The 57,002-nt window shown below is 38.0% G+C and overlaps 1 protein-coding gene across 4 annotated transcripts; it reads right to left on the bottom strand.

The window, feature by feature from the left end:
- Positions 1-22,303: 22,303 nt before the first annotated feature.
- On the bottom strand, positions 22,304-53,287 carry cxxc5b (CXXC finger protein 5b). Of its 4 annotated transcripts, none has more exons than XM_022672006.2 (3): positions 53,160-53,287; positions 43,286-44,320; positions 22,304-25,558 (listed from the first exon to the last, which is right to left on the bottom strand). In XM_022672006.2, exons 2-3 carry the CDS (start codon positions 44,111-44,113, stop codon positions 25,514-25,516), a joined length of 873 nt encoding a protein of 290 aa, XP_022527727.1. In that variant the 5' UTR covers positions 44,114-44,320; positions 53,160-53,287; the 3' UTR covers positions 22,304-25,513. The 4 variants fall into 4 exon arrangements, with proteins under 4 accessions (XP_022527727.1, XP_007253680.1, XP_007253681.1 ...); XM_007253618.4 differs by lacking the exon at positions 53,160-53,287 and adding an exon at positions 50,748-51,262; XM_007253619.4 differs by lacking the exon at positions 53,160-53,287 and adding an exon at positions 48,428-50,466.
- Positions 53,288-57,002: the final 3,715 nt, after the last annotated feature.

Genomic DNA, 57,002 nt, shown 5'->3' with positions numbered 1-57,002 from the left:
ACAGAGTTCTCTGGAACAGCTCTGCCTCAGTGCACCTCTCTCCGAGCCAGCACACGCTGTAGTCTGCCTTGCTACCGGATAACAGTTCAGCAGCTTTAAGAGAAAAGGCCCATCCATCACCTACAATCATCAATAAAATAAATACAACCCAGAAAAAGTTAGAACAGTATGGAAAATGTGAATAATTAAAAACATCCCTTACTAATGAATGCAGCATGTGGTTTTTCATTGTCTTTTTCTAACCTTCTCTTTTCCATATACAACACTTCTCCCCATTTCTAACGCAACAGGCCACCCAACTCTAGATACAAGCACTGGTCCATTCAAGCCTCGACTGCTGTTTTGCCATACTAATGAGCCTACCTTAAGGAATGTCACAATACAAAATCATTTTAATTCCAGATCTTTAATTACACATCTTGGCTAGTAAAACATTTTCTGAATGTTAATGTTAACCTTCTTAGAGCATTCAATCTGTCAAGTTTTCTAGATGTTCTCAGATCATGTTTAAATGTTCTGGTAATGTTGCTGCAATGTCACTTGTGCCCAAGTTTTAATTTTTGGTTTTGGGAATGTTAACATGTTTAACATTTCCTTAATGTTAGTATTCGTCTAGCTGGGAACATTATGTGAGAAACGTTCTAAAAACTGTGATCCAAACCCTTATTATGTCACATGGGTTCAAAGGGTTGCTTGGAGCATTATGCTGGAGCTAACGTTTACAAAACATCGCTAAACAGAGCTTCGAGTGGTCTAGCAGACTAAGGCACTGCCACTATGATCGGGAAATCGCTGGTTCGAATCCCGGTCATGCAGTTTGCCATCAGCTGCCGGAGCACCGTGAGAGCACAGTTGGCCTCTTTGGGTGGGTAGATGGCGCTCTCTCCCCACACCACTCCTAGGGTGATATCGATCAGCACAAGGCTGCGTCTGTGAGCTGATGTATCAGAACCGAGACGCTGCGCTTTCCTCCGAGTGTGCTGTGATGCTACACCCGCCTCGAAAAGGGGGCGGTGGCTGACTTCACATGTGTCGGAGGAGGCATGTGCTTGTCTTCACCCTCCTGGTGTTATGGCATCACTAGTGATAGGGGGAGTCCTAATGAGTGGGTTGGGAAAATGGCCATGTAAATTTGGGAGAAAATGTTCTTAGTTGGCACAGGCCTGCAAATAGGGCCCTGGGGGATGCCACTAAACAGTTACCAAATAATTCACAACAGTTCTTGCATTAGGATTAAAAACTAAAAAGTAAAAGAAATAAAAAAGAAAAGAAAAGGACACAATGTGGACCAAAACGGCAGCCTGTGTGTGTGTGTGTGTGTGTGTGTGTGTGTTTGAGAGAGAGATAAAGCTGTGATGAAAATGCAATTAGAGATAAAGCTGTAAACTTTGTTAGTCTACAGACACACACACAAACACATACACACAAACACAAACACACACACACACACACACACACACACACACACACACACACACTTTATCCCACTTCTCTCTCTCCCTCTCTCTCTCTTTCTGTCTTTCTTTCCTGTCTCCTATTTCTCTTTCACGCTCCTTCTCGCTCTCTCTCTCTCTGTACTTCTCTATCTCACACATTTTCTTCCTCTTCCTTTCTTTCTTTTTTCCTCCCTTTTTTCTCTCCCTCCCCCCACCGCCTCTGTCTCTCTCTCTCTCTCGGAGGAGGAGGAGAATCAGTGACGCCAGGCCAGTATTTGCTGACAGACACCGCAGCAGAACGCTGGACTGTGACGAGAGGAACAAGGGCCTCTCACAGCTCTTCCTCTCCGCCAGGCTAACCGCGGCTAGCTCTGACGCTACCGCAGCCGCAGGCCTCGGCACTGACACTGATAACTCCCTCAATCGCCCAAATTCATCTGTCCATGCTGCTCCCGCTAATACGTTCCTTCATAGTTCATATTTGAAGTTTGTATCAGATGATACTTTCAATCAGATGATAATAATGATCATAATTTGAAGATGTGTGAAAGCTCACATTGCTTGGACTGGGGATAGATAATGATATCAGAATCACATCAAAATCAGATCAGATATTTACTTGCAAAAAAAGTAAAATACAATGACACTCTTTCACAGTTCCAGCCCCTGTTATTGGAAACTCGCTCATGTTACTTTTTATGTTTTGGGTAACAGGACTAAAAGTAACTTTTTTTTAGCATTAAATTAGCAAAAACATCAAGATTAGCTTAATGCTGGCTATGCTAAAAGCATGAAGACACTAAGCACATTTGAGTGATTTTCCCAAAATTTGTATTTAAAAAAAGAACAAAAAAATATCAAAGAATTATTTCATTTAACAGGACAGAGATTCACCTCCTCAGTCATAGTTCAGAAGAACCAGCTGATGTCACTTCCTGTTGTAGATGTGACTAGTTGTAGAATGTTCCAGATGTTTCAGATGGGGGGTAATGTGTTACAGTAACAGGACTGAGTGAAACCCAGGGACACAACTAAAATGTGTATTTTAACTCAAATATTATTAGGATTTATTATGAAAAAATATACATTTTTGAAGCTAAGAAGGGATTTGGAGTCACACAACAATGCAAAAAAATACATCTCTGAAGGATTTTATTAATTATATATTTTTTTATGGTAAAGTTTATAGTTAGAGAGTGGAGACAGGTAACAAATGTTATTTTTCAGTGTTCTAAGTAGTTTTTATTAATGATGTTATTTTACATATCTTACTTTTGCAATTAGGTAATTGTAAAAGACACTATGCTTAATAATAAAATGCACATTTATAGATGTAATTTCCAGAGGACAGAAATGGCACCCATTCGGTACTCATGCGGTTAAGGTTAGTATATAGTGTAAATCAGTATTAGTGTGTAGTACACAACTGGGACGCAGCCCGTGATTGTTGCTGTAATCCGTTTATGTCTTAATATTTAATTAAGCAACAAACAAGCCAGCAAATAACTCACTAATTGCTCATTTTTAAATGAGCATATGGTGAACTGTCTAAACTGTGCAGTGGTTTCTGTTACTGGGAGTCTGGTCTACACTTCCATATGCTGCCTGAATTCTGTGCTGGTTATGAAGAAGCTGGATTTGCCGTAAATCTATCAATTATTTACGTTTCAAGGAAGGCTAAGGAGGCTAAGGCCAAATGGTGGAGTGTCTGGAGCCTCAGTGGTGAAGAACTTGTTAAATATGTGTAGTGAATACACACATATACACACGCACACACACACACATACACACACACATATATATACACACACACATACACACACATATACACACACACATGCTCTATCATATAGTAGCCTGATATCATGTGTTTAACTGTATATGTGTAATAAACAGACAGACAGACAGATAGACAGGTAGACAGGTAAGACTGGTGGAGGAGAAAATGCCAAGATGAATGAAAACTGTGATTAAAAATCAGGGTTATTCCACCAAATATTGATTTCTGAACTATTATAACTTTATGAATATGAACTTGTATTCTTTGCATTATTTGAGGTCTGAAAGCTCTGCATCATTTTTGTTATTTCATCCATTTCTCATTTTATGCAAATAAATGCTCTAAATGACAATATTTTTATTTGGAATTACTCAAACATATAACTATAAATAGCAAAATCAGAGAAACTGATTCAGAAACTGAAGTGGTCCCTTAATTTTTTTCCTGTATCTATTTAATAAAGCTTAAAACAAAAAATGTATATATGAACAATGAATAGGATGGTAATTCCTGATTTTCAAAGTAGCACACTAACACACACACACACACACACACACATACACACACACAGACACACAGAAACACATACTCACAGACACAGTTGATTATCTGTCATTATGTACACCATTAATATCAACACAACCAGAAATGACCAGACATGTATGCACAGGCACGTTCACACAGGTACACACACACAGACCCACACACACACACACACACACTCACTTACACACACACATACTCAAACACACACTCACACACAGGGGTCAGGGTCATAGCACAGCTCGGTGGAATAGTCACATGGTGTGTTAACGAAGTCAACCTTTCTCTACCATGTATTAATCATTAACCAGCACAGCAGCACTGCAGCAGCACTGAGCATTCTCCCACCAGACCAGCACACACACACACACGCACACACCACGCACACTCCCACCTCTTTCATAAACTCACCGGGAACATAAACACACACACGCACACGCATTACTAACTCATAATGGCACAAACCCAAGTAATATCATACACACCTCACCTGTCTGTCTCTCTCACACACACACACACACACACACTTTTTTTGATGCTCTCTCGTGCCATCTCTAGGCAGCAGCAGCTCTCCTGAGATAAACTCATTTTACCTGATATCCCATAAACACAAACACAGGCGTGTTTTTTTACAATTCGATATATATTAAAAATATTTGTATTAACAGTATATATAGTTTTATATGCATTCAACAGATAAATACTTTTTTATACACCATACTGTCAAACTTGATGAATTTACACTTAGTAATATCCCATTCTTAATCCATAGGGTTTATTACGATGTTAATCCCAGCCTATAACAGCTTCAGCTCTTCTAGGAAGGCTTTCCACAAGGTTTAGGAGTGTGTTTATGGGAATTGACAATGTGACCATTCCTCCAGAAGCACATTTTGTGGCATCAGAAACTGGTGTTAGATGAAAAGGCCAGGCTCACAGTCCCCTCTGTAATTTGTCTCAAAGATTTTGTATAGGGTTGAGGTCAGGACTGGTATTAACAACTGGAACCACTGGAAGTAAGGGATCGAGCTACTGAAAAACAACCCCACACCATTATCCCCCCTCCACCAAACTTTACACTTTACACAGTTCCTCTGATAACCACTAAACCAACACTTGTCCACTGGATTGCTTTCCATGTGTGCATTGGATGCTTTGCATTGCACTTGGTGATGAAACCCTGTGTTCACACTAGAATGCAAAGAGTCGCCCGTGTCGCCCCTGGTTTGTCGCTTGTGGGCGTGTCAAAGCTCAATGCGAGCGTGTATCATGGTCCAGCTTCCAAAAAGAAAAAAAGGCACAAAAAATTCTATTGCCTCAATGGCCTTAAAAAAATTAATGTGTGTTTGTATTAAATATGTATTTGTTAACTAAATTAAGATCACTAAAATGGTTAAAATAAATAGATTTTAATAAGACATGGTGAATGTTTTTTTATATATATATATATATATATATATATATATATATATATATATATATATATATATATATATATATATAAAAAGCTCTGCCGCTTTGTCGTTTGTCACATCTTGCGTGTCGTGGCGAAAAAAACGAAGCTGCCTGGCCATGAAGCTCTCTACACTCTACTGAAAGCTGTATTCTCTTGAATGCTGTGCAGTTCAAGAATCTGTGTATCATTCATTTATTTGATATATTTAATTGAGTATTAAAATTGGAAATATATATATATATATATATATATTGTTTTTTAATATAATTCCAAAAAACAAATAAGGGCTTATATTTTTGTTTTTTTAATTGATGATTCGAACAAAAATGGGAAATTAAAAAACAGATCAAAAGCCGAGCTTGATTTAGATTTTTTAACCTTTTACTGATAAAGGATGACTGTCTGTGTGTTATTGTATGAGGCATTTAAGGTGGAACGGTAATCTGAATAAGACACTGGTGAAAGATCTAAATCAAGTTCTGCTTCTGACTGTTTTTTTATTTTACCATTTTTCCTGTTTTTTTGGGCTTTATATTCAAAAATGAAAAACAAAATAATGTATTTTTTTTCCGATTTAGATTTTCAATTGAATATCAAATGAACGAATGATACGTGGATTTCCAAGACTAGGTTTAATCCCTGTTGGGGAAATTGCCAAACTGTGTACAGCTTTAATATCTATTGTTTTATATGATTATTTTAATATGTAATGAATATAATCAACCAACATTGAAAATTCAGCAGTATTGACTTACTGTACATTTTAGATTTAGTTGTATAGCATTTCTCACAATGGCTATTGTCACGTAGGAGCTTTACAGTGTTCCAGGACTGAGCCTCCTTTAAGCAAGCCAATGGCAAGAAAAATCTCCCTCAGAGCAAGATAAAGAAATCTTCAGAGCAACCAAGACTGAGAACCCATCCTTCTCCGGTCGATACAGCATAGGAGAGCATAAAAAAGAGGAAAACATGTCTAGTTATGATGAGAAATACAGGGATAAAATCACAATATAGCTCAAATAAGGTAAAAGGGGAACTACGGCGAACACACGCTCAGTATCCCTGTAGAATGAGAGGGGATGAAACTGGTGTAGAGTCCATACAGGCTAACAGCCACATGCACAACTATGCAGCATCAGCCTGCTGTGAACTCCATCGACGCGAGCATCCAGAGCAGAACTGCTTTGAAGCGAGAAGCAGAGAAACTGGAGAGCCAGGTCTGGGCAGCACTGAGGTAGACAGCAGGAACAGATCATCTTAAACCTTAAAAAAGGCAGAGAGAGAACAGATCAGAACAGAAAAAAGGAAAAACAGAGGAGATAGATTGATATTCTTTTGTCACAGTATTTTTAAAAAGACAAAAACAGGAACACATTAGTATATCAGCATCATTATTGCAATTAAAAATAACACATTTATTAAAATAATTTTATTTCTCCTTTTTCTCCCCAATTTACTCAGCCAATTACCCAACCCATACATGTGATTTGATACATGTGAAGTCAGCCACTACCTCTTTGTGAACTGCTGCTTCTGATACACCAGCTCACAGACGCCTTGTGCTGATCGACATCACCTTTTGGAGTAATGTGTGAAGAGAGCACTATCTACCCACCCAGAGAGAGCAAGGCAAATTGTGCTCTTTTACTGTACGTTCACACCAAACGCGATAAAATCGCTCTGTGTCGCCTGTCCAACAGGCGATGAGTCGCTTGGGGGCGTGTCTCACTCAGAACGAGCTGTCTCTGGTGGTTACAATATTTAACAATTATTTCATATTACAATAAATGCTTTTACTTAAATATAATACATTTTTCCTTAATGTAGTAAATCATTATTTCATTTATATATTTAAAATAATTTAAAATATTGTTAACTTAATGTAATAAATAATTCCTTGGATGTAATTAATATGTTTACTTAAATATAGTAAATCATTCTCATGATTTAATAAACAGTATTTCTCTTAATTTAATAAATAATATCCTCAGTTTTAATAAATCATTCTGTTAATTTAATGAATAATTCTCTCAATTTTAATCAATTGTTCTGTTAATTTAATAAATAATTTCCTCAGTTTTAATATATAGTTTTCTATTATATAAGGTTAGTAGTATAGTGGGGTACCTCAGATCAGCTCAGTTCAGTTCTGTTCTCTCCGTTTTGCTGGCGGAATAAATCTTCAGTAGGAACCGAAAATCAGAGCAGCGATTTCAGACCGAACATATGAGAATCTGTTTCTGATTGGTAGTCGCTGCTCATTTGCATAAAGTTAAGTTCTGGTCAACTCTCTCGCGTCCCTCAAACCGCCCGCTTCGCATCGTGTCGCTGCCTGTCGCCCAGTGTCGCTCGCTCTCATTGAAAATGAATGACTTCCGGCTGCTTTGTCGCTCGCGTCGCATTCGGTGTGGACGCACGGTTAGAGCTCTGGTAGCTGACGGCAAGCTGCATGAACAGGATTTGAACCGGCGATCTCCTGATCATAGTGTCAGTGCTTAGCCCGCTGGACCAATCAGAGCCCATAAAATAACACATTTATAACTTAAAACAGCAGCTACAAATTATGTTATTACACAACTGAATATAATACTGAATAAATAGCATCTCAATCTTTGCCACTGTGGGCTAAGTGGACCGCTAACTGCACTATACAACTGCAGTGAAGTGCAAAATGTACTATAGTAGAGAACACCAATCATAATTGTGCAACTGTTCTGTGTATTTTTTTTTTAAATGACTCTACCGCTTCAGCATACATGTTTGTATTTCTCAGTTTGCCCAGAAATGTATGTGTAAAGCATGTCCTTTAGTGGTGGCTCAAAGCATGAATTACACTTGCCGACTGTAGGGGGATCCCACAAGAAAAATAAATATACATTTTACATGCTGCTGCTTTAAAAAACATAATAATGAGCAATTAACCATCCAAACAGCACACACACACACCCTATAAACTCTATAAAGTGTTATGAAGTCATAGAAAATCCAGAACTGCTTAAAACATTCCCTCACTGAAAGGCTTTATCGTTATGCATATGATACGATAATGCATATATATTGTTGCTGTCCAATGAAAAACAAGTAACTCTTTTTTAGTTGATTCTTAGATTACTACATAATTTGAACACATGTATTGTCTCTTATACTGTGCCAAGATTTCTTGATAAACAGACCAAGAGAAATACTTAAAAATTATTTAAAATAAACTAATTTTACATTTATTATTTTTTTTAAGTTTAGAAGTTTACATTTTCTCTCTCTCCTGTAAAGTTGCTATTATGTTTTTCATTGGACAGCAACGATATGCATGCAGCACAATATTGTGGCAGATTAAAGCAATATTATAAAGCTATTATATTAGTCAATAGCTTGCAGAATTAAAATCATGTTGATGCTCCACTGTCTCTTTCTGCATTAGACTGTCACTTTCAGTGACAGTTCTGTACCTCTCAGCTTGTCCAGAAATGCATGTGTAAAGCATGTCCTTTTAAAGTGGCTCAAAGCATGAATTACCCTTCCCTACTCTAGGGGGAGCCCAGAAGCATAAATACAAAATAAATACCAATTCTCACATAAAGATGCTTTAAAAGAAAAGTGATAAGTAACTGATAAACACACACAAACACAGATGTATTGTTCATTTTAAACAATTTGTCTTAAACTCATCTTTTCACTTTTCTATATCTCTCATTTACTTTCCAGTCACACACACACATAAACAACTCTCAAGACCTTCAAATCATCTGCACCCACCAATGAAAAAAGGCCACCTTACACTCACCCATACTTACTTGTGTGCACACACACACACTCATATTTGTGCTTATTTCAGTTAGTTTGACCTCCTGTACGAGGTGTCCTTGGTTTAGTTCTGCAGGTCTTTTTGGAGCAGACTCGTACAGATTCAGCCGGCAATCTCCTAACGATACACACAGCTACTGTTACACCAGCAGCCAATAACTAACACACACACACACACATCCCTCCTTCAGTGTTCTGGACCCTCCTGGATGAATACATGTCCTTGATTCAGGCCTGCAGGTGTGTGCTCGGCTGCTGAGGGGAGGCGGTTTGGACGCGGGTAGCCTGTACCTGTGTCAGTGCTGTTTACAGGTGTTATTTGTTTGAATGATAGATGTGATTTTGCCCTCTGCACAACAAAAAATCCTTGCAGGCCGTCTGTTTACGCACCTGTAAAGCATGCAGGGTAGTTTTTCAGTGAATTTACCTCCGCGTCTGCAGAACACAGTGCATAACTAACCTTACAAGATCACTCAGTCCAGAATCAAAACCAAATCAAAACTGTCTCAGTGGATTTAGGCCAAGACTAAACTACGTACCCTCTTTAGTTTCAATATAAATGTAAATAATTACCTTTTTAAACTATGTAGATACTGGTGGATACTGCTAGATTCAAGTCAATCAATTCATAATTCATTTACTCATAAATATACATGATTTATATTAAGAAATACAATATGTTTTCACAAATTTAAGAGCCTCAAAACCTTTCAAATGACTTAAAAAAAGATTGTTCAACACCATGGTTTAGTGGGAGGATACATAAAGCTACCTCAGAGATTTTAGCTGTTAGTTTCCACTGTGAGGAAATGGAAGAACCACGGACACAGTTCTAGTTAAGACCTGAAGTGGCAGAACAAGAAAAATCTCAGATAAGCAGAGGAGAATGATGGTGAAAACAGTCATAATCAACCCACAGACTTCCAGAGCTCCAAACACCTACATCATCATCATCTTACTGCGGATGGAGTCACTGTGCATCATTCACTATTCAGCACACTTTACACAAGGAGAGGATGTATGGGAGAGTAATTAAAAAAGAACACAGCATTCCAAGATAAACACTTTACTGCTCCCCACAGTAAAATTTGGTGGTGGTTCCATCATGCTGTGGGGCTGTGGGATCAGTGCAGGTACTGGGAATCTTGTTAGTGAGAAATTTGAAGTTGTTAGCCAAGTGTATATGCGTTCTATGATTTGGCCACATTCTTTTGGACTCCCAGCAGTTAGACAAAGTTATTAGCGTAAAACATAGCAACACCTTATCAACCACCATTGCAAAACTAAGCAGCAAACTAGCAACCAAGAGCTACAAAAGAGTAATATCTTAGAAAACACCTAGCAAGCTCTTAGCAACAGCTACGCTACACCTTAGCAACACCTTCTCACCTTATGAATGGACCTGTTACCCAAGACAACTTAGATTCTTTGTACTAGGAAAAATAAACATAACAACACCTTAGCAACCACCATAGCAAAAGCTATTAACTATTATCTAAGCAGCACTTCAGCAATATCTTATGCAAAGAGTAATATCTTTGTACCATTTAGTACTTTATTTTTTCCGTTTAATTCAATAGCATGTGAAACTGTTCTTATACTTGCATTGCCTGCATTAACCAATAAAAGAAAATGCTAATTTTTAGGTAGCTAATTTGCTAGCTACATAGAGGTAACATTGTTTTGTATTTTTTGCTTTTTTCTTTGTGTCTCTTCCTTTAAAACATCTAAGACTACCAAGACTTTTTCACTCTATTTTTCCAGCCCGAGAGCCCCTCCTGTTCTTCTCTACTCGTCTATCTCCGGTTCTATCTATATCTCTGTCCATCCTCTGTCACAGTCCTCCCCATCCTCACTCTCACTCCCGTTTCCTTTCTCTCCCTCCACCCCTCCCCCCCTTCCTCTCTCGACTCTCTCTGCCAGGCTCTGGTGCCCGAGAGCAAGCTGGCAGCCCGGCCGGACGGCAGCACGGACAGCAGGTGACACGGATTTCCGGAAAGGCGGAATTAGAGGTGCGGGAATGGCTGGGCAGCGAGTGCTCATGTGGAAAATGGGGCACCGGGGGTACAGGAAAAAACAGCCGGACCACCAGACACAAAGACCCACTCAGCCGTGGCGTGGAGAGAAAGAGTGCACAAACACTCTGCCTGCTACTCTACTGTAACTTTCATTCTCTCCGTGGCTCTGCATCGCACTAATGACTGGCTTTGTGCAATTATTGGAACAGTGTGGTGTCCTTGCCTCTGCATCGAACCACTTTCTTCTACAGCAAAAAGCCTGCAATGTTAGTCAGTCCATAGGCCTGTCACGATAATTATGTTATTGATTTATTGCACGATTTTTGGACATGACCATTTAATGAGAATCAACACAGTATGTCAGTGTTGTTAAAAATTATTTTATCTGATTATGTTTCACATATAATGCTATCTAGAAATTTATATACAACTCTGGAAAAATTTGGAGACCATTTCAGTTTCTGAATCAGTTTCTCTGATTTTGCTATTTATAGGTTTATATTTAAGTAAAATGAACATTGTTGTTTTATTATATAAACTACAGACAGCATTTCTAACAAATTCCAAATAAAAATATTGTGATTTAGAGCATTTATTTGCAAGGGTTTTTTTATTTTACTTTAAATTCCCTCCCAACTGTATTCTTAAGTCATTCCAAATAAAAGTGAAACAGGTGCCAACATGACCAGATCAAGCTGTCCTAGCAAAATCAGCCCAAGAGCAGAGCACAAGACGTGTCCAACAATCCTAAAATAATATCTCCAGATCTACAGGTAGCTTCTGCCACACCTGGTGTCAAAGTACGGCATCTACCATCAGATAGAGACAAAACTAGTTTGAATTTCATGGGAGATGTGCAAGGAAGAAACCTTTTGCTGTCAGAAAAACCCATCAGGTTAGCTGGAGAACGCCTAGACAGAGAGCAGGACTTGTGGAACAGCGTGCTTTGGACAGATGAACCTTTAGTTATACCCTTTTTTGACAGCATTGGTTTCTTGGCTATGTTGGCATTCTGTTCTTTTATTTTTGTTTCGGTTGTCATTGTTTTTGGTTCAAACCGTCCATAAAAACACACAATCTGTTTTTCACGTCAATAACGATAGCTATACCGGTCTCTACTATATTGATGCCATTCCAGCAGGCCCTGCAGTCCCTGGAGAACATTCACAGACACCAGTGTTGATTACACACCTGCGTACGGATGATAAACACTCATTATGTCACTATTATGTCTTATACTGTATCTCATCCTCATAACTACTGACATACGGTGACACGAGGAACAGAGACATCAAACTCCTGTCCAGGAGAGAACAGCTCCTCCTGCTTCCTCTTCCTCTGTCAAATAACCTAAAAATCCTATACACACACACACACACACTCATGCAGAGCCCCGGGGTGTGTACCCGCCTTCTCATCACTATGCTGTAGCATCTCTCGCTTTCTCCAGGCAGTTGGTGAATTCCCTGCGCTGTCAGGTGTCCAACACGGACCTCAGCCTACAGAATACCATATACATATATAATCTGTCATATAGATTGATTGACAGATGGGGAAGTAGACAGATAAGCAGGTAATTTACTCAATTACTTCATCATCCCTATTTGAATTTTATTTTCACATGACTAAAAAGGTTGGATTTATAATTAGATTGATGGATGGATGTATGGATAGATGGATAGATGGATGGATGGATGGATAGATGGGTGGATGGATGGATGGATGGATGGATGTTTTGTTTAGTATGAAGAAGAAAAAGCGTTATGATGAAACTGGCTCTAATCAGAACAGAACAGAGTATTTTAATTTATTTAACACTTTTAAGTTTACTATATGATTCCTTATGTATTCCTACATAGTCTGGATGATTTCAGTATTAATTTACAATGTATGGAAACTCACTCATGTTACTGGCACTCATTCCTGTTACTGAAACTCACTCCTGTTACTGGAACTCATTCCTGTTACTTTTTATGTTTTGAGTAACAGGAATGAAAGTAACAAGAATGAGTTTTTAGCATAGAATGAGTGAAATCCTGGGACACAACTGAAAATTGGACTTATTATGAAAAAATATATATTAATAAATTAATAATATAATACATTTTAAAAGCATATATGGGATTTGTAGTCACTCAGCAATGCAAACACTACATCTCTGAATGGTTTTAATAATTATATTTCATGATAAAGTTTTAGTTAGAGAGTGGGGACATGTAACAAATGAATTTTTTTAGTGATCTCAATAGTTTGTTTTATTTTTATTAAAATATTTTTATTTATTAAATATCTTACTTTTGCGATTAGGTTCATGTACAAGACAATATGCTAAATAATAAAATGTAGATAGATAGATAGATAGATAGATAGATAGATAGATAGATAGATAGATAGATAGATAGATAGATAGATAGATAGATAGATAGATAGATAGATAGATAGATAGATAGACGCACATAAAGACAGATGGATAAACAGAAAGACAAACAGGTGATATATAAATAGAGGGTTAGACAGATTTTTAAATGCTTATAGATATAGATTTATCTCCAGTAAAAGTGGTTATGGTGAGGAAACAACAATATATAGCTACATATATGCAGTACAGAGGATAGAGAGAGAGAATAAAACAGAGGGAGAGAGCGAGCTCCAGGGTCTTTAGAGATTTGTCACATCCTTCCTGTGTTTGTGTGCTATAAGCACATAGCGCCATTGGCCGCGCTGCGAGCTACAGCACAGAGCTAACCTGCAGTCTGACTAACAACACCGGGCCGAGTTCTGCAGAACCTCCAGAGTTCCCTCAACACACCCAATGCACCAGCCCGGAGACTCAGCTGCAGATACACCACAGCAACACCATCTCACACCGTTCAGCGCTCAACCCCTTTCTTTTGCAGTGCAATTCAATCGCTCGGGGTCTATTGACAAGAGCTGCAATGAATGCTGGGAAATTGACTCACAATCTTCTATGTTGATTAGTCTGCAATTAATAAATAATAAAGCCTCAGAAGGTCTGTTCGATTATTGATCGATGAAGAAAATTCTCTCGATCGGCTAAATGGAGAGAAGAAGACTGAGGGGGAAAGAAGGGAAGATGGAGAGAGAGATGTAGAGAGAAAGAAAGAGGGAGCGAGAGAGGAGGGGGAGGGAGGGAGTGAGCTGGAAAGAGAGAGAGAAAAAGAGAGAGAGAGAGAGAGATGCTGGAAAGGCTTCTGTAATTGGCAGTCAGTCTTTGTTGGAGAAGGCCGCTGGATTTAATAGGCTCTGTTGGTGACTCAAGCAGCGGGGTGAAAACCGTACACACACACACACACACACACACACACACACACACACGCCCACCCTTCCCCCAGTCTTCAGAAAGGTGCATAGAACCTCTGCGACTGACCCTCTGCGACCCTCACTAAGCCGCCTACTGCCCTTATAAATCACAGATCGCTCAATACATAAACAATAATAATTATTAATCGTAATGATTTTCAGTCACATCAAAGTCCTAAAAACGATCTCTTCATTGTGTACTAGGAATAAAAGTGCTGCTCCTTACCGTTTACGCACCAGAATAGATAAAATACATACAACGGTGTCCCACAAGGGTATATTCTGGGCCCAATTTACATGACATAATCCTATACTAATGCTCCTGTTCCAAATATGCAGAACTATCCTATCTATACTATATTAATTAGTATACAGTATGAAGCTACAGCATACTACTGACTTTTGTGGAAAAGATTTTTTATTCTGATCTGCAAACTTAACTGAACACCATACAATGGAAATGCTTATTTTAATTAGCCTTTTTAAGGCAGCATGCTAAAGCTATGCTAACTGCTAAAGGAAATTTACTTTTTGTATGTTTTAGAGTAAGCTATTGTAGATCTGAATATTATAGAACATGGTTAAAGAGACAGATTTTCCAAGGTTTGGACTATACTACATTTAGAAGTGTATAAATTATGCAAAAAAAATCACTCCTGTTACTCCATTAATTCCTGTTACTGGAACTCACTCCTGTTACTGAAACTCATTCTTGTTACTTTTTATGTCTTGAGTAATAGGAATGAAAAAAACAGGAATACGTTTTTACCATAGAATGAGTGAAATTCTGTGACACAACCAAAACGTTAAATTTATTAAGAAAAATATAAATTAATAATATAATACATTTTAAAGCATATATGGGATTTGGGGTCAAACAAAAATGCATATCTCTAAGGGATTTTAATAGTTATATTTCATGGTAAAGTTTATAGTTATAGAGAGTGGGGATTTTCCTGGGAACAAAAATGGCACCCATTTGGTGGAATGGCCAAAATATCAATCTGATCTGATCTTTGAAAAATATATAACTATAATATAACTTATATAGCAACACTGCTTTGTTGTTGATGTGCTGCTAATTAACTTTGCAGTAAAACACTTTATTTTGAGTAACAGTTTATATGATGAGCCATTCTGGACTAATTTATTTAGGTTAGTAGTGACTTTTTAAGCAACTGTTTTATAGAGTGTTTAATATCTTATAGCCCAGTCTGACTGTGTGTGTAGAATTAAACACTCTATACTCAATATATACTCTATACACTATATAATGAGCTTGTGTATATAAGCATTAATGTTAGTCTCCACTCAGTTCTGAATGCACTGTCCAGTGCTTGAATGAATGAAGTTACACTTATACAGCGCCTTTCTAAAAACCCAAGGACGCTTTACATTTTTTACACTGCAGCCAATAGAACACAACGTACTCTCAACCGGAAACCACCGTCCACCTGGAGGACTGCATCGGGTACTACAGCATATCTGGGCACAGTCATACATACATTTTATACACATCCTATACAATCCTGTACAATACACAAATACAAATTACATTTTTTCTGGGCAACTTTTTCTGAGTATCCAATTTACCTGATCTCAATGTTTTTGACTGTGGGAGGAAGCCCACCCAGACACAGGGAGGACATGGAAACTCCACCCAGATAGGGACTTGAACCCAAATTCTAATCTCTAAACCACCAGTGCTGATTTTAAAATGATACTAGATTAACTTTGGTCTTCAGTGAGGTCCTGCAACCAGTGGCCGTGCCTTTTTCTGAATGATTTCTGATATGAAATAACTGTTTTCGCATTAGCAAAATAACTGTTTGTTAGCATTAGCATTACCCTCGACTCGGTTCTAAATGAGCTCTTCAGTTCTGGTTCAAAGCAAAGAAAAGAGTATGATTCTCCTGCTAGTGAACAAAGCATTTGGGTAATAGTTTTTTTACAGTTTCAGACATTATAGTAAGTTTCCATGCCCCATTGTAAAATAGCTTTACGATGCATACTCTACATGAACTCTTTTATATATTTACCTTCTGAGAACTCTCCTCCAAGCTGCTGGCTGGACTATAATGTCTGGTATTGGAACCCTAAGGACACCAGATAGTGCTTCGTACACTGTGGTGAGATCACAAGCTTGAAACTGGATTGGGACTGAAATGTATAGTTGATATCCCGATACATTAAAATATGCCTTGACAGGTCATGTCAGATAAGGACATTCTTAAAAATTTTGCTTTGTTTTTAAAAATGTAAATAAATAAATAAATAAGATAAGTACAGTAATGCTGACAGTGCAGGATGGATGAGTGTGTGGTAGTCTATATTGTACATATTGTACATAAAATCAAAGCTAACCCCAAAAGCTCATCCAAAGATGTGCGTGACCATATGGGCGTTCATCCATTAGACGTAACAGGGTGGTAGTGGTCTGGTATCTGATCCATTAGCTGAGTAGGGTTGTGTGTGTGTTCGTGTGTCTGTGTGTCTGTGTGTGTGTGTGTGTGTGTGTGTGTGTGTGTGTGTGTGTGTGTGTGTGTGTGTGTGTGTGTGTGTGTGTGTGTGTGTGTGTTTGTATGTGTGTCCATGTGTGTGTGAGCGTGTGTATGTTCATGTGTGTGTGCTTCTAGTGTGTGGTGTGTATTAGAGCCTGGAGTGAAGATTGAAAAAGGGTGCAAAAGAGTGTCCTCCATTAGTTGTGTAGAGCACATGATGTGTGTGTGTGTGTGTGTGTGTGTGCATGTGTGCGTTTGAGGCGCGTAGGGGAGGCTGAATTAAATGGCTTCCTCGCAGAGAGAGACCTGAGCCTGTCCTGCTGCTGCCTCCCGCCACCACACGCAATTAAAGCCAGACACTGCCTAGAGAGAGGGAGAGAGAGAGAGAGCGAGAGAGAGAGAGATAGAGAGAGAGAGAGAGAGAGAGAGAGAGAGACAGCGAGTGATAAAGAGAGAGAGAGCGAGAGAGTGTCCAGAAGCAATCCCTGGTGGGAGAGTAGAGAGAAATCTCTCCCTCGTTCTGCTTCCACAGTGCAGGCCCAGTCAGATTGAGTTACAGCAGTGCAGGACGCTGGTGTGTGTGGTTGCGTTTCAGGTCATCAATAGTTTAGCGTTGGCCTATTTACGTCCTTCTCTGTTGAAAGGCGCGAAGTTTAGAACAGCTTGGGGACTCTGGCATTTCCATTTTTGGTTGGAGTGATCCGAGGATGTACAGGCCCCAGGATACCTAAGTCCTTGGTTCTTGAAGGGTTAAGCTCGGTAGACATCAGTAGATGCTGTTGCCTGGTAGGATTCAACCACGCATGTTGTTGGGAGACCAAAATTCAATGTCAGGACTACGTCAATTCCACAATAAACATATATTATTGCTAATTTGCTGGTAGTAGATTCCAAACAAATACTAAATTCAACACTTGTCCAATACTGGAGAAATATTAAAATACATACAGAAATTAGAGAGAGGTAAAGAGAGGTAGAGAGAGGTGGAAAGAGGAGGGTGGCGAGAGATAAGAAAGAGAGGAAGGGACATTTGTGGGTTTTGATCGTTAACCCAATGTGTTGTTGACGGACATATGATTTTGATCTCAAATAAAATATAACATTTACACAGTGTTTGAGCTTTCAAAGAGAGGTAGAGAAAGAGGGCTAGAGGTAGAGAGAGAGGTAAAGGGAGGTAAAGAGACGTAGATAGAGTGGAATAGAGGTAAAGAGGAAGGTAGAGAGAAAGAGAGAGGTAGGGAGAGAGGTAGAGAGAGATGTATAAAGGTACAGAGAGAGTGGAAGGTAGACAGGTAAGCTAGAGGTAGAGAGAAAGGTAGAGAGAGAGGTGGGATAGAGGTAGAGGGGGGTAGGGAGAGGTAGAGAGACAAAAAGGTAAAGAGAGAGAGTTACAGAGAGAGGAAGGTGGAGAAAGAAATGTAGAGAAAGGTAGGGAGAGAGGTAGAGGTATAGAGACAGAAAAGTAGAAAGGTAGAGAGAGAGGTAGAGGAAGGTATAAGATATATAGGTGAAAGATATATAGAAAGCGTGGGATAGAGGCAGAGAGAGATAAGAGAGGGAGGTAGAGAAATGTAGAGGTAGAGAGACAAAAAGGTAGACAGAGAGGAAGTTAGAGAGAGAAAGGTAGACAGATGAAGGTAAAGAGAGAGGGAGAAATAGAAAGGAGTAGAGAAAAAGAGAGAGAAAGTGAGAAATAGAGAGGTAGAGAGAGAGAGGAAGGTATAGAGAGAGAGATAGGAACAGGGAGGTAGAGAGAGGGAGGCCGGGTGTGGTGTGTTTTTCTGCCTTTCTCAGCAGGGCCTGCAATATCGCTCCTCTCGCGCGCGCTGACACGCGCACCTGGAAGTGCCGCTATGCCGCTCGCAGCGCTGCACCAATTATAGCGCAACATCTCGTGCTGCCGTTACCATAGTAGCGCCGCACTCCTGTCCCGTCCACCCGCTCACCCCACATCACACACACACACACACACACACACACACACACACATACACACACACACACACACACACACACACACGCACACACGCACGCACGCTCCCTCCTGAACGAGCGCAGAAACCGTGGGGGAGCGAATATCTTCTCATCCATCGCCCTGGATACGCCCCCCCTCCCTCCATCCCCCTCCACACACACACACACACACACACACACACACAACCACAACCACACACCCACTCACACACGCACGCTGGGCGTCTAGTGTGGCCTGACGCTCATGTGACTGGGCGTGTGCGCGTGTGTGCGTGTCCGTATGTGGGGTGTGTGTGTGTGTGTGTGTGTGTGCATACCTTAGAGTCCTGGGTCTGGGTAGTGTTGATAAGGCTGAAAGAGTCTCCAGCCTGTCCCTCAGTGTCAGCCATTCAGCGCTCACGGGTCACACACAAACACAAACACACACACACACACACACATACAACACACACACAACACACACTTTAAGGGGCAGAGAGAGAGTGGGTTAAATTATTGCTAATAGTCGTGCACCTGTAGCACAAGAGAGAACAAAACACAGCTGATGCTCAGGGGGCAGCAAACACACACACACACACACACACACACACACACACACACACAGTCTTTCACTTTCTTCATGGCTTTCACCACACTCCACTTGCATCCATCTATTTTCCCCATATCCTCCTTCTCTCACTGTCTGTCTGTTTCTCTCTGGCTATCTCTCTCTCCCCTTCTTTTTCTTTCTGTCTCTCTCTCTCTGTCTGCCTGTTTTCTCTGTCTCTCTTTCTTTCTATATCTGTCTGTCTCTCTGTGGCTATCTCTCTGTAATGGTCAGGAGGTGTGAGGTTACAGACAGACAGACAGAGAAGAAGAGAAAGTGCGGAAAGGAAGGAAACAGAACGAGACAGAGCCATTCACTCCTACACTACCAACAGAAATACACTCACATGACTGCTTTATCCCACTCACACAGTCTAGAAATCCTCCCTGCTTCACACACACACACACACAATGTTAAGAGAAAGTGAGGATATTTGACTTGGTCATTGACTTCACCGCACATTGCCCAGTCATGAAATATATGTATACTGTATATGCACAGAATTGTTCATATATAAAGGCTCTTGATTTAAGTTTAAATAATATTTAAACTCAATATACTTAATAACTGGTTCTTCACAAAATAGTGTAATAGAGTAATGATTGATAAATGGTTATTTGTGGGTAGGCCTCAGTTATCAGAGTTTAATAGGCCTGAGTTTGATAGAGTTTAATAATGGGAGAGAGGTGGACAGGACATTAAAATGCAGTTAAATGATTTGTTTGCTGTTAAATTATTTGACCTCAGATAAGTATTATAAGTATTATATAATATTAATTATAATATTAATAAACAGTTATTATAATGAACAACAAAAAAACTAAACAATAATTACTGTAAATAGTCAACAAATTAATGTAGGTTAGGAATTTTTACTGTCGGTTTCAATTAATTATTTGCCCAAATCCTAGAACATTTATTTTCTTTGTGCTAGCATTTAATATTTCTAAATTCAGAGTGTCATGTATGTATTAGAAAACCAGCAGCATCTGGCTAGAATTGTTCAGATGAACAGACAAGCAATCATACCCACATTCAATGTAGGAGAGACCATGTATGTGTCCCATGTGTCTCACTGTAGTGTTCTTTAGCTTCTATGGGACATGACTCAAGTCATGGGACCCAATACTAGTCCTATTTCCCATGACATTTGGCATGGTTGTGTATTTGTGATGAACGGATCTATAGAATTTTTCTAAAATGTCTTGGAATAAAATATTTTACATTGACTTGCATTGATAGTAAAGTAGGAACTTTTTGCATTACATGGACAATATCTATGTACTGTATGTAAGAGTTGTATTTAAAATGATTAACATTAATACAGTTTAAGGCATGTAAGTAATGATTTAAGAATTAAGTTTGCATGATGCTCATTGGGGAAGTATTAGCAAGTATATGCATATGCAGGTATATAGTTACTTGTAACCTACAAGCAAGTCTGACACTCGACTCTGTTCCTAGAGTGCTACATTCTAGGAAAATGAACCACAATGTAATCTTCCATTTAAGCAGTTTTTCTCAGGTCAGCCCTGTTTAATGTGATAAATGAGAGACTCAGGTTCCATATTCCAGGTTTGGTTTGTACCTCTATTTATTCCAAAGTTGAGGAGAGCTGCAACCTCAGAGCTGTTGATTTCTGACACAGATACATGCATTCATTTATCCAGTTTACAAATGCAGCCCTCAGGATGGTGGCTGTGGAGACACTGGCATCGTAATGAAGACCATTACACACTTCAGGGAGTTAGGCTTCGTCTCTTTTAGCAAATGAACCCCCTTGTGTCCAGACTTCAGCATGGAGATCAGAACAGAACACCAGCAGAACCGACAACATGGCCCGAGGTTCATCAACCCAGATGGTCACCACTATACGGATGTCCCTCGTCTTTCTGGCTTTTTATATTTTTATTTAAGACTGGGGAGAAAATAAACACTGCAGAATTAGACGATATATCAGTAAATACCCTTTTGTGCTGAAGTCCACACTCACAGTTTTGTGTACTTGTACTAATACACTGACATGCGAAAATTAATGGGATAGAATTTAAAGAATTTAAACTTGATCGTAAAATTAGGGACCTTAGGGAATGGCTTGGAATCACCCACACCTATACATACTATATATTTTACTATTTTACTATATATTGTATTATATAAGTTGTGGGGTGCCTCTGATGACAGAGGGATGCAGAACATCAGCCAATGTGCTCATGGCAAGATTATGTGAACTATTAGAGCTGAAACGAGGCCTCATTGTGGCAATTTAACATTGTTTGATCATTGTAGAGTACAATATTTATTCTTTTGGCATGTCATTGTATTACACTTTATTTTAAAGTCACATTCTATTAAAAAAACTGCATAATTAAATTATTATAATGTAAATACAGCCATTCAGAAGAGCTTGCAGGGAAATGTTTAATTCTAGAAAAACGTACCAACTCAGACTTATTCACAGTGATGGTGAATAGATCCAGACTTCTTAAAAGATAAAAGATTATTGCTTCTAAGTGATACATCACAGAACGTTATTAATTGTAAGAAAATGTTAGAAATACGTTCTGCAAAGTCTCAGACATTTTTTTTATGATAAAAAACAATTTTTTAACCAATTTATTTTTACAATCCCTAGGCTTGCCATGATAGTAAATTTATCAACTTATCATACAATAAATGGACCTCAACAACCTCAATCATTTCTGCTGATCTTTATATCTAATATTATGTTTCTTTCCATGTTTTTCACTCACAAAATAACCTCATTAATAATAATATTTTAGCATCTCCCAAACTATTACTAAACAAAGTTGTACTGCTCTTTAAAGGGATGCAACTGTAGTATTATATTAGTATATTGTCATGATATCAATGACATTAAAGGGTCTTAAAATGACAATAATATTGTTTATTGCAATATATTTAAATATATAATTCAAAACATTGTGAATGAGACCTGTACACACAAGAATTTGTACTGTGCTTTGGTTCACTGGTTGTTTTAAAGAGTCAGTATACTGTAATTTGTGTTTGTGTTTTCTTCACCACCACTGTAAAATAATCATGGTTTACTTTAAAAACACTGTTCACACCAAGCCCCAATCTGAATGACTTTAATCTTAATCTTAATGAGAAAATGATGCAGTGTTGTTGAAGTTCACTTGTAATATGGATTGTTGTAAAGTAGGAGAGAGTGGGGCACAACCTGTAATACATAATTATATTTTAATGATATTTAAAACGTATTTAAACAAGACTATTATTGCTTTACACAGGTTTACACCTCCCTTAGCCTCTACAGTTTATGAATAATTCAGCAGAAAGCAACTCACCCTACAAGCAGGGTTAATTGTAATAACCTTAGCTGCAACATTTACTCTGGGAAATCAATGCAAACACAATTAATAATGAATCATTAATTAAGACGTAGAAATCTGATAAATAAATATGATTGTCTGACACTTACAATTTAAAGACTGTCAGACAATTATATTTATTTGTAAGCAGATATTTATATCTACAAAACAGCAAAAAGCATTTGGTGGCTCAGTATTATTTTTATTACGGTCATACTGTCAACACCTGTTTTAAAAATTAGTACATGCTTATTGCTGATTTATTATTATTATTTATTAGATTTTTCACTTTTTGGCATAATGTGAATCTGGCCATTGCTTTGTATATTGCTTCACGAATGGACCAATAGAAATATTCCAAAACTGCTTGGAATAAATTCTTTTTAAAAACAAGTCTTTTTATTTTTCTTTATTGCATATCTGTAAATGTATGATTATATACGTGTTTCTCTTTATTTTTACCTGTTCCTTGTTTAGGCAACTCAGTTTTAACACTGGGCTAAAACTAACCCCCCGGTGTGGAGGCCGTACATACGCATGGCCAGCTCTCACTGAATTATTCACATACTTCAGAATGAGTAGATGACCAAAAGCATGAATCACGTAAAAATGTACCCAGTTTGATCCAAAATTAGTTTTGAGCCTCACTTTCTCCAGCATAACCTATAATTTTACACAATGGTGACATTTATAATCCAACACCTCGTTCGAAAAAACTTTTCACCCTTATTGCTGTTTTTTTTTAACAGAATGTGAATCTGGTGGTTGTTTTTTATATTGTATCAAACATTAATGATAAATTGAACAATATACACCTAATTACACTGACTTTCACAGAAAAATTAAAAGTTATTTTGTTCCATATCAAGGGATTTGGACTTTACTTTTTTGTTTACCTGTGCTAAAAAAAAAACTGTGCTAAAACTAACCCCCTGGTGTGGAGGCTAAGTGGCCGGCTCTGACTGAATTATTCATATATTTTAAAATAAGTAGATGACCAAAAGCATGAATCCTGTTTTAAAAAATTTACCTAGTTTTATCTTAGGTTGGTTTGTGCCTCACTCTCTCCAGCATAAGCTACTGTTTACCACAGTGGTGATGTTCTAACACAGTGTATCAGAACAGTGTTAGAAAAGTGAGAACAGTTGGTAGAACCTATATATATATATATATATCTTTTATATTGTATATATACAGCTCTGGAAAAAAATAAGATGTTTTTCCTTGATTTTTACCGTATTGAAAACCTCTGGAATATAATCAAGAGGAAGATGGATGATCACCAGCCATCAAACCAAGCTGAACTGCTGAAGTTTTTGCACTAGAAGAGGCATAAAGTTATCCAAAAGCAGTGTATAAGACTGGTGGAGGAGAACATGCCAAGATGCATAAAAACCGTGACGTAAAAACCAACTCTCAAAACTTTATGAATATGAACTTGTTTTCTTTGCATTATGTTTCTGAACATAAATGCTCTAAATGACAATATTTTTATTTGGAATTACTTTATTTGGAGAAATACTGTCCATAGTTTATTATTTATTTTACTCAAACATATACCTATAAATACCAAAATCAGAGAAACTGATTCACAAACTGAAGTGGTCTCTTGTTTTTTTTCCAGAGCTGCATATAGATTATGAACTTGATTGCATTTATAAATACGTCATGAAAGTTTGATGTACCACAAACTGCGAGTGTGAACTTTTTTCAGCACATTTCGGACGATAAGAACTGGTTCTATGGGATATAAAGGCCACGTCTGGCCCCTCAGCCGTCTCCACCCTGATTTCCGCTCGACCAATCGGTATCCAATAGGGCAGGATGATGTGGACAGTAATGATCTGATCTGTAAATGCCACAGCCTGGTGCCACTGGTGTTCACACTCCTTTCCTCATTTGTCTCCGCCGTTCTCTAATGAGCTGGGTGCGGAACGCCACCACCGGTTCTGTTTCACAACACAGAAAGGAACACTAAAGGCTTTTGTTTTCTGCATGTTTGGCAAGAAGGGATGCTACATTATAAAGTTTCCCTCTCTCTGTCTCGGTCTCTGTCTCAATGTCAGACGGCGTTTTGAAAAACCACGGTTTTATGAGAAACTAGCCCCGCCCACCCCTAAAAAAAACAGAACATAATAAAAGCCAAATCAAATATATATACTGAGGCAGTCAGTAAGAACATTGGTGCTAATTGTACAATAGTGCTCTGGATTAATTAACTAGCTTTTAAAACAGAGTCTCGAGTTTACATTCTCTAACGCAAATACAGCATTCCTCCACACGTGGACAAACAGAAACACAAAACACGCAAAAACGAAAATGATTGTACATTTTTTTCTTCTTCTGTTTGGCGGTTGAGAGTTCCCAAAGCGTCCGATAAAGGACAAGACTCGAAATAAGAAGTCAGGTGTTCCCCAACGGAACATAGAGAACAAACAGACAAACAAACAAACAAACAAACGAAAAATAATAATAATAATAATTATAATAATAATAATAAAACTAAGCGATGACATGCTGCCATGGCAGTTTATTTTTGGTTCAGAAGAAACAGCTTCGTTCTCACATAGTGCCTTCTCCTCTCTCGCCGTTCGGAGAGAGATTGTTTGTTTGTTTGTTTCGTTATTTGTGGCCAGTGTTTGTGAGCCCGCAGGGCAGTCCGAGTGGGCGGTGGCATTGCGGTTGATTGGCAGTCCGTTATTTCCGAGCGAAGAGCAGAGTCCACTCGCCCGTCCGGCGTCCTACTGGAACCAGCGGAAAGGCGCTCCAGTGGGCAGCATCACCTTCTTGGAAGCACAGCAGAGTAAACAAGTGGGGGAGGGGCGGAGACGAGAGAGGAATGGATGGAGGGGGTAGAGAGGGGGGGAAGAAAAGAGAGAGAGAAGGACGGCAGTGGTCAGTGAATCATTCATTTCAGGCCGTGCTTTACTCTTACATGTCACAGTTATCTCTGACGATAAGAAAAGCATGCTGTTAGCCTGATTATACCAAGCTGAGGCAAAAGTGCAGCTGAACTTTCAATAATCGTGATTTCAATTTGATTGAAAAGTTAATCATTGTGTTTATCTCAATATTGTGTCTTTTCTTGAGGAAGAAGAACGATCCATTGGATGTCTGCCATGGTTTGGTCAGTGTCTGACATAAAAACACAAAAAAAAACCAGACAGATAATACTCTAAAGCATGCTATACTACACTAAAGATGTGGTCTTATGAAGAGCCACGTGTGTAAAAGAGATTTGTGACTATGAACAATCCTTTAAAAGACACATAAGACACCATATCTAATATCAGGTGTGGGTTAGAAGGATAAAAAATTCCCCAGTATTGAGCTGTGGAGCAGTGGAACTGTGTTCTCTAGAATCGCCATCCAACATCCTGACCTCACTAATACACAAAGTCACTGAATGCAATCAAATACTCCCTTAAATACTCCAAAATGTAGTTTTTAGAATGTATAAGTCTTTCCCTGGACAGTAGAGACAGTTATGAATGAGCAGGGTTACCAGATCCAAAACTTAACTTAAATTTAAATTTGAGAAGCTTTTATCATTTTGCTATAAAACTACAGTTTTGGAGATATTCATTTTTTTATGAGACAAACTTGTGCCTGTCCTTCATTTGCATGTACACATGTTTGCTTCCTGCATCATCAGAGCACACAACCTTGATTGTGATTAAGAGCAGCACTATAATTAAACAATAATACACTTGAGGTGCCTATGACCGCAGCACAGCAGTGCCAATATTACACGTTATAGCAGGAACCTCGAGAGTATTATTGGAATTATACCACAGCTCCATTATTGCAGTTTATTGAAAGATTTAAAGAGTTAAAAAGGACAAGAAAATATGATATGTTTGGTTATAAACACTCCAAAAGTTAAAATAGTTCCATTGCTGCTCTGTTTGTAGCTGAAGTTTGGCTTGTAAGCGCTGTATCGTTGCTAGGTTACCTATATGTGGTGGAGTAATACATGGCTCCACCACACAGCTGATAACAGCACTCACAGAACACCTATAGTCAAACCTATAGTAAAAACGGCATAGTCAATTCCCATCAGGAAAAGCTCTCTAAGCTGTACACTCAAAACACCTGTAAGCTGTTTACAAAACACCCATTTGTTCACTATTGTTTATAAAGGCATAATACCCATGTGGCAATGCAACTAAATGAAACACATGTATTAGATTATTAAGAGATGTGTCCCAATACCTTATACAGTGCATATAGTGTCCATATAGTGTATAGTGCTCCAGAATGACTTTGAATGGAATGCTTTGTCATAGACATCTATGGAAAGTTAGGAAGTTTACTTTTCTTTTTTCTTTTATTTATTTATTTATTTTATTTTTTTAATTCACACACATATGTAAAAGTAGGAAGCAAGCTATGATGCACATTACAGTAGTAAGAACAAAACATGTGCAGGGAAGTAAAAAAAAAATAAGGGCTTATATATAGTACCTACCCTCAAAAATACATACAGAGTCATAAGAGAAAATTATTTTTAAGTTTACTTTCTTTCAATTATAAAGTTGAATTTTTAGTTCTACTAAATTTTTGCATGACAACGACAATATATAAGAAGCAGAGTACACAGAAAGAAGTAAGTCAAAAACAAGTTGAAAACAGGGTTCATCTATTTGTTACACTTTATATAATATGTCCAAATTGTTACATCTTGTCATCAACACTTCTATACACTGCATCTCTCTATACTCGACACTGATTGGTTTGTTGAAAGTTATCAGTTTGATGAGTTGTCTTTATGAATCTGACTCACTTCGCATCTACATGCACCATGCAGCAGAAAAAGTGTATCATACTCCTTTTGCATTTCTTTTATTTTTGTTTAGAGATACTAAAGGTTAATCTACAGTTACAGTAGATACAGGAATCACCAGTATAATCTGTTGCGTGTATATTGCTGTACAACGATTGTGCACACAAAAGGGAGTCGGACTTCGGGACAGCGGCAGTTCTTTTTCTTCTTCTATTGTTTAATGGGTGACGATAGCCTCTATCAAATTGCAGTAATTAAATCTAAAAGTCTCTGGAACCATAGAAAAGTGTTTTACCAGACCATGCTTCAGTTCATGCAGACACTTTTGATTTGACCTAATTTTGATCCTTCGTTCTTGAAAGCTATTTTCAGACCAGACTGTCCCAAAGTTCCAAAGTCTGGACCAAATAAGGTGTGAAAATAAGTGTGAAAGTACCCTAAGTACTTCAACACAGGTAATTATGTAATTAACTACTTTTAAACACTATTTTACACCAAAACGACATTAAAAACTACACTTACAAGGACCAAAGTCAATGTAAATGTACAAAAAGGTCCAAAAAAACAGAGCAACCCATAACTGGCCTCTAACACCTGCAAAGGCTTCTCTCCTTCTTTCTGTTTTTCTCTCAGCCTTCCTCTTCCTGAATTTCCCCCCTATGTCACAGTACTCTGCGTCCCCTCCCCCCCACCACCACCCCTCTCTCTCAGGGTCTGCGGAGTTGGACTCTGAGCCTGTGGAGCTGGCTGAAATGCCGCAGTAGTGGCGGATTTTTCCCAGGCTGCCCTGAGGGTGTGGGACGTGTGAGGATTGGCGGTGGGGATGTGTGTGTGTGCGCGAGTGTGTGTGTGTGAGGGATAGAGGCAGCGTTTCCTGGAAAAACTAACCGTCGACACGAGAGAGAAAATGAGGGGAAAGAGAAAGAGAAGGAGAACTGGCTTCATAATGAAGTAATGTGGGCAGATCATGATTTCACCTTATGTGACTTAATAACCCACCACACACACACACACACACACTCACACGGACACACAACACACAGAAACACAACACACACCCATTCCCGAACACCCTCTCCCACTCCCTCATTACTCTACCAGATAGCTGACAGGACCTTGGCATGTCCACACACACTCACACTAACACACACACACACAGTCACACACACACACACACACACACACAGCGCTTCCCTTATCCCTCCCTGACCCCACTGACAAGCCAACACAGATGGACTCTCGGCGCAAGCACATGGCACATCAGACAGTCCATGACCACACACACACACACACACATACACACACACATGCCAAAAACACTCCCCCTACCCACATACACAAAATAAATATGCTACCGGAGACAGTTTTGTCATTGTTTTGTGTGCACCCACCACTTTCTCTTTCTCTTACACACACACACACTTATACGAAACCTTGGATGCACACACACACACACACACACTAACACACTCACTCACAAACACATAAACACACATAGTCACTGTTCCGAAAATACCTCATCCGTCTGACTGTTGCCCGAGTTTAAGCTACTTGAGGAAAGGGGCGGGGCTTTCCTAACTCTTTACAGTCCCACCCACTTTGTCTCCATCCCCACACCCACTCTGCAGCTGTCAGAGGCCTGAAGTGGAAAGCAGTGTGAAGGACACATCATGCATGTAGACACACACAGCGTACAGTACACTGATTATAATTATTACAGTACATTGTACCTACTGTAGTTACTACTGTAAATGTCTAACATATAGTGTACTGTACATAATATTATTTATAATAAAAATAATAATAATAATAATAATAATAATATTTAGTGGAGAACCAAGACTGTTAAAATCATAATTATCTAAATCAGGAACAGATCATGGTACAATACTACTATTAGAACTACTCCTACTCCTTCTACAATACTATTACATCAACAGACACTACTACAACTTTTTCTACTACTAATACTACCACTACAACTACTACAGTTATGCTATTACTATATACTATACTATAACTTATTTTAGTATTACTATACTATTATTACTACTATGCCTATTACTATTGCTGCTACGTCTATTTACCCTACAGTATCTGCTGCTACTACTACTACTATTACTACTACTATCACTGCTAACACTACTAAAACTAAAAGTATCAATAAATATGTAACTTCTATTACTACTACTACCGCTAATACAACTACTATCACTATTACTACTTCTACTGCTATACTATTATTACTACTATGCCTACTACGACCACTACTACTGCTACTAATATTAATACTACAATAACTGCTACTACTAGTACTATAATAACACTTCTAAATCTAAAACTATAAATGAAATGTAACTTCTATTATTATTACTCCCACTACAACAACTACTACTACTACTACTACTACAGTTATGCTATTACTATATACTATACTATAACTGTTACTAGTACTGCTATACTGTTTATTACTACTATCCCTATTACTCCTGCTTCTACATCTAATTACCTTACATGACCTGCTTCTATTACTACTACTAACACTGCTAACACTACTAAAACTAAAACTATCAATAAAATGTTTATTAATTATTATAACTACTTCTACCGATAATACAACTACTGTCACTATTGCCATACTATTATTACTAGTATGCCTACTACGACCACTACTGCTACTAATATTAATACTACAATAACTGCTACTACTAGTACTATAATAAAACTTCTAAATCTAAAACTATAAATGAAATGTAACGTCTATTATGATTACTCCCACTACAACAACAACTACTACTACAGTTATGCTATTACTATATACTATACTATAACTGTTACTAGTACTGCTATACTGTTTATTACTACTATCCCTATTACTCCTGCTTCTACATCTAATTACCTTACATGACCTGCTTCTATTACTACTACTAACACTGCTAACACTACTAAAACTAAAACTATCAATAAAATGTTTATTAATTATTATAAATACTTCTACCAACAATACTACAACTGCTGCTGCTAGTAGTAGTAGTAGTATTATACTATAACAACCAAATTACTACTACGAGCATTAGAACTACTGCTACCACTATAATTACTACTGTTACTATAGTACTATAAGTACTACAACTACTTTGTCCACTAATAATACTGTTTCTACTACTCATACTACTAAAACTGCCATTGTTTCTACTACTAGTACTACTGTAGCAACTTAAACTACTTTTTTCTACTACAACTATAAATACTACTGCCACTAAGATTAAATACTACTAAATTTCTACTACCATTATAAACACTACAATTAATGCTGCTATTATAGTTTTTACTACTGTAAATACTAATACTGTTACCACTATTACTAATACTGCTAATTGTACTATGATTACTACAAATAATACTGCTACTGTTAATACTTCCACTACCAATATTAATAGTGATATTAAACCCCCACAAGTGATAGTATCATGTCTATTTTAACCTGAAATCACAGCTTAAAAACTGAGATATGATTTTGTAATTTATCTAGCGTATATTTCACTCATTTGTATTTATCGAGGTTTGCATGTTCATCTAATGATTTATTTGATCCACTGACCAGTCATCCGCTATGAATTGAGCCAAGTATTTGAGCCAGCTCAAGCCTTGTGATCTGAGGCTCCTGGCCACTGGCCACCAATGAACTGGTCAGTAATCCATCCCTGAACCCCAGTAAGCTAATGCTGGTGAACGAATCTGACCTTTTAAAATCAGACAGAGACTATTTCCTATTAAACTAAACTATTATATCTCAGTTTTTAAGTATATTTGAGTTAATATATTAGTACAGAACCTTCCTGACACAGAGTTTCTGAGACTGTTTTCCATTCTGAACGGATCCTGCTCAGACTCTCGCTCCTACGCACACTCAGGGCGGAGGAGTATGGAGGAGTTAAAGAAGGCCTGGAGTGACTTTTTTCCTCACAAAATGAATGAGTCCCTCCCACTGGGAATCAGAACGTGATAGGCTGATTCCTGCTTCTAATTATGCAGGTAGTTAATGTAATGTGTAAAGCCCTAGAGCTCAATTGGCTGAATCTACCAGGATCCCACAGGGAAAAGCAATCTTGATTGGACAATTTTCTACAAAGTGCTAGTGTGTGTGTGTGTTTGTGTGTGTGACTATGTTGGAAATGGGAACCATTCTTAAAGTATATCCACGTGAAATAGTAGTTGTAATATACCTCATGTATCTGCTATTTACATATAGCGGTAGTTTCCCAGACAGGCATTAAGCCTAATCTTGGACTAAATTTCCCACTGTAAAGTGAATTTAGTAAAGGACTAGGCCTAATCCCTCTCCGGGAAACTTTCCTATAGTTTATTAAATAAAAATAAATATAAATAGGACACAATAATATTAAATACACTGTATGTACTAGACCCAATTATTTTGCAGCTGTTCTTTTTCTATTTCCTGATGAATAGACCAACAGATTTTTTAAAGGAAAATCCACTGACCAGATAAGGGTGTATTTAATGGATAACATATCTGTTTTTGCAAATTAATTCTTAAAAATATTCTTACATTGACTTTAATCATAAGTTGAAATTGTATTTTTTTTGCATGAGAGGTCTATACAGCTCTGGACCACTTCAGTTTCTGAATCAGTTTCTCTAATGTTTCTATTTAAAGGTATATGTTTAAGTAAAATGAACATTGTTGTTTTTTTTGTATAAACTAGGGAACATTTCTCCCAAATTCCAAATAAAAAAAATTCAAAGCATTTATTTGCAGAAAATGAGAAATGGCTGAAATAACAAAAAAGATGCAGAGCTTTCAGACCTCAAATAATGCAAAGAAGAAAACAAGTTCATATTCATAAAGTTTTAAGAGTTCAGAAATCAATATTTGGTGGAATAACCCTGGTGGTTTTTAATCACAGTTTTCATGGTCTTGGCATGTTCCCCTCCACCAGTCTTACACACTGATTATGGATAACTTTATGCCCCTCCTGGAGCAAAAATTCAAGCAGTTTAGCTTGGTTTGATGAAAAAAACATATACAATGATAGAATAAAACAATAATGTTCATTTAACTCAAACAAACCTATGAACAGCAAAATCAGAGAAACTCAGATTCAGAAACTAATGTGGTCTCTTAATGTTTTCCAGAGCGGTATATTGTACTTATCTGCTTAGTATATATTTCTCCTAAACATGAAAATAAACACATTAAACACATCAATTTATAACGATACTGTCCACTCAAAACACTATAACACATTCACACACACTTAAATGAGCATGTCAATATATCTGTCATAAACCCAGTCAAATGTGAAATGGACACACACACACACACAATTAACACACACTCAGCCTGACTCCGCACACACACTTTACACATTTTTCCTTAGCCCATCAATAAAACCTTGCCGGTCCTCCAATCCCCCCATAACCTTGTGGATTCCCATCACCACATCAATATGAGCCCCTATCATCTGATGAAATACATCTACACTCACGCAGTATACACACACATACACACTGCAGTCAATACATGCAAGCAACCCCCCACCGTGACATCAATAAAGGCTCTTTAAGCCGTGTAAGCCCCCCTGCCTCCATCAAGCAGTCTGACCGACTGTCAATACCACCACCTAACACACACACAGTCAAAATATACACACTCGCATGCAGACATATTAATATATGGATATATATATATATATATATAGGCTCACACACACACACACACTACAACATGCAAACACAACACATACACAAACAGGACAGCTATGACCTGCAATGACTTCACACTCACACACACACACACACCCAAACCTCTCTAAGCCCCTTCACACGCCAGCCGTGCTATCTCATGACCCCCCGTTGCTCCCGGCACTCATTGCTGAAAGCCTCAGCTTAGAAACTGAGGTGGTCAGCATTCAAATGTAAACACACACACACACACACAAACACACACACACACACACACACAGGTAAATGCATGGCAACATGCCGTGACCTGTGCAAATAGTGAGCATAAAATCACTACTTCATTAAATACTTACATATCCTCTATTATTGATAAACCAGACAAGGTACAGTATTAGCACACACACACACACACACACACATATAAATGCAAACACTAGCTGGTTCAGTTTTATACAGTGTCTGGTCATGAGGTCACACAGGCCACAAATGGACATGTAATTACATAATAATTCACTAATTCATACAAATACATCATAATAACACATAATAACATAAATACACAGTAGCAGCCAAAAGTTGGACACATCTTCTCATTTAATATTTGATTAATATTAATATCACATTGTAAATGAATACTGAAGTCCTCCAGACTATGAAGGTACACGTAATGAATCATGTAGTAACTTAAAAGTGTTAAACAAACCAAAATATTGGTAGCTCTAACAAATTTATCCTTTGCAACAGGGGTAACTCTTGCTCGTCCTTTCTTTAGCAGGTCCTGATGAGGGCCAATTTCATCATAATATTTGTGATGGTCTTTGTGACTTTGCACTTGAGAATACTATCAGAGTTCTTTAAATGTTTTAGATTGACTGACCTTCATTTCTTTAAGTATTTGTTTCTTTTTTTAGTTGAGTAGTTCTTGCTTCTCATAATATGGATTAGAACATTACTCAAATATTGTATATCAACTCTACCTATTCACAACTTTACAACTGGTGCTTTCAAACACATTAAGAGAGAAATTCACGTAATTAACTCTTAACACTTTCAGCACAGCTGTTAACTGAAAGCCTGAATTCCAGGTGACTCTACCTCATAAAGCTGACTAAGAATATAAAATATAAAACATACTCTGGTTTGTTAAACACAAGTTTTTGTTTAATAGGTAATTCTATATGTTTTTTCCCTAATAATTTGGATGAATTTAGTATTAATCTACAATGCAGAAAATTGCAATCGAGAAAAAACACTGAATTTATGGTGTGTCCAAAATTTTTATTGGTACTGTATATTGTATCACATAAATATATATACTCTCTTTGACAAAGAAACAGTGGCAATAAAGGTTACACTGGGAAGGATTGCACTTCAGAAGATAAAAATAAATGATTTACTAATGTATACTAATATGGGCAACTCTTCATCATACACTGTCTGGCCAAAAAAAAGTCTCCACCTGGATGTAAGTAAGTAAATGATGTGGGGTTGATTGATGCTGCAGTTGTTCTGCAGGTTTAGATTCAGCAACAGTATGTGCTGAAAGAATGAGGTCAGCTGACTACCTGAATATACTGAATATAGACCAGGTTATTCCATCAATGGATTTTTTTCCCTAACTAACACAGTCCAATTTTATAAACTTTCTGTGATTTCCTTTTCAGCCAAAATGCATTATTTTTCATATATTTTTTATAGTCACAATTATAAAACCTATTAAATTATGTTAGAATTCAAACCAAACGCAACAAGACTTAATATTCTAATATGAAGTAACAATTTTAGCTTTCTAATCAAGCTTTCGTGCCTTAATTGACCACAGAAAAGCAGTATAACTGTGCAGCAACACAAAGAGGAACACTGCAACACTCAACAATAAACAAAACAGCAACTTGCTCTTACAGCCTACAACACTGTATACAAGCATTTAACCATTACATAACTTCCCTCAGTAACTAAGGCCCTTTACGTGACAGGAACCAAAGGGAAGACTGTGAGAATGACTGACAGGAAAACTCCAGGAGGAGTGATATGATGTGATGTAATGAAGTGATATGATGTGAAGAGGAAATGAAGTAAATCTTTATTTTAAGTAGTTTTAATAGAGAATGGATTGTTTTCGATTTGTTTTCGGGCAAACTAAGAAAAACAGGTTTAAACCAAAAATCTTAATTTTTCATTAGACCAACATAAAAATGCACTTTAAATCAATAACATTGTTGTTACAGTGTCCTGTACATGAATACCCTAGTGAAAAAGTAGATTAAAATATACTAAGCATTATTATACTATAGTGCACTGAAGTGTTCTTGTAGCCTCTTTATTAATCAGTATATTTACAGTATATTACCTTTTTTTGTACTTATTATACTTTATTGTACAAAAATAGTAGTCTTACTTAACCTGTGCTAAGTGTTCTTAACTGTACTTACATGGAACTATTTTAAATATACTTAAGTAACATTTAAACATACTACTTCATGTATATAAGCCCATATTTTAAACATGCTAACAGCAAAATTATAATACATTTAATGAGTATTAGAATATTACAACTGTATCACTATTATACACCGGGTATATTAGAAATGTCCTAAGACTTTATATTAAATATATTTACATTAGAGTACAAATATGCTTCTTGTTGCAGTTTTTTGTAAGTAGCACACTTCTAGTATACTTCGTTGGATATAAAAAATATATTTTAATATACTGTACTACAATTTTTACTTTCTAAAATGTTATGATACATTGCACTTTAAGTGAACTACTGGAACAGTTGTTTTTAACACCCTTTGCTAAAAATGTACAAAAATATATATGGAAATAAGTATTCTAGAAGTATATTAAATTACATTAAACTAAAAGTGTACTTCATAGTAGTCCATTTTTTAATACACTATATTGTACTTTTTAAAAAGTATGCTCAAAGTTTACTTTCAAACATTTGATGAAAGCATAATATTAATGTACTTTTAATATATTTAAGTAAGTACATAAATCTGTGTGTATATTTACAGCAACTCTTAGACATTTCTCAATATGTTTTAAGTACAAATAAGTATATACATTTTTTAAACCAGGGTAGGCATGTATATGTGTACTATTTAATATATGTTATTATTGTTAATCTCAATCAATGTTAGAATATTTTATCATGTATGAGTGTATAAAAACAAACACACACACACACACACACACACATCATACAGACACTCATGGGTCCCAGAGTGCTGTGAGGACAGGGTTCCGAGCCACACTGACACCTGGTGCTCCAGATGACGGGCCCGACGGCCAGATGGACCGTACAAGGCTAGCCCACACACACACACACACACACACACACTCTAAGACACCTTTTTATACATAATGGCCACTTCCACACTGTACACTGCTCACACAGGTCAGGTAATTATTCAGACTAGCTCTTACTCACAACTCTCACAGAACATCACCTTCAATTGTAATGATGATAGAAGAGACACATAGACAGAGACTCTAACCCTTAGTACTCCAGACCTCTTACACATCACATCACTGCGCCAGGATTTTACTGACTCACACATTACAGTTGAGCTGAGGTAACGTGGGATACTGCAAGTGATAAGCTGAGGTATTCATACTGGATACTGGACTAAAATAACTCTTCTCCACTGTTTATCCTTTCTTAAAGTATATTACAATACATACAGGGGTTGGACAATGAAACTGAAACACCTGTCATTTTAGTGTGGGAGGTTTCATGGCTAAATTGGAGCAGCCTGGTGATCAATCTTCATTAATTGCACATTGCACCAGTAAGAGCAGAGTGTGAAGGTTCAATTAGCAGGGTAAGAGCACAGTTCTGCTCAAAATAGTGTAATGCACACAACATTATGGGTGACATACCAGAGTTCAAAAGAGGACAAATTGTTGGTGTAAGTCTTGTTGCCGCATCTGTGACCAAGACAGCAAGTCTTTGTGATGTATCAAGAGCCACGGTATCCAGGGTAATGTCAGCATACCACCAAGAAGGACCAACCACATCCAACAGGATTAACTGTGGACGCTGTAAGAGGAAGCTGTCTGAAAGGGATGTTCGGGTGCTAACCCGGATTGTATCCAAAAAACATAAAACCACGTCTGATCAAATCACGGCAGAATTCAATGTGCACCTCAACTCTCCTGTTTCCACCAGAACTGTCCGTCGGAAAAAAACATTATTGTGGTCTAAAACCAGGTGTTTCAGTTTCATTGTCCAACCCCTGCATTTATGTTCATGAGCTGTTCCGTTCACATATATAACAGTAAAAAATGCTAGTCATGTAATAAAGACCAATGCTTCAGTAACTGTGAGTCCATACACACAGGGTGGACTGCAGTAGGTGAATAATTCTTTTTGGCCAAAGTATGATTATTTACAAATTAGCTGTCTGTAAAAGGGTATGAATACTTTGTTATGCTATTCTATTATCGTTATGTCAGAGGCATTTACTGGTAAATGGAATTAAAATGACAATAATATTGTTTATTGCAATAATATCTGTTATCAGAGTAATAATTACACTAAGTAGCTACAACACATACATTGAAAAGGAAAACAGTGATTCCAAATGTATTTATACAGTTAAACATCAGATCATACTAGATGCTTATCTAACTTTGTCTTTTTCATCGGTCAGCATTAATATTTTTGTTAATAACTTTATTCATTAAACTATAATAACATATTAAACAACAAACCTGACTTCCTATATTATTTTAATAAATATGTTAAAAAAGCTAATTTCACTGTTGTTATTTCAATTTATGTGTTGGAAATGCTTATTAATGTTTTAAAAGTAGTACAGATTAATTTATAACCATTCATAAACTCCTTTATGTACTATTTATAAACCCTTTATAAATGGACTTATTTTAAAGTGGTACCAAAAACACATTTAAATTAATGCTGTCAACTGGGATGAATCATAAAAGTCTGGTTAATGAAACAGACCATTAATGAGAGGAGATTAGTATATTAAGTATAAGTATATTGCCCTTAACATACAATAAAAAAATTTAAACAGTAAATATATAATAAAATATTGCTTATTAAAGTATTGTCAAAATATTAGACATTGTGATAGACCCAATATTGTTTATTTATTGTTTACTTTTTTTTGGACTAATGATTGACTGGTAAAATCTAAAATCTGGTGAAAATCCCTGTTTGTAGTAAATCACAACATATAGCATACTGCAGAAAATATATACAGCAATGTGAGCTCTGGTTTAGAGCTAAATCTGTTCTTGCAATGCTGCTGTAGGTCCGTGACTGAGGAATCTACAGTGTCTTCAGAGTCCTACTCCTGATACTGTTTAGCTATTTTACCAGCCCAGCACGAGGAGCTTGATAATTAGATGATGAGGTGAATCTGGTGGGTTAAATTAGTGCAACACGTTAGTTAGCGTGCAGGGGCTTTCTTTAAGAGTAGAAGTGAGAAATCCTGAACTGGAGTGGTACACTGACTGACCTTTATTATGAAATGATATGTGCTCATTCCTAAACCATATGTCGGTTTGTTTACACTGCTGTATTGGCAGTTCTGATCTCTGATATTATAAAATCTGAGATTTTTCTTCTGCTTCCTGCTCTGAACCTCTGATGTGAGTGGGTATGAGTGCCTACAATGATTCACAGGTTGGTGAATGTAGCAATTCCTACACTATTTCTCCAAATGTTTGTGGACATATTTTTACGATATATGTATTTAGCTATATTAAGTTCACTAATTTCTGAAACTAAACATTAACCTACTGACACTTTGCCTAAAGCCAGGCATCGGCTGCAGGGGTATACATACTAAAAAAAAACCTGAGATACGATATAAGTATTTAATTGTACTCAAAGGTACACTTTCTATAATTGTACCCTCTAAGGTCTAATATTGGTCTTTAGAGTATTAGATGTGTTGTCTCTGAAGTATAAAGTTCTTTCCAAAAGCAGGAATTACAGATTTGTACCATTTAACCAGCCAAAAGGTGCATTTTTTTAAAATACACATTTCATTTGAAAGATAGACAATTGTGGATCATTCAGTTCTTGGCACATATTAAGGTGATAACATTCTTTATAATCTTTATAACTTTACTAATACAAAAAACATGGATATAAAAAAGGGCTTTTACTAAAAGGTACTCTATTGTACCTCAGTAAAAAGAACAGCCCCAGCGACAAGCTTTGTACTCTTTTCAGTACAAATCTGTATTTATTTTTCTTAGAGTTTAAAAGACTCCCAGTATTTAACTGCTCTAGTGTGCCTGTCTTCTCTGGAATGATGTTGCTTCATTCAACAAGGATTTTGCAATGAGGTGGGGTGGTGATCATACATCATCAATCGTGGGACAAAATACTGTTATATATTGTATCGTTTTCATTTGCGATGCATTATCGATATGTGGTGTAAAAAAATATACTTTTAGCGAAAATAAGTTGCTCTATCTCCCTAAAACTAAGACTCGCCCCCAATTTGACTTGAAGTTACTGCTTCATTACTCTACGTGGTGGTTCTAATCAAATCAAAAGGATAAATCTACAATGAAGGTATCTTCTTTAGTAACACAGATGCTGTGATGTACTGTAGAAAATGTTATTTTATAATAATATATTGAATATCGCAGAATCACAGTACTGTGATATTATGCAATCAAATCCTCAATAAAAACCTTTCCCTATGGAGTAGAGACAATAATTCCAACAAAAGTCTTATAGTGTGCTACAGCGGAGTATTGAGTGCAAATACAGTATACTGACAGCTTTGTTCTACATCACTACTGATTTTATATAAAACTGCCCTCAGATCATGATGCTCATTAGGGCAGTATGTTCACCAGATGCTTTAATTGCAATACTGGAACAGCTGGTACAAATGTACAAATTGTCCCTGTCGCTGTTCATGATGTCCAACTTTACAGAAGAAGAGTACTAGGGGAACGTCAAGGTCATTTTGGATCTGTTGGTCCATTTATTATGACTTTTCACAAAAATGGAGAGGCATAGAGGGGAGTGCAGATCTCGGCACAACACCAGTGCCTTTTCTTCTTCTGTTGCTTCTTCTATTGAGTGGTTGACAATAGCCTGCTTTAACTTAAAATCTGGATCATCTAAAACAGTGTTTTCACATTCACTATTCTGATTCGGACCAGTGAGAAAAGTCCAAAGATCCAAGCTGACCACTGACTACTACATTTTTGATCCTACACTGAAAAAACACAATTTAAACATCTCTGCCAATCTTATTTATAGTCTACTAACACCTATATTTCTCTACACACCTCTCTCTTCAGCACTGCTGTGTAAAAATAGACATAAAGCAGAGTAACTGGAACAGAAACTCTATCAGAATGTTCATTTCTAATGGGGTTTGTGTATATGACAGCTAATCGATGGGGTTGTTCTATCAGGCTGCAGGTTTATTATTCAGTAACTGCTAATGAATTATTTGGTAAGCAGTGTGAAGCCGGTCTGTGAGGTATTATTAGTTATGAGCGAGAAGAACAGACTTGCTGACTGATCTTTAAGGCCACGGCACACTGACCCAACACTGCCCAACAAACACCAACATTCTAATCCTGTCAGCTGGCACCAGGATCAGAACTGACAGGCCAAGTGAACCAGCATGAATGAGAGAGAACATTCTAGAACAGTGAGAATGGAGGAAAAAATCCTAGTGAATATCCTAGAACAGTGAGAATACAGGGGCAAATATTCTAGAACAGTACAAATGGAAAAAGAACATTCTAGTGAATTTTCTAAAATAAGCCCTATCTGGACGGGATTTGTTTCTCAGGTTGTCCTGTGGTAATTTTCATTTTTATGGGGGGTCCTTTGTGACTTTATTCCCGTCTAAAACGACCATGTATGTGTTTTTCTCAGACGTCCTCTGAAAAAATTACAGACTGATTTATCTACTGTGTTTCGCCTAACTCCGTGGTCCTCCGGTAATTTTAATCCCGTCCAGACACACATCTCAGAGTTTTGTGTTTAATAAAATAGCCATTTGTCCACTGCCACGCACCGTAATTACAATTTGGGTGGGCATTTCCACGGAGATCCACGTAAACACAACAGTGAGTGGAAATGGAGGAGCTACTGAACCATGCCAGTCATGTGACCAGAAAATAAACTTCACAGACGTCCCCCTGAGAAACAAATCCCGTCCAGATAGGGCTATATTGTAAAAAAAAGAGTAATTTCTTTTAGAACAATGTGAATAAAAGTGAATATTCTAGAATACTGAGAACGAAGAACATCCCATTGAATATTCTAGAACAGTGAAAATAGAGGAAGAACATCTCACTGAATAATTTAGAACAGTTGTAAACAGGAGTAAATATTCTAGAACACTGAGAGGGGGCATTCTAGAACAGCGAGAATGAACAGCAAATGGAAGGCGAGTGAATATTCTAGAACAGTGAGAATATATGGTGAATAGATAGTGACTGAATATTCTAGAATAGTAAGAATGGATGGCAAACATCCTCCTGGACGTTCTAGAACAATGTGAATGTGAGTGAATACTGAAGAACAGTGAGAATGGGAGTGAAAATTCTAGAATAGTGTGAATGGGAGTGAAAATTCTAGAAGAGTAAGAATAGAGATAGAACATCCTGATAAATACTGTATTCTAGAACAGTGGGAATGGAGGAGGAAATTTCTAGAACCATGTAAACAGTAGCAGAGAAACAGTGAGAACAGAAGTAGAAGATTCTAGAACACTATAAATAGAGGGAGGACATTTATGAAACAGTGTGAAAGGAAGGAGAACACTAGAACAGTGTGAACAAAGAGAGTACATTCATAGAATAGTGTGAATGTTTGAGATAATTCTAAAATTATCTGGAAGGAGAATAATTATAAATCAGTCTGAATGAAGGAAGAACGCCCTAGAAACGTGTTAAAAAAATAAAAAATGTAGAATGGTGTGGATAGAGGGAGGTCATTTTTAGAAAAGCCAGAATTAACTGAAAGAAAAACACTCTAGAACAGTGTGAATCTAGAGGCAGAATATGTAAAGTACAGTGTGAACAGAATCTAGAGGCAGAATATGTAAAGTACAGTGAGAACAGAACTTTATGAATGTGGGGAAAACACTCTGTAACAGATATCCTCTAAAACCAGTTTCTGTTCCTGTACTTTGTAATTCTTGGTAGGTATGACACGACATGGCCAATGAATTGCATCAGCTACTCCCTTAACTTCTTGTGATTATAAAATCCAGAACTAGTAGGTGTAGAAATAAGAGTTGTCTAGAGTTGATGACCTGGGTTGCAGTACAATGTGAATGGGAATAATCATCCCATAGACCTTCAAAGAAACACACACTGGAATTATTCAATGTTGGGTTTAATATTTGATTGGAGTGTTTACTGGAGAACGGTTGTGATCTGGGCTTAGAGCGTACTCCATTTATTCATGTAGTATCTGTACTAGTTAGGGCTTGATAGGGTTCTTAAGCATGGTTCTTTATTGAAATAGTCACTAGTAAACTGATTTTATCAAGGTAATACCTTGATGCTTCAAGGTTCAAAATGACAAGTAATTCTGGAGCATTTCTATTGGTCAGTTTTGTTGGACAGGACTGTTCAAATTCTTGCCAAATTCTTGCCATGTGTCTGTGGAGGTGTCCACTTGAGGCTTCCACTTGTCATAGCAGCAAAAACATACTTTGTACAGGAGCAGTGGTTTGCTTATTTGATCACATAACATTTCTTCCAAACTGTATAATGTTCCTAACGCTGTTGCATGTACTGCACCTTGCGTATGTAGTGCATTAATTCTTAATTAACCATATGCTGAACTTTCACACCAAATAGATGTAGGATTCACAACACTGCCATCATGCATTAACAAATCTACAATGTCAGCCTGACCTCCCACAATGCACCCATGGTCTGGCTGTGTTCGTGTTTGTTGGAGAATGTTAGGTTTGTATGCTTTTGACCTATACAAAGAGACCATAATAGTTGATAATGAGCATTTTGGGTTGGGTGATCTTACCTCCAGACCACCAGCTGGCTTCTTCTTCAACTCTTCACACTTCCTGAACTTGCAGATCTGGTGGCCGGTCTTGCGGTTGCGACAGCTGCTGCACTGCTCGCAGTTGATCCTGCGCCGACAGGGCGGGCACAGGCCGCAGCGCTTGCGCTTCTTCTTACCGTTGGCGCTGATGGCCGACGAAATCTCATTGTGGCTCTGCTGGTGCTCTGTCGCGCCTGTCACCTGGGACAGCGCTCCGTCAGCCAGGAAGACTCCGGCCGGCGTCATGATGAAGAGGCCTGGGTGGAAGGGGAAGGCGCCTCCTACTCCGCCACCGTTGCTCAGCAACGGGAAGTCCGTCACACTCCCCAACGAATCGGAGGCCGAGACGCCTTCCATGTCCCCACCCACGTTAAGACCAGAAGAGTCAGAGACAGGCAGCAGCATGCTGGCCTGTCGTAAGAGCTCGGCGGCCTGGGCCAGATGCAGCCCGCTTGGAGAGTCCAGCAGGCCGGACACCAGAGCCCCCCGGTCTAGTTTGGTAAGTCCCACTTGGGCTCTGTGTTGGGCGGCTGCGGAGTGGGCCTTGACTCCCGTGGAAACTAGGGAGCTCTGGGCGAGTCTGTTAGCGTTAGCAGTGGCGACGGCGGCAGCGGCCGAGCAGGTCGCGATGTACTGCGAGAGTGCCCGGGAGTGTTTGAGGCTCTTGCTGAGAGGGGCGCTGATGATGCCACTCCGGTTTCGCCTCTCGACCACAGGCGACGAGTCTTCATCACCACAGCAGCTGTCCCGGGCGTCCTCATCCTCTCTGGCTTGGTTTCCCTCCATCGACCCCCCACTGCCAGACATGGCCCACAGCACGAGGGGGAGGGAGAGAGAGGGGGGAGGGAGGGGTGAAGGGCAAAGGCAGAGGGCAGCAATGTTCTCGCTCTGATTGGTGCGTGGGGGAAGAGCGATGCTTGCCGAGGTGAAGGCTGCAGCAGTCAGGAGTGCTCACCTATAGCCGATAGCTCGCCGTGCTCACCGGCATTTTACAGGGCTGTCCACCATTAAGACCTGAAAGAGGGACAGAGAAGGAAGATGATCAGTGGACAGATAGATCATGTATGTAGTCCTGAAAAGCAGTATTGAACTACTTGCCTGGTAGCTTGGTTAAAGGGAAATACCACCAAACTGTTAAAATTGCATAGAGAAGCTTACAGAATTTACAAAAAATGGAATGCTTTTTTAATTTTAGATAACAAAACATGCTAAAATAAACTGCAGCAGACATCAGATCCCATGTTCCCTGTCCCTATCCCAGATACCTATCACCTTTACTGGAAAGACACTATATTTACCTAACCATATACCAAATTATTTGTAAATTCTAAAAGTATTTGTAGATTCTCACATTTATATTTGAATTTAACAACACAAACTGTGTTTCTACCACAACAATGTCACCCAAAATGTTTTTCATCAAACCAAATCTAAAGACTTATCTCTAATCTAAAGACTAAACTCCATACAATGTAAAAAAATAGTGGAGGTCCAATTAATATTGGCATTAAACATCATTACGGTGTAATCTCATCACCACCACTGTAAAGAATTCAGATTCAGTCGTCTTCCCTGTAATATCACACCAAACTAAATCTGAAAATGAATTTGTTTACATCCTGAAGACTGAATGTTTCAACATTTTAATTCTGGTGGAGTTCCCCTTACTATTTGCATTAAACATCATAACTCATAACTGTGTTCTCATCACCACCACTATAAGTAAGGACATTCCAGTTAGATAAACCATTGTAGACCAAAGCAAATTTCAATGTATTTGCTCACATTCTAAACACAAAATTCTACAGTAATGTAAAAAAAAAAAAAAACACTAGATTGGTCGTTATATTTACACTAAACATCATGACCCTGGTTCACATTATCCTCGCATCACTGGAAATAAATTTAAGTCAGTAGGCTTCCTATGAACCATTTCACACCAAATCCAATCTGATGGTGGAGTTCCTTTAATTATAGCAGATCTCAAGGTACCTCACTGTAATCAGTCAGTATAATTTAGAATGAATTTAAAACCTATTCTAAAAGCTTTTATATTTGTTCAACATCATGACTTTTAAACTGTAGTAAGTTATCATATCATGAGTCATATCCTATGAGTAATTTTATTCCAAACCAAATCTAAATGACTTTGTTTAGAGTCTCAACACCAAATTCTACACAGTTCTAAAAATCGATGAGGTTGCCTTTGACCTTGCTTAAACATCCTCATTCCTGTTTCCTTATCAGCACCACTGAAGAACAGAAATTGAGTTAGATTAATCATTTTAAACCAAACCAAATCACAATAACCTTGTTTAAATTATAAAAATAAAATAATTCTACAAACAAATAAAAATTGGTGTATTTTCCCTTTATCTTGCCATAAAAAACAGCATGACCCCATCTTGACCACTACTGTAAATCTGAGTCAGTAGATAAACCACAATGAACCATTACCAACTAAATGAATCCAGATCTGAAGACTTAATTCTAATCTGAAACCTTAATTCTACACATATTCTAAAATGCTAAGCTCAATTTGACCATAAGTCAGTAGGCTAGCCTACAATAAAGCATTTCACAACAAAGTAAATATAAATCATTTGTTATCATTGGGAAGAGTTAACATTTATATTTGTGATTGTAATCATTCACCATAGTGTAAAGCAATCAGAGTCACTAGGTTAGCTTACATTGAACCCTTTTACAACAACTCACATTTGAAATATTTTTTTTTGTTTTATTTTGAAGAATAAATTCTACACAAGTGCTAAAGATCAGCGCCGATTCCCTTTATTCCCTTTACTCTACCATTACTAACTAAATTAATCCAAATCTGAAGTCTTAATTCTACACAAATTCTAAAATTCTGGGTTCTATTTGACCATTTTGACCATGTACTATAATGTAATTGAAGTCAGTAGGTTGGCCTACAATAAAGCATTTAATATGAATAATTTGTTAACATTCGGAAGACTAAAGTTCCCATTTACATTTGTGATTGATATTACTGACCCCCATACTGTAAAGTAATCAGAGTCACTAGGTTAGCTTACAATGAACCCTTTCACAGCAACTTAAACTTTAAATAATTTGTAAATATTTTAAAGACTAGATTCTACACAAATGCTAAAGATGAGTGCAGTTCCCCTTTATATTTGTTTTAGTCATGATGTACCCTTTTTTCTATCACCACCACTGTAAAGAAATCTGAGTTAGTTGTTCATCCTACAATGAACCATTACTAACCAAATTCATCCAAATCTGAAGACTTAATTCTAATGTAAAGCCTTAATTCTACACACATTCTAAAATTCTGGGTTCTATTTGACCATTTTGACCATATACTATAACGTAATCTAAGCCAGTAGGTTAGCCAACAATAAAGTATTTAATATGAATAATTTGTCAACATTTGGAAGACTGAAGTTCCCATTTACATGTGTGATTGATATTACTGACCCCCAGACTTTAATGTAATCAGTCACTAGGTTATCTTACAATGAACCCTTTCACAACAACTCAAATTTAAAATAATTTGTTTTGTTATATTCTGAAGAAGAAATTCTACACAAATACTAAATATCAGTGCAGTTCCCCTTTATATTTGTATTAGAAATAATGACCCTTTTTTTCTTTAACCAGCACTGTAAAGAAATATGAGTTAGTAGTTTAACCTACAATGAACTATTACTAACAAAGCTAATCCAAATCTGAAGACTAAATTCTAATCTGAAGCCTTAATTCTACACACATTCTAAAATTCTGGTTTCTATTTGACCATTTTGACTATACACTATAACGTAATCTAAGTCAGTAGGTTAGCCAACAATAAAGCATTTAATATGAATCATTTATTAACATTCGGAAGACTAAAGTTCCCATTTACATTTGTGATTGATATTACTGACTGTAAAGTAACAAGGTAGAGTCTCTGGGTTATCTTACAATAAACCATTTCACAACAACTCAAATTTGAAATTATTTGTTTTGTTTTATTTTAAAGAATAAATTCTACACAAAGGCTAAAAATCAGTGCAGATCTTCTTTGTATTTGTATTAGATATAATGACCCCTTTTTCTTTCACCAGTACTGTAAAATAATCAGAGTCAGTAGGTTTACCTACAAAACAAAATTTAAATAACTAGTTTATTCTGAAGAATAAATTCTGCACAAAAACTAAAGATCAGTGCAGTTCTACTTTATATATGTATTAGAAAATATGACCCCTTTTTTTCTTTAACCAGCACTGTAAGAGAATCTGAGTCAGTGGGTTTCCCTACAAAGCAAATCTGAATAACTCTGTTTACACTCCAAAGACTACATTCAAAAAGCCGGTGGATTTCCCCTGTAGCCTCATATTAGGGTCATGTTTCCATTAGCAGTTATTAAATCTAACAGGCAGTTAAACTGAATGGCAGATTGAGAAATATTACTTCTCCCACACAACATTACCCCCTGCCACTAGATCATTCATAAATAAACACGTGCTCTATGCAATACGCATGCACACACATACATATCTAATACATATAAACAAACCCACATGGGCGCATGCATAAGCTGATATGTCTGACTGTTGCTGCTCTCTCTCTCTCTCTCTCTCTCTCTCTCTCTCTTTTATCTGCTGACTTTGCAAATCCCTCACTTTATTCAGGCCTCAATTGCTTCTTGCATAGTGACCTGAGTTAACCCTGCACAGCACAGCTTCATTCTGTAAGCACTGAGAGGAGTTACCATATATTACATAATCTATCTCATACATTAGCTGGCACACTTCCACTCTACACCTGTCCACGCCTTTTTAACAGGCAATAATAAAGCAGCTGCACTTAATAAATGACTGTAGTGAGGTCATTTAAACGTGCTAATTGTGTTACACAACAACCACATAGCATTTTAGCCGACTGCCTTCATTTTTTTATTTTTCTAGTTGTCAGGGTGGTCTAGACCCCCTCAAGCTCACGAGACTGAGTGGCTGAACTGAACACTTAGCCTACATATCGTGACCTAACTAACCTACATAATGCAAAGAAAGCACCACGCTGAAGTTCTCATTGGTTAAGCAGGGAATAGGAAGGGATGAAGTTGGAAAAATAAGAAAAGTGAACACTCTGTACCCAGCAGTCACGAATAATCCCACCGACACTCCAGCGAGGCACCGTGGAGCATAGCCCCCCGTTAGGAGTGGAGATCCAGACAGCCGACCGAGCCGGAGCAGGACAAAAGGAGCTCGGACTCCGGCGCGCCGTCCAAACGCAGGTAAAACCACGCACGAGAGACACAAGTTTCTGTCTGTGGTCGCGTGTAGGTGGTGAACATCACGACAACGTAGAAAAATAACGTCTAAAGGCTCCAAAATACGCGTTTTTTTTAACGCAAAGCAACGCAACGCAGCACAACCCCAACGCAAGACGCACAGAGCGCACAGAGCGCAAGAGCTGCGTCCGCGAGACTATTGCTGCAACCGGGGTGGGGGGTGAGGAGGAAGGAGGAGAGGAGGAGGAGGGTGGTAAGGTGGAGGGGGGTTGGAGGGAGGGGGGTCACGCGGCGAAGGGGGACAATAGGAGCGACGGACAGAGGGAACAATAGCTGCAACGCACAAACCGAGTGACCGGGGGAGTGATCAATACCTGCTGATCGAGACTCAATAAATCATTGCATCAAAACGGCTCGATTAATCGCTTTCACCGTCACGCGAGCTCATCATCAGCATGTGCGCGGAGATCAACAGGGCTTAGAGGGAGCCAGTGAGAGAGAGAGAGAAAGAGAGAGAGAGAGAGAGAGAGAGATACAAACCACCACGAATGCAAAAACAGACACGTCATTCATTACAAAAGTTTTCCCTATACTCAACTATAATCGATTATTATTAATATACAAATGGACTAATGAGAGTCACGTTGTTATTTTAAACGTTGCATAATGATGTTAGCCACTGTAAACAGAAGCGAGTGTGGGGTGATTTAGGGGCAACATAATATAATAATATAATCGTTATGCACTGTCACTGTAATGACTCATTAGTCAGTTGACTAATAATCGACTAATATTAATATAAAATAAGAGAAAGCCAGTAGAAGAAAGAAAAAAGATTGAAAAAAAGTGAAATACATTTAGCACAGCCACAACCCTCTCTATAACAAAACACACATCATTCAATAAATTAAAAAGTTTTCAATGCCAACTCAACTATAATTGTTTATGATAATTATCATAGACAAATCGACTAATTATTTAGTGTCACGTTTTTTTCTACACATTTGTGTAATGATGTCATTCTCAACAAAAGGAAGTGAGTGTCCGGTGATTTAGGGACATTATAATGTAATCAGTATAATTGTACTCTGTCACTGAAATGACATATTAGTCATATCAGTCTACTAATAATCGACTTATATTGATTAATAAGACTTATTATCTTAGAGGAAGAGTGTAGGGGAGAGAGAGGCAGAGAGAATGAGAAAGAGATAGAGAAAGTGAAATACAACCACAACCACCTCTAAAACAAAAACAGATGCATCATTCATCAAAAAGTTTTCAGTGCCAACTCAACTATAATCAATTGGTATTCATACGCAAATTGACTAATTGGTGCCACGTTTCTTTTACACATTTGTATTGGTGTTACCATCATGTTAAAGGAAGTGAGACATTTTATTACAATCTGTATAATTACGTTGTCACTGAAATGACAGATTAGACATATCAGTCGACTAATAATCGATTAATATTTATTAATAACGCTCCTTATCTGCTCTCAGTTTTAATCGGCTCGATTAGAACGATGCAAAACAGGTAGAGAAACAGGAACAACAGCCTCAGCAGACCCGAGCTGGTAATGTCCGTCTGCCCACGGGCACAACGTCACGCTCGGTGGTCATTTTAAAGTCAAAAACAAAAATCTCTTTTGTCTCCGTCCGTCGCGGCGGCTCTCCGTCCAAGGTGTGTGTGTGTGCGCGTGAATGTCCGTCCGTGTGTGTGTGTGTGTGTGTGTACGTATTGTGTGAGCAGGGGGGTTCACGCTATTCGGCAACGCGCGCCAGCACGTCTGACGAGTTAAATCGAATTAAAATCACGTTCTCTCTCTTTATTCCTCATTGTAAGTTTAAAACAGTCCCTTAAAAAGTGTGAGTCTCTCTCTCTCTCTCTTTCTTCCTCCTCCTCCTCCCTCCCTCTCTCCCTCCCTTCAACCAACACGATCTGCATATTTGCAAACGCTCGAGCTCGTGGTCGTTTTCGCTCCTACCACCGAGCCCGCGAGCCGAGGGGGTGGGCAAAATCGTGCCCCCCCTCGCCTTATTTCGTCTCTTCTCCGCCCAACACACACTCTTACACACAGCACAACACCTCAGCAGGGGATTTAATAATAGAAAAAACAGAACACAAAAAAAGAATACAAACAAACAAACAAATATAACAAACCCGGCGGAGACTCACCTGCTCATCTGAATAGTAAACAAAGCGCAGGAGGGAGCGCGCGGATGGAACGTTCGCTGAAGCTTCGAAGCTTCTAATCGCGCCGGACCGACTGTTTGGAACGTTCGCCGAAGCTTCGACTCGCGCTGGACTGACTGACTGATACGTTCCTCTCTTCACGACGCTCGTTCTAGAACTCGAACGCCGCCAAAGCGCGCGTGCCACACAGTGTGGGAGAGAGAGCGAGGGAGCGAGAGAGCCAGAGAGCGAGACACGGTGGGTGAGAGACACTGACAGACACTGGGTGTGTAAAAGAGAGAGAGAGCGAGAGAGAGAGAGATAGAGAAAGACAGAGGCGGAATCGTTAGGCTATAAACGCTCTCTCCGGTAAACGCGGCGACCAACAACGGCGGCTGTCGGTGTTGTCCGAGCGCGCGTGGGTCTTCGGACCGCCGGTGCCGCCGCCTCCTCCTCCGCGTCCGCGCGCTCGCGGGAGGAGAGCGACATGCAAACACATTTCATAGATTTTTGGAGCTTCACACAAAAACCGAAGTGGACTTTCGCCCCCCCTCACCAGCACCAGCCACACAGCCAGCCAACACCGCTCAGAGGGTGGGGTGGGGGGCAGAGTGGGTAGGTGGTTAGGGATGGGGTGAGAGAGGGGTGGGAGGTAAACAAACCAAAATAATAAACAATGACAACAAGTTGTTTGTAGTGCATCACATGTGCATGTGCAGCTGCAGCCTTAATGAATGGAGCAGAGCTGAGAGAGAGAGAGAGAGAGGCATGGATAGGTTGCAGGCAGTCCATTGTTGACATTCTTCTTGATGGCTGTTGGCTGATTTTTTCCTCTTTCTCCTGCAGATTGATTTGTTATAGGCTGCCTCTTTAACTGCCTACTCTTCTGTTTTTTTGCAGCACATTCACATTCATGCTTTCCAGGAACTCTGACTCTGCTCTTTTTAACTCTCATAGCAGTATTTATATAGAGCTTTTGTGATTGAAGTTTTTTTTTATGAATTAGACACAACAGGGCAGATTTAAAGGGCCAATATACATAGTGTATATTACATAATATATATTATTTAAAAATTATTATTTTCTTGTGATGTCACAAAAATCATTGTATACATTTAATTATTACTATTGTTACAGGTTAGCATTGGTATTGCTTTAGCAATAACAGTTAATATCAATGCATTATACAGTATTTTGCGCAAACACCATGAAAACAAGTCCAAAGTTGCATAGTACTGTATGAAGAACTGATTTAATGATACACAAATATAGACAGCAGTGCTAATATTAACAATACCGCTTAAACACACCTGCCTATCAGTATTTCTGTGATGTCACTAAACTCATTGCCCTGCCCACGCACATTATATATCATAAGAAGTGTTTCATCCTGGCAGATTTTTTTAATACAGTCTTTTGTGATGATAGGTGATGATAGGTGTCCCCTTTTTTTGTGGTGTCACGACATTTATTTCCACCGGCTCTATATGTACAGTATGTACATACCTTACATACCGTTTACAGCAGCGTACTCCACCCACTCAATTATATATATTTATATATTTCCGTAATAAGAGCTTATGTAGATAGGTATATTCTATAGATATGTATACTCTGAGCCTGCATTATTGTAGCTCCACCCATCCAACTTAGCTCCTCCCACCTCATTTTACATTATAAGGAGTGTTTCAGCTAGGCAAATAATTCAAATGAGGGTGGGAAATCATTACATAGCCAATTTGCATATACAGGACTTACATGTACAGCAATGCAGATGATTGTTTTAGAAAGTAAGGTTGAACTGTTTGAAAGAAGAAAAATGGACCCTTTAATGCTATTACATTTTAACCCCTTCAGAATCTGTTAATTGCACTTAACACAGGTTAAGACCTATTGTCCATCAGAATAGACATTTATCAGCCAATTAAACAGCAGTTTAGCCCTGTGCACTGCACTGGAAAAATAAAAGCCTGCAAACTGAAGTTAAGCATGGCAGCATCCTAGATAATGAGTAAACGTATTTTTTACTCTATACTGTTATGAGGTTTCTTTTACTCATGAAATAGAAGAACTTATAAAAAAAGTTATACAGAATAAAAAGATGTTAAATAAACACATTTAATTGCTATGGACATACAAGGCAAATAATACATAAAAATATATTTGAATCTTTATTTTTGAGTCCATTAGATTACATTATATTCCGTAAAGTACATTATATTTTTTTTCAGGTCTGAAATGGTTAATATACTATGTAATAAATATGTTATATAGCTGGTATTCTTGTAAATACAATATTATAAAGCTATATAACTACTGTTATTACATCAGACTGTGCATTAAATCATTATTAATCTCTGGTTATATTTACACCAGCAGGTAGACTGAGAGTGAGAGTGGTGGGCTCATTATTACCTGACAGTGGGGCTCTGTCTCCTCCTGCTCAGGTGTGCTCAGGTCCTCGCTGTTCTCGCGCGCGCGCACTCGGTCGGTCACTCGCGGTCGTCAGTCAGTCAGAGGCGAGTCCACTCCACCTCTTGTGAGCGTCCTGTCTGTTTGGCAGGCGGCCAGCAGAAGTGTGCGTGTGTGTGTGTGTGTGTGTGAGAGAGGGGGGGGGTGTAGAGTGGAGGGGAGGGGGGGTGTTGGTGGTGGTGGTGGTGGTGGTGATGGAGGGAGGGAGGGGGGGGGAGTGACACCGGCAGGGCGGCAGGATTTTTCCTCGTTCCGGGCTCCTTCCCAGGCGCAGGCGCGCGCGGACATTGGCTGGAAAGTGGAGCAGCTCGTCAGGGACAATCAATGCGAATCGATCGCGCGAGCCGAGCGGCTTTAGGGGGAAAGAGGACTAAAGCAGGGGGCTGCGGGCTGCGGGAGGGGGGCGGGGAGGTTTAGGGGATTTTTCTTTAGATTGCAGTGAAGTTTAGAGCTAAATTACTGTGTGTTTACTGTAATCACCATTCACTCAATCAGTCTAACACACCAAGCAACTTAAACACAATTATTTACCTCAAACACACACTCTACAGAGATTTAAAAAATACATAACATAAAGTAAATTCGAACATTTCGTTTGTACAACGAAATTTTTTTGTACAATATGGGAACAAGAGTCATAATGCAAATATGTATATATATATATATATATATATATATATATATATATATATATATATATATATATATATATATTATGTTTATTACATATTATTATGTTTTCATGCTTTTGTAATGTTTTTTTTTTTACATTGTAAACTTAATATTGAAGACATTTAAGCTATACAGGAACACATTCCTAATTAGTTAGTAAAAATGAAGTGTTAAACAAAGCAAAATATATATATTTTTTACTTTAAATTCTTCTAAGTATCCATATGTAGCTTGCTTTGATGGCAGATTTGCAAAAGCTGTTAAGCTGTTATAGCCAGAAAAAGGTCCCTGTTTTTAGAATGTGTACATGTGGCTTTGTAGTAATGGTAGCATTAGAAGCACATTGGTGCTATTTATCATAGTAAAATGATACTTGCTTTACAATTTGTTTTATATATATCTGTAAAGTAAGTGTTTATTAAATGGGTAAATTTGGTAAATCAGATGAGCTGCTGACGGAACTGAACATATACACATGCTGGCTGAGGAGCATCCAGGAAAAATATGGAATCTCTACACTTTGTTCTTTAGCTTGGCTCACAGGATATAACATACTTAATTAAAAATGAGAAATCCTTGTTATGTTTTACTGTATGTATGTTTATTTGCACCTGTTCAAATCATATGTGTTGTGGTGCTTTTTTCAGGTAAAACACTCATATTGCTGAGATAAATGGATTAGTGTAATTTACTTTGGTCTTTAAGGTGTTTCTGGAGGTGCTGAACAATAGTTGCTGCTTTTCCCTCACGCTGTGAAGCTCCAGCTCATCCCAAATCATGTCTTGTTCTTGACTAAATTTGTTAGTCCATTACCATCAAGATGGGAAATTAAATCCATGAATGATGTTGAATGTGGGGCCTTTTATGATATAATGAACTAATATATCATGCTTTGACAAAGGTAAAAGGTAATATGCTTGTAAACGCAGCATTGTAAAGCTATTAGATCTGTTTTCTGCATGCAGTAAAATTTAACACCCAAAATATTCTGTATTTTTATATATAAAAGCAGGAAACACCAGTCTAGAATTAAATATCCAAATATGTGGTGTACGCTTTGCTCTTTGTGACAAAGATTTGATTTTAGAGTGCTTTGACAGCCAGATTGGGAAATAATTAGAAATCAATCAACTGATAGCTCTTTAATAAAAACACCTTTTCATTATCTTGGCTATTTAACTCTGAGCTATGGGATGGGAAGTATCCTCTGGGGGAGTGAAGGCGCCAATCATGAACTATTACGGTCAGTTCTGCTTCTTCTTTCTTTCCGTCCTGCAGCTGGTTTGTGTTTTTTGCAGCATACCTGTACGATATCTATATTGGTTCCTATAATGTTATTGAAATCGAAGTCAGTGTCTTATTTTTTTGGGGCTAAAGTGTTGGGTGTGTCAATGGACACAACTCAGTAGGCTTATGCAAGGCTTCAAGTTGTAGGCCTTGGCATTGATATTGAAATATGAAGGTAATGAAATATTTCATCTAATAGACTTGTGGTTACCTGATTATTTTTTACTATTCAAAAATGAGAGAAAATTAAAAATAGGCAGAAATGAACAACAATATGCTATGCTACGAGAATCAGAATCTGACTTTTTGCTTTTGCCCAGTGTCACCTGATATTCCTGAATGTAATTGCATCCTATATGTAAACGCTTTTGTCACTATAATGCAATTTGAACTAGTGAGATCCAGCTGGTATGGGTTTCCTCTTTTTCAACGATAAACACTAAAGTGAATTAAGTGGTTATTATTTCTCTTTGGTGGACTTTTGTTCTGAAAAGGATTCAGACTGCTGAATAGAATTTTATAATGACTTGTGAAGTTGCAAAATAACTTAACGTAATAATATCAGATGACAATGTAGAAAAAGAACATTGTCAGATTTTGATTTTGATTGTCAGATTTAGATTCTGGCAAATTATCTGTGATACAGTATTTAGAATGTACTGTAAATTATTCAATAACTACTGTAAAATATTCAGTATCTACTGCAAAGTATTCAGTAACTACTGTAAATTATTCAGTGTCTACTGTACCTTATTCAGTAATACTGTAAATTATTCAGTAACTTCTGTACCTTATTCAGTAATACTGTAAATTATTCAGTAACTTCTGTACCTTATTCAGTAATACTGTAAATTATTCAGTTATTACTGCACCTTATTCAGTAATACTGTAAATTATTCAGTAACTTCTGTACCTTATTCAGTAATACTGTAAATTATTCAGTAACTTTTGTACATTATTCAGTAATACTGTAAATTATTTAGTAACTACTGTAAATTATTAACTAACATAAATTTTAGTAACTACTGTAAATTATCGACTGTTATAAATGATTTAGTTACAACTATTCAGTTTTTACTAATAACTATAAACTTTTCAGTAAGTACTGTTGTAGAAATGAAAATGAAAGATGGGTCCACACCCACCCCTCATCCGGGGTACAACTCCCCTACGTGTTCGTTTGATAGAGAGTCACAGACAGGTGGAGTGAAGTTGAAAGCAAACCAAGTATTTATTACAAAGTACTGAAGTTCAGGATAACCCACACATGAAAGGCAGTCTAAGAGCCGTCCCAGCATAAGTTCTGACCCCCCTCTGATCTGACTCCATGTTTATACCCCAAATGACGTGAAACCTGCTGATGAGGCGTTGCTAACGATTAGCTCATGTTAATATGCATAATTTCACGTGTTAGTACTCAAGTTTCACAGGTCTGACCGGACCACTAGTGTTTGGCCTTGACTGTGTCCAGCCGGACAGTGTGGTATTGTTTCAGGAATTAGACAGTTCCGCCCTCCCTATGTGCGCGTGTCCTCCTCCCGCTTTGGTAGGTGAAGGACTTTGCACGCACAGAGAGAAAGGCCGCACTGTTCGTCCGGAAGTCTCCTTTGTATCAATTCAGTTCGTACAGAGTGCACTAGCCGATGATTGATGGCCGTTAGTCAGAGACATGCAGTAAACGAAATGCTTCAAGCATAAGCTACACACGTCACACAATAGATTTCATATGTTATATGTTAATGTGTTAGTAACGCGTGGTCAGTCCGCCATATAATAAATCCTATGTGTTAGTAAATGCCTTATGTATCATGTGGGTTAATTTGTCAT

Source organism: Astyanax mexicanus, chromosome 2 (assembly GCF_023375975.1).
Source record: "Astyanax mexicanus isolate ESR-SI-001 chromosome 2, AstMex3_surface, whole genome shotgun sequence".
NCBI lineage: Eukaryota > Metazoa > Chordata > Actinopteri > Characiformes > Acestrorhamphidae > Astyanax > Astyanax mexicanus.
The sequence above is the reverse complement of the archived record's forward strand: the minus strand, read 5'-3'. Positions and strand labels throughout refer to the sequence as shown.

Excerpts from the sequence above, each read along its gene's own strand:
- cxxc5b (XM_022672006.2), bottom strand. The coding sequence starts at position 44,113 with ATGTCTGGCAGTGGGGGGTCGATGGAGGGAAACCAAGCCAGAGAGGAT. Across the intron at positions 25,559-43,285 it reads AGCCAGCTGGTGGTCTGGAG|AAGGTGATGCTGCCCACTGG; the intron begins GTAAGATCACCC and ends TGTGCTTCCAAG.